General features: G+C 43.5%; 1 protein-coding gene and 1 pseudogene across 2 annotated transcripts; one reads left to right on the top strand and one right to left on the bottom strand.

Annotated features, from left to right (window-relative positions):
• Positions 1-40,647: 40,647 nt before the first annotated feature.
• On the bottom strand, positions 40,648-51,468 carry LOC148187767 (uncharacterized; annotated as a pseudogene). Its single transcript, XR_015778417.1, has 5 exons — positions 51,346-51,468; positions 49,702-49,779; positions 43,893-44,825; positions 43,088-43,243; positions 40,648-42,005 (listed from the first exon to the last, which is right to left on the bottom strand). The product of XR_015778417.1 is annotated as an uncharacterized LOC148187767 (transcript).
• Positions 51,469-61,165: 9,697 nt separating this feature from the next.
• LOC148187766 (uncharacterized) lies at positions 61,166-62,651 on the top strand. Its single transcript, XM_088086893.1, has 3 exons — positions 61,166-61,311; positions 61,668-61,765; positions 61,807-62,651. The coding sequence occupies exons 1-3, from the start codon at positions 61,166-61,168 to the stop codon at positions 62,649-62,651; spliced, it is 1,089 nt and encodes a 362-aa protein (XP_087943019.1).
• Positions 62,652-72,089: the final 9,438 nt, after the last annotated feature.

The following is a 72,089-nucleotide window of genomic DNA, read 5'->3' as shown; positions in this document are numbered from 1 at the left end:
TTATTGGACTTCTGTGCTCGCCACAGATTGTCCATAACAAACACCATGTTCAAGCATAAGGGTGTCCATATGCGCACTTGGCATCAGGACACCCTAGGCCGCAGTTCAATGATCAACTTTGTAGTCGTATCGTTGGACTTGCGGCCGTATGTCTTGGACACTCGGGTGAAGAGAGGGGTGGAGCTGTCAACCGATCACCACCTGGTGGTGAGTTGGCTCCAATGGTGGGGGAGGACGCCGGTCAGACCTGGCAGACCCAAACGCATTGTGAGGGTCTGCTGGGAACGCCTGGCAGAGTGTCCCGTCAGAAGGAGCTTCAACTCCCACCTCCGGAAGAGCTTCAACCATGTCCCGGGGAGGCTGGGGACATTGAGTCCTAGTGGGCCGTGTTCCGTGCCTCTATTGCTGGGGCGGCCGACCGCTGCTGTGGCCGTAAGGTGGTTGGTGCCTGTCGGGCGGCAACACCAACCCGCTGGTGGACACCGCGGTAAGGTGCCGCAAGCTGAAGAAGGAGTCCTATCGGGCCTTCTTGGCCTGTGGGACTCCGGAGGCAGCAGACAGGTATATGACAGGCCAAGCGGAATGCGGCGGCGGCGGTCGCCGAGGCGAAAACCGGGCATGGGAGGAGTTCGGCGAGGCCATGGAAAACGACTTCCGGAAGGCTTCGAAGAGGTTCTGGACCACCATCCGGCGTCTCAGGAGGGGGAAACAGTACTCCGTCAACACTGTGTATGGTGGCGACGGGGCGCTGCTGACCTCGACTCGGGACGCTAGGATCGGTGGAAGGAATATCAAGACCTCCTCAATCCCGCCGACACGCCTTCTGTTGGAGAAGCAGGGCCTGGGGACCCCGGGTGGGCCTCTATCTCTGGGGCTGAGGTTACCGAGGTGGTCAAAAAGCTCCTCGGTGGCAGGGCCCCGGGGGTGGACGAGGTCCGCCCGGAGTTCCTCAAGGCCCTGGATGTTGTGGGGCTGTCGCGGCTGACACGACTCTGCAACATTGCGTGGACATCGGGGGCAGTGCCCTTGGACTGGCAGACTGGGGTGGTGGTCCCTCTTTTCAAGAAGGGGGACCGGAGGGTGTGTTCCAACTACAGGGGGATCACACTCCTCAGCCTCCCTGGTAAGGTCTATTCGGGGGTACTAGAGAGGAGGGTCCGCCGGACAGTCGAACCCCGGATTCAGGAGGAGCAATGCGGTTTTCGCCCCGGTCGTGGAACTTTGGACCAGCTCTGGACCCTTGGCAGGATCCTTGAGGGTGCTTGGGAGTTTGCCCAACCAGTCCACATGTGCTTTGTGGACTTGGAGAAGGCATTCGACCGTGTCCCTCGGGGAGTCCTCTGGGGGTTCTCCGGGAATATGGGGTTTCGGACTCCTGATACCGGCTGTCCGCTCCCTGTGTGCCCGGTGCCGGAGCTTGGTCCGCATTGCCGCAGTAAGTCGAAATCGCTTCCGGTGAGGGTTGGACTCCGCCAGGGCTGCCCTTTGTCACCGATTCTGTTCATAACTTTTATGGACAGAATTTCTAGGAGCAGCCAGGGTGTTGAGGGGGTCCGGTTTGGTGACCTCAGGATTAGGTCTCTGCTCTTTGCAGATGATGTGGTCCTGTTGGCGACCTTCAGCTCTCACTGAATCGGTTCGCAGCCGAGTGTGAAGCGGCTGGAATGAAAATCAGTACCTCCAAATCCGAGACCATGGTTCTCAGCCGGAAAAGGGTGGCGTGCCCCCTCCGGATCGGGGATGAAGTCCTGCCCCAAGTGGAGGAGTTTAAGTACCTCGGGGTCTTGTTCACGAGTGAGGGAAGGATGGAACGGGAGAACGACAGGCGGATCGGTGCGGCGTCTGCAGTAATGCGGACGCTGCACCGGTCTGTCGTGGTGAAGAGGGAGCTGAGCCGAAAGGCAAAGCTCTCGATTTAACAGTCGATCTTCGTTCCTACCCTCACCTATGGTCATGAGCTTTGGGTAGTGACCGAAAGAACAAGATCGCGGGTACAAGCGGCCGAAATGAGTTTCCTCCGTAGGGTGGCTGGGCTCTCCCTTAGAGATAGGGTGAGAAGCTCGGTCATCCGGGAGGAGCTCGGAGTAGAGCCGCTGCTCCTCCGCATTGAGAAGAGCCAGATGAGGTGGCTCGGGCATCTAATTAGGATGCCTCCAGGACGCCTCCCTGGTGAGGTGTTCAGGGCACGTCCCACCGGTAGGAGGCCCCGGGGAAGACCCAGGACACGCTGGAGAGACTACGTCTCTCAGCTGGCCTGGGAACGCCTCGGGGTCCCCCGGGAAGAGCTGGATGAAGTGGCTGGGGAGAGGGAAGTCTGGGTTTCCCTGCTTAGGCTGCTGCCCCATGACCCGATTCGGATAAGCGGAAGAAAATGGATGGATGGATGGATGGATGACCAAAAACCACCTTGTCCATCATATTAAACCCTTTTCACCCTCTTTCTGCATAGAGACCTGTTTCTCAGTCACTGTGGAAAAGAGAGGCAGCTTGGATGAAAGACGCTTGTAGAAATCCGCTTTTGGCACTTATTCAGCGCAGGCATGCTGGAAACAGGCCCTTTTCACTAAGAGACATGCAAAGTGAAAATCTGCTCATAATCCTCACTGTATATAATGTATTGACCAAAAACCTCTTTGTCCATCATATTAAACCATTTTCACACTCTTCCTGCATAGAGACCTGTTTCTCAGTCACTGTGGAGAAGAGTGGCCGCTTGGATGAAAGACGCTGTTAAAAATCCGCTTTTGACGCTTATTCAGCGCAGGCATGCTGGAAACAGGCCCTTTTCACTAAGAGACATGCAAAGTGAAAATCTGCTCATAATCATCACTGTATATAATGTATTGACCAAAAACCACCTTGTCCATCATATTAAACCCTTTTCACACTCTTCCTGCATAGAGACCTGTTTCTCAGTCACTGTGGGGAAGAGAGGCAGCTTGAATGAAAGACGCTGTTAGAAATCCGCTTTTGGCGCTTATTCAGCAGGCATGCTGGAAACAGGCCCTTTTCACTAAGAGACATGCAAAGTGAAAATCTGCTCATAATCATCACTGTATATAATGTATTGACCAAAAACCACCTTGTCCATCATATTAAACCATTTTCACACTCTTCCTGCATAGAGACCTGTTTCTCAGTCACTGTGGAGAAGAGTGGCCGCTTGGATGAAAGACGCTGTTAAAAATCCGCTTTTGACGCTTATTCAGCGCAGGCATGCTGGAAACAGGCCCTTTTCACTAAGAGACATGCAAAGTGAAAATCTGCTCATAATCATCACTGTATATAATGTATTGACCAAAAACCACCTTGTCCATCATATTAAACCCTTTTCACACTCTTCCTGCATAGAGACCTGTTTCTCAGTCACTGTGGGGAAGAGAGGCAGCTTGAATGAAAGACGCTGTTAGAAATCCGCTTTTGGGGCTTATTCAGCGCGGGGATGCTGGAAACAGGCCCTTTTCACTAAGAGACATGCAAAGTGAAAATCTGCTCATAATCATCACTGTATATAATGTATTGACCAAAAACCACCTTGTCCATCATATTAAACCATTTTCACACTCTTCCTGCATAGAGACCTGTTTCTCAGTCACTGTGGAGAAGAGAGGCAGCTTGAATGAAAGACGCTGTTAAAAATCCGCTTTTGACGCTTATTCAGCGCAGGCATGCTGGAAACAGGCCCTTTTCACTAAGAGACATGCAAAGTGAAAATCTGCTCATAATCCTCACTGTATATAATGTATTGACCAAAACCACCTTGTCCATCATATTAAACCCTTTTCACACTCTTCCTGCATAGAGACCTGTTTCTCAGTCACTGTGGGGAAGAGAGGCAGCTTGAATGAAAGACGCTGTTAGAAATCCGCTTTTGGGGCTTATTCAGCGCGGGGATGCTGGAAACAGGCCCTTTTCACTAAGAGACATGCAAAGTGAAAATCTGCTCATAATCATCACTGTATATAATGTATTGACCAAAAACCACCTTGTCCATCATATTAAACCCTTTTCACACTCTTCCTGCATAGAGACCTGTTTCTCAGTCACTGTGGAGAAGAGTGGCCGCTTGGATGAAAGACGCTGTTAAAAATCCGCTTTTGACGCTTATTCAGCGCAGGCATGCTGGAAACAGGCCCTTTTCACTAAGAGACATGCAAAGTGAAAATCTGCTCATAATCATCACTGTATATAATGTATTGACCAAAAACCACCTTGTCCATCATATTAAACCCTTTTCACACTCTTCCTGCATAGAGACCTGTTTCTCAGTCACTGTGGGGAAGAGAGGCAGCTTGAATGACAGACGCTGTTAGAAATCCGCTTTTGGCGCTTATTCAGCCGGGATGCTGGAAACAGGCCCTTTTCACTAAGAGACATGCAAAGTGAAAATCTGCTCATAATCCTCACTGTATATAATGTATTGACCAAAAACCACCTTGTCCATCATATTAAACCATTTTCACCCTCTTCCTGCATAGAGACCTGTTTCTCAGTCACTGTGGAGAAGAGAGGCAGCTTGGATGAAAGACGCTGTTAGAAATCCGCTTTTGGCGCTTATTCAGCGCGGGGATGCTGGAAACAGGCCCTTTTCACTAAGAGACATGCAAAGTGAAAATCTGCTCATAATCCATCCATCCATCCATCCATCCATTTTCCTCCGCTTATCCAGGGTCTGGTTGCGGGTGCAGCAGCCTAAGCAGGGAAACCCAGACTTTCCTCTCCCCAGCCACTTCATCCAGCTCTTCCCGGGGGACCCCGAGGCGCTCCCAGGCCAGCTGAGAGACGTAGTCTCTCCAGCGTGTCCTGGGTCTTCCCCGGGGCCTCCTACCGGTGGGACGTGCCCTGAACACCTCACCAGGGAGGCGTCCTGGAGGCATCCTAATTAGATGCCCGAGCCACCTCATCTGGCTCTTCTCAATGCGGAGGAGCAGCGGCTCTACTCCGAGCTCCTCCCGGATGACCGAAGCTTCACCCTATCTCTAACTGCATACCCACCAAACGCGATGAAAATTATTTCATCGCTACCAATGAAATCGCGTCGCGCCGGACGCCCAGTTTTGACGCCGCATAAAAACCCCAAAATGGGACTCGACGCGCGACGGAATCGCGCCGCGCGTCGAGCCCGCCCAAACAACATTTCTTCCGCCATTTCATTCTCTCGTTGACGATCGCGGCACTGGAGAAGTTCCCAGCGTCGTCTGCGGGCCAGGCGCCGACGTCGGTTCTGGGTGCATGCTACCCTACAGAGGCGGCGTGAGCTCGGCGAGTTCCACCGTCTCCTGCAACAAGGGACAGGAACTGTCATACAGCTCTGGGTGAGCGGTGACGGCGACGATAAGCTGCTCCTCCATTGTTTCTGGCGGTTTGATTAGATTTTGCGAGGGAACACCAGGACGTCCATACGTCAGCACGTCGATGACGATCTCAACGCTGATAGGCTGTCGCGGCGCGTCTTCACGCGACGACCACGCAAAAGTTCAATTATTTCAACTCGAGCGTTGGACGCGAGGCGATGGACGCGAATTTCGCGTCCATCGCGTCGCCCGGCAAAATGAGGCGTCAAATCGCGTCTTTGCATTGACTTTGTATGTAATCTTGAGGCGCGATCATTTTTAATCGCTTGGTGGGTACGCACCGTAAGCGAGAGCCCAGCCACCCCACGGAGGAAACTCATTTCGGCCGCTTGTACCCGCGATCTTGTTCTTTCGGTCACTACCCAAAGCTCATGACCATAGGTGAGGGTAGGAACGAAGATCGACTGGTAAATCAAGAGCTTTGCCTTTCGGCTCAGCTCCCTCTTCACCACGACAGACCAGTGCAACGCCCGCATTACTGCAGACACCGCACTGATCCGCCTGTCGATCTCCCGTTCCTTCCTTCCCTCACTCGTGAACAAGACCCCGACGTACTTAAACTCCTCCACTTGGGGCAGGACTTCATCCCCGATCCGGAGGGGGCACGCCACCCTTTTCCGCTGAGAACCATGGTCTCGGATTTGGAGGTACTGATTTTCATTCCAGCTGCTTCACACTGGCTGCGAACCGATCCAGTGAGAGCTGAAGGTCGCGTCTGATGAAGCCAACAGGACCACATCATCTGCAAAGAGCAGAGACCTAATCCTGAGGTCACCAAACCGACCCCTCAACACCCTGGTTGCGCTTAGAAATTCTGTCCATAAAAGTTATGAACAGAATCGGTGACAAAGGGCAGCCCTGGCGGAGTCCAACCTCACCGGAAACGAAGTTCGACTTACTGCCGCAATGCGGACCAAGCTCCGCACCGTCATACAGGGAACGGACAGCCCGTATCAGGGAGTCCGAAACCCCATATTCCCGGAGAACCCCCCACAGGATTCCCCGAGGGACACGGTCGAATGCCTTCTCCAAGTCCACAAAGCACATGTGGACTGGTTTGCCAAGCACCCTCAAGGATCCTGCCAAGGGTCCAGAGCTGGTCCAAAGTTCCACGACCGGGGCGAAAACCGCATTGCTCCTCCTGAATCCGGGGTTCGACTGTCCGGCGGACCCTCCTCTCTAGTACCCCCGAATAGACCTTACCAGGGAGCCTGAGGAGTGTGATCCCCCTGTAGTTGGAACACACCCTCCGGTCCCCCTTCTTGAAAAGAGGGACCACCACCCCAGTCTGCCAGTCCAAGGGCACTGTCCCCAATGTCCATGCAATGTTGCAGAGTCGTGTCAGCCGCGACAGCCCAACAACATCCAGGGCCTTGAGGAACTCCGGGCGGACCTCGTCCATCCCCGGGGCCCTGCCACCGAGGAGCTTTTTGACCACCTCGGTAACCTCAGCCCCAGAGATACAGGAGCCCACCTCGGGTCCCCAGACCCTGCTTCCCCAACGGAAGGCGTGTCGGTGGATTGAGGAGGTCTTCGGTATTCCTTCCACCGATCCACAACATCCCGAAGTCGAGGTCAGCAGCCCCCGCCGCCACCATACACAGTGTTGACGGAGTACTGTTTCCTCCTGAGATGCCGGATGGTGGTCCAGAACCTCTTCAAGCCGTCCGGAAGTCGCTTTCCATGGCCTCGCCAACTCCTCCCATGCCCGGTTTTCGCCGCCGGCGACCGGGCCGCCGCACTCCGCTTGGCCTGTCGGTACCTGTCTGCTGCCTCCGGAGTCCCACAGGCCAAGAAGGCCCGATAGGACTCCTTCTTCAGCTTGACGGCACCCCTTACCGCCGGTGTCCACCAGCGGGTTCGGGTGTTTCCGCCCCGACAGACACCAACCACCTTACGGCCACAGCAGCGGTCGGCCGCCTCAGCAATAGAGGCACGGAACACGGCCCACTAGGACTCATTGTCCCCAGCCTAACCCGGGACATGGTTGAAGCTCTTCCGGAGGTGGGAGTTGAAGCTCCTTCTGACGGGACACTCTGCCAGACGCTCCCAGCAGACCGTCACTATGCGCTTGGGTCTGCCAGGTCTGACCGGCGCCCTCCCCACCATTGGAGCCAACTCACCACCAGGTGGTGATCGGTTGACAGCTCCACCCTCTCTCTTCACCCGAAAGTGTTCAAGACATACGGCCGCAAGTCCAACGATACGACTACAAAGTTGATCATTGAACTGCGTGCCTAGGGTGTCCTGATGCCAAGTGCGCATATGGACACCCTTATGCTTGAACATGGTGTTTGTTATGGACAATCTGTGGCGAGCACAGAAGTCCAATAACAAAACACCACTCGGGTTCAGATCGGGGGGGCCATTCCTCCCGATCACACCCCTCTAGGTCTCACTGTCGTTGCCAACGTGAGCGTTGAAGTCCCCCAGCAGAACGAGGGAGTCCCCAGAAGGAGCACTCTCCAGCACCCCCTCTAAGGACTCCAAAAAGGATGGATATTTGAACTGCTGTTTGGACCATAGGCACAAACAACAGTCAGGATCCGTCCCCCAACCCAAAGGCGGAGGAAGGCGACCTCTCATTCACCGGGCAGAACTCCAATGTGCAGGCACCGAGCCGGCGCCTCTCACCAGTGGCAACTCCAGAGTGGAAGAGAGTCCATCCCTCTCAAGAAGACTGGTTCCGGAGCCCAAGCCATGGCCGAGGTGAGGCTGACTATATCTAGTCGGAACTTCTCAACCTTTGGTTTTTGGTCAATACATTATATGCAGTGAGGATTATGAGCAGATTTTCACTTTGCATGTCTCTTAGTGAAAAGGGCCTGTTTCCAGCATGCCCGCTGAATAAGCGCCAAAAGCGGATTTCTAACAGCGCCTTTCATCCAAGCTGCCTCTCTCCCCACAGTGACTGAGAAACAGGTCTCTATGCAGGAAGAGTGTGAAAAGGGTTTAATATGATGGACAAGGTGGTTTTTGGTCAATACATTATATACAGTGAGGATTATCCCTGAGCTACCACCTTACCGTGGTGGAGGGGTTTGTGTGTCCCACTGATCCTAGGAGCTCAGTTGTCGGGGGCTTCATGCCCCTGGTAGGGTCACCCATGGCAAACAGGTCCTAGGGGAGGGACCAGACAAAGTGTAGCTCACAAGACCCCTATGATGATGTCGATCAATGGCTCAGAGTTCCCCTCGCCTCGGACGCTGGTCTCCGGGCCCCCCTGGAGCCAGGCCTGGGGTGGGGCTCGATGGCGAGCGCCTGGTGGCCGGGCCTTTACCCAATGGGGCCCGGCCGGGCACAGCCTGAAGAGGCGACATGGGACCTCCTTCCCGTGGGCTCACCATGAAACGGGTGTGTGTAGAACCCAGATGCAGTACACCAAAGCTCAGGGATTGTTGGTAATGACTTTTATTAATACCAACACTCACGAAAAAGCAACTCACAGTTATTCAGTTCGTTCTTCGGGCCGTGAGCCCAAACACAGTCTCTGGGAATCCCACGAGGAGAAGACACGGCTTGAATCTTCCGTGGCTGGAGAGCTGGAAACCCCATGGCTCGACGAGCCGACAACACGGTGTGAGCGCTGCCGGGATTGCGCTTGAATCGTGGTCGGGACAGGCAGTGGATCCGAAGCCGGAAAACAGTCCGAGAGAAAACCACCTCCAGAACTCCTCAGAAACCACCGACCCAACGTCGACACTGCCGCCATCGCCGACACCGCCGCCATCGCCGCCATCGCCGCCATCGCCGCCATCGGAAGACGGTTGCGCCCCAAGCGGGAGGCGGAACCCCCAGGTGAAGATCCCACCCCCGACGGTCCAGGAACCGGAGAAGGAGGACGAGCGGAGGCGGAGGACCCCGCCCAGGAACGGGCGCTGGAGGGCTGATCCGGATGGAGACGATGGAAGTCCAGAACGAGCTGGCCGCCCAGGATCTGCCGGGCCGGTACCAGGACCGCTTCCTCCGGACCGTAACCTTCCCAATCCACGAGGTACTGGAGACCCTGCCCGGCGCCTGGAACGCAGGAGACGACTCACCGTAAGCAGGAGCGCCTCGATGAGACGAGGAGGCGGGGAGGTTGAGAGGCCGCTGCAGGGGACACTCCAACCGCTTGACCCTGGAGACGTGGAACGTGGAGTGGACCTCATGGAGCGGGCAGTTTCAGCCGAACTGCCACAGGGTTGATGACCTTCTCTATGGGGAACGGACCGATGAACTTTGGAGCCAGCTTCCGGGACTCCACCCTCAGCGGGAGGTCCTTTGTTGACAACCAGACCTTTTGGCCCACCTGGTAGGAGGGAGCCCGGAGCGCGACGGTTGGCCGTGGAGGTGTACCACCAACCGCCTGTAGAAGAGTCGCCTGGCCCGGCACCAGGTCTGACGGCAGCGCCGAATGTAGGCCTCCACCGAAGGGTAGGCCGTCTCCTTCTCCTGAGCAGGAAACAGCGGAGGCTGGAAACCATATGGCATATCCAGTGGCGGAACAGATGAGGGTGTTATGAGCAAACTCCACCCATAATAGCTGAGATGACCAGGACGCTGGCTGGTTGGCGGCCATACATCGCAGCGCCTGCCTCCATCTCCTGATTCAGGCGCTCGGTCTGGCCGTTGGACTGTGGGTGATATCCCGAGGACAGGCTGGTTGAGGCCCCCAGGAGCCGCAGAACTCTCTCCAGAACGCAGAAGTGAACTGAGGGCCGCGATCGGAGACCACATCAGAAGGGATGCCATGAAGCCGGACCACATGCTCCAAGAGTAACCCCGCAGTCTCTTTGGCGGAGGGAAGCTTGGGTAGAGGCACGAAATGTGCCATCTTACTGAACCGGTCTACCACTGTCAGGACTGTTGTGTTGCCACCCGACAGTGGTAGACCCGTAACGAAGTCCAGTGAGATGTGGGACCAGGGGCGATGAGGCACTGGGAGTGGGTGCAGGAGGCCGGCAGGAGCTTGGCGTGGCTTTTACTTTGGTTACATACCAGACAGGCATTAACAAAGTCTTTAGTGTCCTCGCCCAGGGTGGGCCACCAAAACCGCCGCTGTAGGACCTCCCTGGTGCGAGTGATCCCGGGTGACAGGTGAGGCGCGAGGCGTGGGCCCACTGGAGAACCTCCGACCTGAACTCATCGGGAACGAACAGGCGGTTCTGTGGGCAGGAGCTGGGACCTGGCTGCTCCTCCAATGCTGACAGGATGCGTTCTTCAATGTCCCAGGTGAGGGCAGCCAGGAGACGGGGAGCAGGGAGAATGTTGTCAGGACGGGATGTGGCCTCCTCCTCCTCCTCCAGGAACTGGCGGGACAGAGCGTCGGGCTTGACATTGCGGGAACCGGGTCGATAGGAGAGGGTGAAGGAGAAGCGGGTAAAGAACAGAGCCCAACGGGCCTGGCGAGAGTTCAGTCTTTTGGCGGAGCGGATGTACTCGAGGTTTTTGTGATCCGTCCAGACAAGGAAGGGAATCTTGGTGCCCTCCAGCCAATGGCGCCACTCCTCCAATGCCAACTTTACCGCCAGTAACTCCCGATTGCCAATGTCGTAGTTCCTCTCCGCTGGTGACAGCCGCCGAGAGAAGAAGGCACATGGGTGCAACTTCTCATCCACAGCCGAACGTTGGGAAAGGACAGCTCCTACCCCCACATCCGAGGCGTCGACCTCCACCACGAACTGCCTGTCTGGGTCAGGAATGAGGAGTATGGGGCAGAGCAGAAGCGTGCCTTGAGGTGTCGGAAGGCGTCGGCGGCGGCAGGAGACCAGCGGAACTGAACCTTGGATGAGGTGAGAGCCGTGAGGGGGGCTGCCACCGTGCTGTATCCACGAATAAACCGTCTGTAAAAGTTGGCAAACCCCAGGAAACGTTGCAACTGTTTGCGTGTGTCCGGAACGGGCCAGGAGGTCACCGCCGAGACCTTAGCTGTGTCCCAATTCAGGGTCTGCATCCTTCGGAGGCTGCATTCGAAGGCCGATTACGTCACAGCGCTGCGCGAAGGCTGTCCCATTTGGTCAAAAGTCGAAGGCTCCTCCTTTCGCAGCCCACAAATGCGTCCTCCTTTTCCCTCTGTTTGGAGGATGCATCGCTACTATCCTTCGCGGCCTTCCATTTCCCAAGATTCCTTGCGTGCCGGTTAAACTCCATTGTCAACATGGCGGCACAGAGCGGAGATCGGAGCGCAGATTTTACATTCAAGTGTAAGTATTGGGTTTTAAACCATTTGAAAATTAAACGCCAGATATTTTAAACTTTGAGGGACCTTAAAACCTCAGTTTCTTGTAATAATTTGCGACGCTAGTAATGCTAACATGTAGCCACCTAGCATAGTAGCTATGTAGAGCAGCTCAAGGCGCTGTAGCCCGCTGTGCTGCCCGCAGCAGAGGAGAGCTCCGGCCGCTGAGCGAGGCTCTGCTGCCCGTTTAGCTTGATGCCAGGAGCTCTCAGCCTTTGGATGTAAAGCCTTAAAAGCTTCACTTTCAAATGTCAAACGTCCAGAGGTTGACTTAAATGTTCTTGTGACTGTGGAGATGTTATTTATGCTTCATAACACTAGCTATGTTATGGACCAAGACAGAAGTTTGAGTCCTTTACTTAAACTGTGCAACTGTAGAGTCAAGTTAACTGTTTGGATTGAATATTAGATTAATTCAACATAATAAAATAATATTAAGAATAATAAAAAATATTATTATTTCTGTGACATAAGAGCTTTTATGTTTGTCATGCTTTACATTTCATCTTGCTTTAGGGAGCAAGGAGCAAACTGAAAGCTTCATAAAGCTGCGTGGAGAGAATGGCCATCTGTTCACAGGGGCCAAAAACACCGCCACTGTGGGATGGAGGTAAGGCAATAAAAAATAGCTCTTGTATTCTATAAATATTTAATGTTAAAGATACTTAAATTAACCCAAATCCTTTATAAAGTCTAAACTAAAATGATAATTTAAAGAACAAATTGCATCATCTAAATGTTTGAGAGATTTTGTGTCTGTCCTGATGATGTTTGTCTGTGTTTAGAACAATCCTGGAAAAAATGGGCCTGGAGGGGAAGGTTGAGCCCCAACAGGCAAAAAAAAAATGGGACAATCTTAAAAAAAAATACAAAGTATGTACAGGTTTGGATGATGATTTCAAAACTAAATTATATTTGTTTTACGCATTCAAGTTAATAAATACTCTGTTATGCTGTAAAGCCCTCTGAGGAAAACTGTGGTTTGTGATAATGGCCTTTTTTAATAAAACTGACTTGCTGAATACTGCTGCTGTTGATATGATTGATTTCCTTTGCCTCAGGATTGCAAATATCCAGGGACAGGAGAGGGGGTCAGCGGGAAGCCCACCGCTGCAACTTGGCCCTGGTTTGTCCTCATGGATGAGATATTAGGACAGACGCCTTCCATGGCTCCCCCTGTCCTAATTGCCTCCATCCCTGAGGACACACCAGGGCCAAGTGCTGCGGGGGCTGATCATGAGGATGAGGAGGAGGATGAGGAGGAGAACCAGCCAGGGCCAGCGAGGAAGAGAAAGAGAGGGAGAGAAGATGAACTCCTTAATTTAATTAAGGAGGACATGAGGCAGCAAAGAGAGGCAGAGGAGAGGAGAGCTCAGGAGAGCAGAGAGAGGATGGAGAGGCTCTTCTCTCTACTTGAGAGAATGGTGGACAGGCAGTGATTTTTTTTTTGTTGTTTTTTGCTGAAAGTGTTTGAGTTCTGTTTTATATTGTTTATATTTTTGAATTATTTTGTATAGTTGTTTCACATTTAAGATTTTATGTTGTATTTAATAAAATATTGTGACTTTGTAACACGTGTATTCCATTTAGTATTTACAAATGTTTTCTTTTATTTACAAAAATCAGAACATTTCTAACTATTTACAAGGAAGCAGTCTTGAAATTTACAACTATTTACAAAAATACAACAGAAATTACTATTTACAAATTAAATCAAATTATTTACATTTTGCTGTTAAAAAAAATTATTAATCTTGTGAAAATAAAATAAAATAGGCTGAGCAGGAGTCCCTGGCAGTGCTGCTGGACTGGATGGGATGCCGCAATGAAGACCCTGGTGTCTTCTGTCTGTCCTTGGGACATCATCTGGGGTGGTCTCCAGAGTGTGTTTGGGGATGCTTCTCTCCACTGTCCACCACATCGTCCATCAACTGGATTTGCAGGGCTGACTCATTCGACGGCTGCCATGTCACTAAGAATTTTTTAAGATAGAGGTGAGAATTAAACAAAGTGCAAACTCCTTTATAAAGACAAAATACATCCCACCACAAAACACCCTACAAAACACTTTAAAAGGGAATATCAGCTTTCAAATGATTTTACTTGCCGACTACAGATAGTCATGGTCGGGGTGAGCCTCCTCCAGGGCAGACACCTCCGCAGACAGCTGGTCCCGCCACCGAGCACCACTGACAGCCTCCAACCCGTTCTCCCCCTCATCCTCATCCTGCATGTCGTCCTGCAGCTCATCCTGTGGGGCCATGATGTCTCCCGCCCCCAGGCAGATGTTGTGCAGCACGGCACATGCTGTTATGACCTGAAATGAAAAAAAAAATTCATTAATTTTGATTTACTCTGCTTCACTATTAAAATGAAATCCTGTTGAGTGATGACGTACCTGAGGCACAAAGGTGTGGTGCACCTCCAGCGCCTGCAAGAAGATGGAGCGAAACCTGGTCTTCATCATTCCAAAGGCACGCTCGATGATAGCGCGTGCCCTGGAATGATGGTGGTTGAAGCGCTGGGCTCCCACACCTTGTACCGGCCGCTTGTAGGGAGTGATGAGGGGGAGTGGCTGTTGGAGGCACGGGTACCCGCCGTCTGCGAGGATGAAGTGCCCTGGAGGAGGGTAGATGGCCCGCCTGTACAGTGGGCTGTGCCGGAGTACTCTGGAGTCGTGCACCGACCCCGGCCAGCCCACGTACGTGTCGATGAAACGGCCCTGATGGTCACAAACTGCCTGCAGGATAACTGATGCGAACAGTTTCCTGTTCTTGTAACAGTGACCATCAGGGCCGCTTGGTGGCTTGATCCTGACATGGCAGCCGTCGATTGCTCCTGCAGCTTTTACAAAAGCTCTGTGTCTTGCCAGCCCTGCAAATCCACGAGTTACTGTCGCCAGGTCTTCTGCAGTCCTTGGGAGGCAGATGACCTTGTGGCGAATCGCCACCACCTCCTCAGTAACTCGGTGGACGGCGCGGTGGACAGTGGAGCGAGGCATCCCAAACACTCTGGAGACCACCCTGTATGACGCCCCACTCGCCAGCCAGAAGAGGAACACCAAGGTCTCTATTGTGGCACCCCATCCGTGTCTCCGCTCCTGGTGGAGAAGGTCCAGCAGCACTGCCAGAGACTCTCTGCTCAGCCTGAAGTCCTGCCTGGTGTCACCCTGCCCAAAAAACCTGTCCAGCACAGGGACGGCCAGGTTGATCCTGCAGTACAGGGGTCTGGTCTGGATTGGGAAAGGAGGAGAACAGGGGATAAAAAATGATTATCTCAACAAAAGCTATTTAATTTGAGTTAACGAGATCTTTTAGTTAATTTCATAGCTTAGATAGATAATGCTTATTCTGTCTATCCACTTGAAAGATCTGTCTTGATCACTTGATCTTTCTTATGATCAACATCAGGTTATCAGTCACTTTATTAATTTGGAATATATTAATTATTAGAAATAAAATGAAACAAATACAGCACAATACACTGTAGAAAGTAATGTACTGCACATTAACTAAATAATATTGGACATCAATGTACATTTGAATATTGTAGCCTGACATCTCAGCACTTTATTTAATGAACAAACAAATAAAAACCCTTATAAAAGACATCACAATAGTTTCTATAATTAGCGTTATTGTCACTTCTTGGTAATAAATGTATACAGGTATGCTAGTTACTGCTAACTAGCATAACTGTTATCTAGCTAATGATAACATTGCTTTGGGTTAAAATAACAGGTTTACCTCTCCATGGTCCGCTCTCAGCCGGAGATAAATCAGCCGCCGACGCTGGCGCTGACGGAGGCGCTTCTCCTCTTCCTCCAGCAAAATAAAAATTAAAAATAAAAAAACGATTAGCTCAGGCTCCATAACTTCTTTCCGTTTTGAGTTGTCCCTCTTCTCTTTCCCGCGAGCGCGAGCCTTGACAATAGAACTCCTTTGTGACGTAGGGTAAGGGCGGGAATATCTCGTGACGTAACAAGGAAATCCTCTGAAGGCTAGACCGTCCCAATTAACAACCGTTGATGCAGCCTTCGGAGGCGCCTCCGAAGGAGTCGCCTCCGAAGGCCGCGTAGGCTGCAGCCTCCGAAGGATGCAGACCCTGAATTGGGACACAGCTCTTGTCAGGGTCCATTTCCATGCGGTTGTGACCCACGATGTACCCCAGGAAAGAAACAGAGGATGCGTGGAAGTGACACTTCTCCGCCTTTACGAACAGAGAGTTCTTGAGGAGAAGCTGCAGGACCGACTGGACGTGATGGATGTGTTCCTGTCTGGACCGAGAGAAAATCAGGATGTCGTCCAAATACACGAACACAAACTTATTCAGGTAGTCTCTGAGGACGTCGTTGACGAGGGCCTGGAAAACGGCCGGGGCATTAGTGAGACCGAACGGCATCACTAGATACTCATAATGTCCAGTAGGGGTGTTGAAGGCCGTTTTCCACTCATCCCCCTCTCTGATGCGGACCAGGTGGTAGGCGTTACGAAGGTCCAGCTGAGTGAAGACGGTGGCCCCTTGTAACAGTTCAAACGCAGAGGCGATGAGGGGGAGAGGGTAACGGTTCTTCAGGGTAATGTCATTCAGCCCCCTATAGTCAATGCAAGGTCGTAAAGAACCATCTTTCTTCCCCACGAAGAAAAATCCGGCTCCGGCAGGAGATGAGGAGGGGCGGATTATGCCGCTAGCCAAAGAGTCATTTATGTAGGTCTCCATGGCCTCCCTCTCAGGTGCAGAGAGGGAGTAGAGGCGACCCTTAGGAGGTGCTGACCCGGGAAGGAGATCAATGGCACAGTCATAGGGCCGGTGAGGAGGCAGAGAAGTGGCCCTTGACTTATTGAACACCTCCCTGAAGTCGTTGTATTCGGGCGGCACCCCGGAGAGATCTGGAACGGACCCGGTCCTGGAGACGGGTCTAGCTGCGTCTGGCTGTTGGAGGCAGATCTGTTGGCATGCTGACCCCCACGCCAGGATTGACCCAGTGGACCAGTCTATGTGCGGATTGTGACGACGGAGCCAGGGGTATCCGAGGATCAGGGGTAAGCTGGGAGACTTCAGGACGTGGAACTGGATGGTCTCGTGATGTTTCCCCGACAGGAGCATGGAAATGGGGGTGGTCTGATGAGTGACGGTCCCCAGGAGGTGACCATCCAGTGCGCTGGCTGGTAACGGGCGTGGAAGAAGAACCAGCTCAATATCCAACTGCAACGCGAGGTCCTCATCGATCAGGTTTACATCGGCCCCAGAGTCAATGAACGTGGAGAGGGTGTGAGAACCCTCTTTCAGCAGGAACTGGACGTGGAATAGGGACGAAGACTAGGAGCAGAGTTCTGTGAATGGCTCAGCAGGATGCCCCTTCAACCGCTGAGCCTGCCCTTTACCGGACAGCCGGAGATGAAATGGCCGGCCTGACCACAGTAAAGGCAGAGATTAGCCCGACGTCGCCTCTCTCGCTCCTCTGGAGATAACCTGGTGCGACCCACCTGCATGGGCTCCGTACCACCAGGAGCTGAGTTTGGGGAACTGCTGGCGGTTGCAGAAGGACCATGACGATGAACAGGAACCCGCGGAGCGCCTCCCTCTAGTCGCTGCTCCTCCTCCTTGCCTGAATTCGCCTGTCCAGCCTGGTTGTCAGTTCAATGAGGCCATCCAGGGAGTGGGGAAGATCAAACGAAATCAGCTCATCCTTTATGTAAGGAGCTAACCTGCTGAGGAATGCGCCACATTGGGCCGCCGAATTCCAGTCACTCTGCCGGGCTCGGGTCCGGAAGTCAATAGCAAAGTCAGCCACGGTCCGATCGCCCTGTCGCTGGTTCAGGAGACCTCCAGTGGCATCGGGACCCAGGGAAACAGTCGAAAACCTTTCGTAGCTCCTCAGCGAAAGCGTGGAATGACGAACAGGCTGGAGTGCTCCTCTCCCACTCGGCCGTTTCCCCACAGGCGTGCTCGGCCCGTGAGGTGGTTAATAGCAAACGCCTCTCTGGCTCCCTCTGTGGCAAATGTGTGGCTGCAGAGCAAACAAGATGGAACAGTTCGTCAAGAACGGGTTGCACCCCTCTGGATCTCCGGCATACCGTTCTGGCGCGCCCACCCGGGGTTCTGGAGCGGAGCTGGGCGATGGAGTGGAACTGGGAGCCGGTTGAGCGGAACTTGCAGCTGGGGCGGCGTGCTGTGTCAGCGTGGTTGCCATCTGTTGGACCTGATTAGCCAACAGGGTGAGAGCTCTTTCCAAGGCAGAGGCAGACTGACGAGCCTCAGCCGCGTTGGAGGAGAGCTGAGCCTCGTGCTGCTGCAACATTCCCTCGACGCGGCGCGAGACGATTCTGGAGAGTGCTGGCGTCTGCTGGGTCCATTTCTGGCCAGATTGTACTGAAACGGGTGTGTGTAGAACCCAGATGCAGTACACCAAAGCTCAGGGATTGTTGGTAATGACTTTTATTAATACCAACACTCACGAAAAGCAACTCACAGTTATTCAGTTCGTTCTTCGGGCCGTGAGCCCAAACACAGTCTCTGGGAATCCCACGAGGAGAAGACACGAAGCTTGAATCTACCGTGGCTGGAGAGCTGGAAACACCAGAAGCTCGACGAGCCGACAACACGTGTGTGAGCGCTGCCGGGATTGCGCTGAATCGTGGTCGGGACAGGCAGTGGATCCAAGCCGGGAAAACAGTCCGAGAGAACAACGGTACCGCCGAGGAGCAGGCAGGAGGATCGCCGTGGTCGAGCGGGAGGTCTTTGCCAGTGAAGCCGCCAGATTTCGGAACGCCAAACGGGCACGTGGTCGGGGACAGAAGGCAGGTAGGTACACGGGGAGTCAGGCACGGAGAGCTGGTCGGGAACAGGCTGGGTCGGCAACGGTAAATCTGGCAGGGAAACGCTGGAGAGTCGTGCATAATGCAGAGGAACAATCTGGCAGTGAATGAATGTGTGGGAGTGTCTGATTGGCGATGAGCCGCAGCTGTGAGAGAGGAGGCTGCAGCGGTGGGCGTGGCATGTCAGGAGAGAAGGTCAGGAGAAGGTGAGTGGAAAAATACTGGCGGTGAGGAGGAGGGGGAGGAAGCAGGAACCACGACACACCACCCGTAGGAGGGGCCGTAGGGGTCGGGTGCAGTGTGAGCTGGGCGGCAGCCGAAGGCGGGGACCTTGGCGGTCCGATCCTCGGCTGCAGAAGCTAGCTCTGGGGACGTGGAATGTCACCTCTCTGGTGGGGAAGGAGCCTGAGCTGGTGCGCGAGGTCGAGAAGTTCCGACTAGATATAGTCGGCCTCACCTCGACGCATGGCTTGGGCTCCGGAACCAGTCTTCTTGAGGGGATGGACTCTCTTCCACTCTGGAGTTGCCACTGGTGAGAGGCGCCGGGCAGGGGTGGCAATACTTATTGCCCCCCGGCTCGGTGCCTGTGCGTTGGAGTTTACGCCGGTGAATGAGAGGGTAGCCTCCCTCCGCCTTCGAGTTGGGGGACGGATCCTTACTGTTGTTTGTGCCTATGGTCCAAACAGCAGTTCAGAGTATCCACCCTTTTTGGAGTCCTTAGAGGGGGTGCTGGAGAGTGCTCCTTCTGGGGACTCCCTCGTTCTGCTGGGGGACTTCAACGCTCACGTTGGCAACGACAGTGAGACCTGGAGGGGTGTGATCGGGAGGAATGGCCCCCCCGATCTGAACCCGAGTGGTGTTTTGTTATTGGACTTCTGTGCTTGCCACAGATTGTCCATAACAAACACCATGTTCAAGCATAAGGGTGTCCATATGCGCACTTGGCATGAGGACACCCTAGGCCGCAGTTCAATGATCGACTTTGTAGTCGTATCGTTGGACTTGCGGCCGTATGTCTTGGACACTCGGGTGAAGAGAGGGGCGGAGCTGTCAACCGATCAGCACCTGGTGGTGAGTTGGCTCCGATGGTGGGGGAGGACGCCGCTCAGACCCGGCAGACCCAAACGCATTGTGAGGGTCTGCTGGGAAACGTCTGGCAGAGTCTCCCGTCAGAAGGAACTTCAACTCCCACCTCCGGAAGAGCTTCAACCATGTCCCGGGGGAGGCTGGGGACATTGAGTCCGAGTGGGCCGTGTTCCGTGCCTCCATTGCTGAGGCAGCCGACCGCTGCTGTGGCCGTAAGGTGGTTGGTGCCTGTCGGGGCGGCAACACCCGAACCCGCTGGTGGACACCGGCGGTAAGGGGTGCCGTCAAGCTGAAGGAGTCCTATCGGGCCTTCTTGGCCTGTGGGACTCCGGAGGCAGCAGACAGGTATCGACAGGCCAAGCGGAGTGCGGCGGCGGCGGTCGCCGAGGCGAAAACCCGGGCATGGGAGGAGTTCGGCGAGGCCATGGAAAACGACTTGCGGACGGCTTCGAAGAGGTTCTGGACCACCATCCGGCGTCTCAGGAGGGGGAAACAGTACTCCGTCAACACTGTGTATGGTGGCGACGGGGCGCTGCTGACCTCGACTCGGGACGTTGTGGATCGGTGGAAGGAATACTTCGAAGACCTCCTCAATCCCACCGACACGCCTTCTGTTGGAGAAGCAGGGCCTGGGGACCCGGGGGTGGGCTCCTCTATCTCTGGGGCTGAGGTTACAGAGGTGGTCAAAAAGCTCCTCGGTGGCAGGGCCCTGGGGGTGGACGAGGTCCGCCCGGAGTTCCTCAAGGCCCTGGATGTTGTGGGGCTGTCGTGGCTGACACGACTCTGCAACATTGCGTGGACATCGGGGGCAGTGCCCTTGGACTGGCAGACTGGGGTGGTGGTCCCTCTTTTCAAGAAGGGGGACCGGAGGGTGTGTTCCAACTACAGGGGGATCACACTCCTCAGCCTCCCTGGTAAGGTCTATTCAGGGGTACTAGAGAGGAGGGTCCGCCGGACAGTCGAACCCCGGATTCAGGAGGAGCAATGCGGTTTTCGCCCCGGTCGTGGAACTTTGGACCAGCTCTGGACCCTTGGCAGAATCCTTGAGGGTGCTTGGGAGTTTGCCCAACCAGTCCACATGTGCTTTGTGGACTTGGAGAAAGCATTCGACCGTGTCCCTCGGGAGTCCTTTGGGGTTCTCCGGGAATATGGGGTTTCGGACTCCTGATACGGGCTGTCCGTTCCCTGTATGACCGTGCCGGAGCTTGGTCCGCATTGCCGGCAGTAAGTCGAACTCGTTTCCGGTGAGGGTTGGACTCCGCCAGGGCTGCCCTTTGTCACCGATTCTGTTCATAACTTTTATGGACACAATTTCTAGGCGCAGCCAGGGTGTTGAGGGAGTCCGGTTTGGTGACCTCAGGATTAGGTCTCTGCTCTTTGCAGATGATGTGGTCCTGTTGGCTTCATCGGGCCGCGACCTTCAGCTCTCACTGGATCGGTTCGCAGCGTGAAGCGGCTGGAATGAAAATCAGCACCTCCAAATCCGAGACCATGGTTCTCAGCCGGAAAAGGGTGGCGTGCCCCCTCCGGATCGGGGATGAAGTCCTGCCCCAAGTGGAGGAGTTTAAGTACCTCGGGGTCTTGTTCACGAGTGAGGGAAGGATGGAATGGGAGATCGACAGGCGGATCGGTGCGGCGTCTGCAGTACGCGGACGCTGCACCGGGTCTGTCGTGGTGAAGAGGGGCTGAGCCGAAGGCAAAGCTCTCGATTTATTAGTCGATCTTCGCTCCTACCTCACCTATGGTCATGAGCTTTGGGTAGTGACCGAAAGAACAAGATCAAGGGTACAAGCGGCGAAATGAGTTTCCTCCGTAGGGTGGCTGGGCTCTCCCTTAGAGATAGGGTGAGAAGCTCGGTCATCCGGGAGGAGCTCGGAGTAGAGCCGCTGCTCCTCCGCATTGAGAAGAGCCAGATGAGGTGGCTCGGGCATCTAATAAGGATGCCTCCAGGACGCCTCCCTGGTGAGGTGTTCAGGGCACGTCCCACCGGTAGGAGGCCCCGGGGAAGACCCAGGACACGCTGGAGAGACTACGTCTCTCAGCTGGCCTGGGAACGCCTCGGGGTCCCCCAGGAAGAGCTGGACGAAGTGGCCGGGGAGAGGGAAGTCTGGGTTTCCCTGCTTGGGCTGCTGCCCCCGCGACCCGACCCCGGATAAGCGGAAGAAAATGGATGGATGGATGGATGGATTATGAGCAGATTTTCACTTTGCATGTCTCTTAGTGAAAAGGGCCTGTTTCCAGCATGCCCGCACTGAATAAGCACCAAAAGCAGATTTCTAACAGCGTCTTTCATCCAAGCTGCCTCTCTTCCCCACAGTGACTGAGAAACAGGTCTCTATGCAGGAAGAGTGTGAAAAGGGTTTAATATGACGGACAAGGTGGTTTTGGGTCAATACATTATATACAGTGAGGATTATGAGCAGATTTTCACTTTGCATGTCTCTTAGTGAAAAGGGCCTGTTTCCAGCATGCCCGTGCTGAATAAGCGCCAAAAGCGGATTTCTAACAGCGTCTTTCATCCAAGCTGCCTCTCTTCCCCACAGTGACTGAGAAACAGGTCTCTATGCAGGAAGAGTTTGAAAAGGGTTTAATATGACGGACAATGTGGTTTTGGGTCAATACATTATATACAGTGAGGATTATGAGCAGATTTTCACTTTGCATGTCTCTTAGTGAAAAGGGCCTGTTTCCAGCATGCCCGCGCTGAATAAGCGCCAAAAGCGGATTTCTAACAGCGTCTTTCATCCAAGCTGCCTCTCTTCCCCACAGTGACTGAGAAACAGGTCTCTATGCAGGAAGAGTGTGAAAAGGGTTTAATATGATGGACAAGGTGGTTTTTGGTCAATACATTATATACAGTGAGGATTATGAGCAGACTGATCAAGATGGCGCCGCGGATGGCTGCCTCGGTACTTTGCTCTCTAGTACTCTGTGTGTTTTTGTGTTCTTTTTCGGTCTTCTGTTGCCCTTCTCTGGTCACCTTCACCAGAGAAGAACTTCTAAACATTAGACAGTCCACTACTGGTACTTACTCTCCGGATTTCATAGACCCAGAGAGTTATTCTGAGATTTTGGTCAGAGGTGCGGCGGCTCTCTATGGAATCTGCCGAAGACGCAGACGGGGGAAACGCGCAGGAGCGCTCGTCAGGTTGAGACAGCGAGGACTTCGTGCGCCGCTCCCGTCTATACATCTGGCGAACGTCCGCTCCTTGGCAAATAAAATGGATGAGTTGCTACTTCTCAGCGCCAAAAACGGGGACATTAGCAGATCCGCCGCCCTATGTTTCACTGAAACCTGGCTCAGTGAACACATCCCAAACAGCGCACTACGGCTGCCGGGCTTCCAGCTGTTCCGAGCGGACCGCATCCCAGAGCTGTCGGGGAAAACAAGGGGAGGAGGAATCTGCTTCTATATAAACGAAGGTTTGTGTAAAGATGTCACAGTGTTGAAGAAGTCGTGCAGCCCTCACCTAGAAACACTCTTCATAAACTGCAGACCATTTTATTCACCGCGGGAGTTTTCCTCGTTTGTTCTGGTCGGAGTGTACATCTCACCTCAGGCCTGTGTAACTAACGTGTTACAACAACTGGCCGACCAGATAACAGACGTGGAGAAACAACATCCAGACTCCTTCATCATCATTCAGGGGGATTTTAATAGCGCAAACCTCACCCACTAACTCCCAAAATACAGGCAGCACATCAAGTGACACAAACATTCTGGACCACTGTTACACAGTTATAAAGGACACTTATCGCGCTGTCCCCCGTGCAGCTTTAGGTCTCTCTGATCACTGTCTGCTTCATCTCATCCCCACATACAGGCAGAAATTAAAAACTTCCAAACCTGTGGTGAGGACAGTGAAGAAATGGACAACAGAGTCAAAGCTGGAGTTACAGGCCTGCTTTGACTGCACTGATTGGGGGGTGTTTGAAGCTGCAACCACTGACCTGAACGAACTGACTGACACTGTGACATCATACATCAGTTTTTGTGAGGACGTGTGTGCAGACCAAGTCCTTCTGCACATACAGTAACAATAAACCATGGTTCACTGCCAACCTGAGGAAGCTGCGTCAGATCAAAGAGGAGGCCTACAGAAGTGGGGACCGGGCCCTGTACAGGCAAGCCAGGAATCAGCTGACCAAGGAGATCAAAGTAGCTAAGAGGAGCTACAGTGAGAGGCTGAAAAATCGCCTCTCAGCCAGCGACTTCAAGGCCAGCGTGGAAAAGCTTGCACCTAACCAACTACAGGAGCCCATCCCCCACCCTGTAGAAACCCCCAGACTGGCCAACGACCTCAACAACTTCTACTGCAGGTTTGAACAGCAACCTTTCACACCTCTCACCGCCACAAAAGGACTACCTGCACCCCCCATCCCCCCTACCTCGAACATCCTGCCTGCACTAACAATCTGGGAGGGGGATGTGCGTCGCCTGTTCCACAAACAGAAGATCAGGAAGGCTCCAGGACCTGACTCTGTGTCTCCCTCCTGCCTGAGAGTCTGTGCTGACCAGCTGGCGCCCATCTTCACCCGGATCTTTAACCGATCCCTGGAGCTGTGTGAAGTGCCCTCCTGCTTGAAACGCTCCATCATCATCCCGGTCCCCAAAAAGCCCTCCATCACAGGATTTAATGACCTCAGGCCCGTCGCTTTGACATCCGTAGTCATGAAATCCTTTGAGAGACTGGTGTTGAGCCACCTGAAGGCCATTACAGGCCCCTTGCTGGATCCCCTGCAGTTTGCCTATCGGGCAAACAGGTCAGCGGATGATGCAGTCAACATGGGACTCCACTACATCCTGCAACACCTCGACACCCCTGGGTCGTATGCAAGGATCCTGTTTGTGGACTTCAGCTCAGCCTTTAACACCATTATCCCCGAAATCCTCCACCACAAGCTCTCCCAGCTCACAGTGCCTGCCTCCACCTGCCAGTGGATCATCAGCTTCCTGACTGACAGGTGGCAGCAGGTGAGGCTGGGCAGCATCATGTCGAGCACCCGGTCCATCAGCACCGGTGAGAGCAGCGGAGACAGGACACACCTATGGGGGGCACCCCAGGGGTGTGTCCTGTATCCGCTGCTCTTCTCCCTCTACACTAACGACTGCACCTCAGGGGACCTGTCTGTGAAACTCCTGAAGTTCGCGGACGACACCACCGTCATCGGTCTAATCCGGGATGGTGATGAGTCTGCTTACAGACAGGAGGTGGAGCAGCTGGTCCACTTGTGCAGTCTGAACCACCTGGAGCTGAACCCGCTCAAGACTGTGGAGATGACAGTGGACTTCAGGAGAAACCCACCCACACTCTCCCCCCTCACCATCCTCAATAACACAGTGTCTACTGTGGACACTTTTAAGTTTCTGGGAACCACAATCTCCCGGAACCTGAAGTGGTCCTCCCACATTGACACAGTCCGGAAAAAGGCCCAGCAAAGGTTATACTTCCTGCGACAGCTCAGGAAGTTTAACCTGCCACAGGAACTGCTGATCATCTTTTACACTGCCATCATTCAGTCTGTCCTGTGCACAGCCATCACTGTCTGGTTTGGATCTGCCACCAGACAGGACAGGATTAGACTGCAACGAACAATCACAACTGCAGAGAGAATCATTGGGGCCGACCTGCCCTCCATCCAGGACCTTTACCGGTCCAGGATCAGGAAACGGGCAGGCACCATCTCTGCAGACCCATCACACCCCGGTCACAAACTGTTCAAACTGCTCCGCTCTGGAAGGCGTTACAGAGCACTGTATGCCAAGACCACCAGACACAAAGACAGTTTCTACCCCCAGGCTGTCACTCTGACGAACTGTAAATAGTCAGAGTGTCAGGAGAACAACAACAAACAACAAATATAAAATATATATATATATATATTCATACTACCTCATGCACAGTGGTTTTTGCACTAACTGTATATTTTTGAATTACATACTGTACATTTTGTATATATTACTGTACATTTTGTATATATTCCCTATCTCTTCCTTTTGTAAATACATGTCCATGTCTGTCTTTTTTCTGTTTTTCTTATCCCTAACTTATTTCCCTCCCCTGTACTGTGAGCATTGCCAACCCGGAAAAAATTCCTTGTTCCTCATTTGTTGAACTTGGCCAATAAACGTGATTCTGATTCTGATTCTGAGATTTTCACTTGGCATGTCTCTTAGTGAAAAGGGCCTGTTTCCAGCATGCCCGCGCTGAATAAGCGCCAAAAGCGGATTTCTAACAGCGTCTTTCATCCAAGCTGCCTCTCTTCCCCACAGTGACTGAGAAACAGGTCTCTATGCAGGAAGAGTGTGAAAGGGGTTTAATATGACGGACAAGGTGGTTTTGGGTCAATACATTATATACAGTGAGGATTATGAGCAGATTTTCACTTTGCATGTCTCTTAGTGAAAAGGGCCTGTTTCCAGCATGCCCGTGCTGAATAAGCGCCAAAAGCGGATTTCTAACAGCGTCTTTCATCCAAGCTGCCTCTCTTCCCCACAGTGACTGAGAAACAGGTCTCTATGCAGGAAGAGTGTGAAAAGGGTTTAATATGATGGACAAGGTGGTTTTTGGTCAATACATTATATACAGTGAGGATTATGAGCAGATTTTCAATTTACATGTCTCTTGCTGAAAAGGGCCTGTCTCCACCATTTCTGGGCTCTCTAAGTGCTGAAAGAGCATTTTAAGTGCGTTTTTCATCAAAGCTGCCTCTTTTGCCCACAGTGACTGAGAAACACATCTCAATGCAAGAAACATGTGAAAATGGATTAATATGGTAGAAAATATGTTTTTTGGTCAATACCTGTCATACAGTGAGGATTATGAGCAGATTTTGACTTTACATGTCTTTTGCTGAAAAAGGCCTATTTCGATTCTCTTTCACTTTTTTAATTTGACAATAAAAAATAATGCATTTGGAATGGTTTTTAGCAGCGCCACTTTACAATTGTTTCATTCTGTTATGAAATTAGCAACAGAGAATTTTACATTTTCCCCACCCTGTAAATAACTTCTTAATAAATTAAATTCTTATAATTTAACACAATCATTTGACCAAAAAATGTCTCATGGAAGTGTATAGGTTAAAATTTATATTTCAGTCTTACTTTGGCAGTATCTCATGAGAACCACTGGATGGAGACAGAGACCGGGACTTGAAAAAGTCCATCAACTCAGGCTGAAGAGGGATTCTTCAAGAAATTACCTGGAACACAGAAGACAAATTGAAATTAGAGAAAATGATGAAAAAATGAAAAAAAAACCAATAAATTTGCACGAATTTTTACTGAATTTTTACTGAATACATCCTATAATTTTATTATAATTTGTCATTAAAATCAGTAAAAAAAACAACATTGCAAAGTATGTCATAAAATGCAGAAATCTGAAAAAATTTTTTTGCATACTATAAATAAACACTAAAAATCAGAAGAAAAAAACAAAAGGAAAAGTCAAAGTGTAGTATGTCTATAATTCACAAAAGAGCTCATGGTGTAGTTTGTCTCAAAATGTCATAATATTTAGTATTTCTTGAAAATGCAAAACAAAAAAAGGGATCTAGTTTATGGGTAATAGAACTATACTATATACTATAGTATATAGTTGGAAAAAAGTGTCATAGTTTAGTATGTCCTTAAAATGGAAAAAATGTCAGAGAAAAGTCCCAGTCAATTTAAAAAGTCTGTGTAAAGTGTAATGAAAATATAAAATAAAAGTTAAAATTATAAAATTAAATTAAAGTGCGAAATGTTGTAAAAATTGTACATATGCGTCAATTGTAATAAAATTTTTTTAAAAAGTACAGTATATCATCAAAACACACAAAAAAGACAGTATATATGTCCTAAACTCAAAAGAATGTCATACTATAGTATGTCAGAAATGCAGAAGGGTTCATGGTGTAGTTTGACATGAAAATGCAAAATAAAAATATGTCTTGAAATTGAAAAAAAGTCATAGTATGTCTTTCAAATAAAAATCATAGTATAGTAATAACAGGAACTTAACACTATTAATACTGTATATTATAAACGTGGTATAAAGTATATCAGTAATATGTCAGTAAGTAGTATGTCATCAAAATGCAAAAAGGTGAGGTGCCCAGTAGCTCAGTTGGTAGGGCAGGCACCCCACATGCAGTCCCCTCTCCCTTACACTTAACACTTTCATATAAATAAAGACAAAAAGGCGGAAAAAAAAACTTAAAAAATGCAAAAAGATCATCAAAATCAGAAAAAAAGTCATGATAAAAATAAAAAGTCTGAGTAAAGTGTCATAATATTGTATGTCATTAAGAAACAAGTCATACTATAGTATATTATAAAAGGAAAAAAGCCTCATGGTGTAGTTTTAGTCTGTGATAGAAACATCATACGGTAGTACAATATTAAAATGGAGAAAACATCATAACATAGTATGTGATCAAAATGCAGAAAAAATATATAGTATTATAGTATAACAATACATAAAAGACAAAATATTTCATGTCATAACGATCAGAAAACATTGTATAGTATGTCATAAAAATGCAAAAAATGGGCATATCATATGAAAAAACTTTATGTAAGTTATGAAAAAATCATAAAATAGTATATTACAAAAATTGAGAAAAGTATATCTTAAAAATGCAAAAAAAACCAACACAAAACCTCATTGTCTAGTACATTATAGAAACATTATAACACAGTAAGAAAAGTCATAGTATACTGTCTTTTTAAAAAAAAAAAAAAAAAGTAATATAGCATGTTATCAAAATGCAAAAAAGTCATTCTAAAGAGTATGCAACAAAAATCAGAAAAGAAATTATTGTATAGTATGTAATAAAAGTGCAAAAAATCTGAGAATATTTTGTCATAATAATCTCAAAAAAGTCATAGTATAGTATATGCTGCTAATGCAGAAAAAAGTTCTAATCTAATAGTGATGTAAATACAAAAAAGTCACAGTCAAATATGTAACAGAAACACTGTGATAGTATGTTTATTTAAAAAAAAAAAAGTTGTGTGTGTGTGTGTGGGGGGGGGGTGTACAACACTCTAGTACAATTTTGAGGTACTGAGTATTTTCATTTTCTGCGGACTTAAATCTAATTCAGCTTTGTTTAATTCAACTTCATGCTTCCACTACATTTTAGAAACTTTACACCCTTGTGTAATAACTAAAAATAGGAAAATAGGAAACAGGAAAAGGGTCGAAATGTTAAATACCACTATGACAGAAAGCACAGACATTTCAAATAGCAATATCCTCAGAATACTTAGGTGAGAACAAAGAGTAACACTTATGACACAGCAGGAGATACTGAAGCCTCTCTCCAGCTTGTGCTGGTCAATTACAAAAGTCCTTCTCTTTTCAAGTATTGTGACGACATAAAATACTATGATTTTTTTCATTCATCATTTTGGTGACATACTATGATTTTTTCCCCATTTTAAGACATAATACACTGTGCCCTTTTTCATGTGTATATCATACAATAGTATAATGTTTCTATCACATACTATGATTTTTTTTTTCAAAAAATGTTAAGACATACTATTGTATGCTGTTTTTTTGCATTTTTAATGCAAACAACAACATGAAACCTTTTGCATTTTATGAGCCTGTGAAATTGCCCAGCACCAAGGCAAGCTAGAGAGAGGCTTCAGTATGTCATCATAGTATGTCATCAAAATGAATGAAAAAATTCATAGTATTTTATGTCATCACAATACTTGAAAAGTATTGTGTATCTCATAAAAGTAAGAAAAAACATCATTGTATAGTATGTCACAAAACAGGAAAAAATAGAAACAGCATGTCATAAAAATCTGAAAGAAATCATTGTATAGTATGTAATAAAATATCAGACAATAGTATAATACAAAAAAGTAAAAGTATACTATGTCCAGTATTCAGGTAAAAAAGAAAAGTTCAGGTAAATTATGAACTGTGAATAATTACCTTAGCCAAACAACTGGAATGGTCTTCAAAATATTTTACAATTGATGAACAGAAAAACATCTTAAATGGTCAATGAAATGGTGCTACCATAGCTTACATTTAGCATCTAACTTATCAGTTAGCTATCTACTGTATTTTCATGTGATATTTGCAAGTTAAACATTAATATCATACATTAAATATATTTATTTATTGATTTATTTACTCAGCTCTATCACCATTGTAAATAAATCACACTATTGTTTCACTTTAATCCTCACCTGTGTCTTGTGTCAGCTTGGGTCCCAAAAAATGTCCACCATCATCAGTGCATGTGATGGAGGAATGCACAGTACATGCATGTGGTGTGGCCTCAATATTCCTGCAGTGAGCAGTGTCCTATGAAATCTGTTTTAGTCAAGATTATACTAAAATATATATTTCCCCAACTATATTTAAAATCCCTGTTAAAGGCCAACCTTCAATTTTTCAAAATTCCAGGTTTATTGTTACCAACTTTGAAAATTCACGGAATCTTGCAACCCTTGCAATCTGGCATTAGCAATGTTGCCTTTTGGCTCTGTTTTTAATCTAGTTCAAAGGCAATGCTTACGGAAGCCCTAAGCGGACGTGTTTTTTTCTTTTTTTTTTACAAGCCGTTTTCTCGATATAACAAGATATTATCTCGTTATAACAAGATATTATCTTGTTATCTCGAGAAAACGGAGTTTGTTTTCCTGAGATATTATCTCGTTATCTCGAGAAAACGAACTTTGTTTTCCCGAGATATTAAGTCGTTATCTCGAGAAAACGAACTTTCTGTTTTTGGGAATTTGGGTGATGTGTTCCTGTAATAATCATCTTACCTTGCGCATTTGTCCGCGCTGAACACCGCACGGCACCTGCTGTCACATCATCCACCCACCACTTCTTCTTCTGACGTTCATTCAATAAAGTTTAAAAAAACAAACCAAAAAACAAACTCCGTTTTCTCGAGATAACGAGAAAAACGCCCTAAAAAAACAAAGGTCAAAAAAGTGATCTTTCGAAATGCTGAATAAAGTCACAGAACAGCATGTTCGGGCTGTTTATAGTGTAATCTGTTGAAAAAAAGGTCTAAAAAGTCAATATTTTGAGTGTTTTAGGCCAAAGTATAGTATGGAGAAAAACGCCATACTATAGCTCAGGGAAAAATGGTCAAAAAAGTCATCCTTTGAAACGCTGAAAAAAGTCAAAGAACAGCATGTTGAGGCTGTTTATAGTATAGCCTGTTGAAAAAATGGTCTAAAAAGTCAATATTTTGAGTGTTTCAGGCCAAAGTTTAGTATGGAGTAAAACGCCATACTATAGGTCAGGGAAAAATGTTCAAAAAAGTGATCTCTCCAAATACTGAAAAAAGTCATTGAATAGCATGTTCAGGCTGTTTATAGTATAGCCTGTTGAAAAAATGGTTTAAAAAGTCAGTACTTTGAGTGTTTTAGGCCAAAATTTTAATTAGGAGAAAAATGCCATACTATAGCTCAGGGAAAAATGTTCAAAAAAGTGATCTCTCCAAATACTGAAAAAAGTCAAAGAACTGCATGTTGAGGCTGTTTATAATATAGCCTGTTGAAAAAACGGTCTAAAAAGTCAATATTTCTAGCGTTTCAAGCCAAAGTTTATTACGGAGAAAAACGCTCAGGGAAAAAAGGTCACAAAAGTCTTTGAGTCTTTTAGGCCAAAGTTTAGTATGTAGAAAAAAGCCATACTATAGCTCAGGGAAAAATGGTCGAAAAAGTGATTCTTCGAAAAACTGAAAAAAAAATAGCACAGCGTATTGATGCTGTTTATAGTATAGCCTGTTGAAAAAATGGTCTAAAAAGTAAATATTTTGAGCATTTTAAGCCAAAGTTTCGTATGGAGAAAAACGCCATACTATAGCTCAGAAAAAAATTGTCAAAAAAGTCATCCTTTGAAACGCTGAAAAAAGTCATAGAACAGCATGTTGAGGTTGTTTATAGTATGGCCTGTTGAAAAAATGGTCTAAAAAGTCAATATTTTGAGCGTTTCAGGCCAAAGTTTAGTATGGAGTAAAACGCCATACTATATCTCAGGGAAAAATGTTCAAAAAAGTGATCTCTCCAAATACTGAAAAAGGTCATTGAACAGCATGTTGAGGCTGTTCGTAGCCTGTTGAAGAAATGGCCTAAAAAGTCAACATTTTGGGTGTTTAAGGCCAAAGTTTAGATTCGAGAAAACGCCAGCATTACTATAGCTCAGGGAAAAATGGTCAAAAAGGTGATCCTTCGAATCGCTGAAAAAATTCATACCACAGCATGTTGATGGCATTTATAGTATAGCCTGTTGAAGAAATGGCCTAAAAAGTCAACATTTTGAGTGTTTTACGCCAAAGTTTCGTACAGACAAAAACGCCGTACTATAGCTCAGGGAAAAATGTTCAAAAAAGTGATCTTTCGAAACGCTGAAAAAAGTCATAGAAGAGCATGTTCGGGGTGTTTATAGTGTCATCTGTTGAAAAAATGGTCTGAAGTGTCAATATTTTGAGTGTTTTACGCCAAAGTTTCGTATGGAGAAAAACGCCATACTATAGCTCAGGGAAAAAATGTCAAAAAAGTGATCTTTCGAAACACTGAAAAAAGTCATTGAACAGCATGTTCGGGTTGTTTATAGTGTAATCTTTGAGTGTTTTAGGCCAAAGTTTAGTATGGAGAAAAAAGCCATACTATAGCTCAGGGAAAAATGTTCGAAAAAGTGATTCTTTGAAAAACTGAAAAAAGAAATAGCACAGCGTATTGATGCTGTTTATAGTATAGCCTGTTGAAAAAATGGTCTAAAAAGTAAATATTTTGAGCATTTTAAGCCAAAGTTTTGTATGGAGAAAAACGCCATACTATAGCTCAGAAAAAAAATGGTCAAAAAAGTCATCCTTTGAAACGCTGAAAAAAGTAATTGAACAGCATGTTGAGGCTGTTCATAGTATAGCCTGTTGGAAAAAAGGTCTAAAAAGTCAATATTTTGAGCGTTTCAGGCCAAAGTTTAGGATGGAGAAAAACGCCATACTATAGCTCAAAAAAGATGGTCAAAAAAGTCATACCACAGCATGTTGATGGCATTTATAGTATAACCTGTTGAAGAAATGGCCTAAAAAGTCAACATTTTGAATGTTTTAGGCCAAAGTTTAGTATGGAGAAAAACGCTGTACTATAGCTCAGGGAAAAATGTTCAAAGAAGTGATCTTTCGAAACGCTGAAAAAAGTCAGAGAAGAGCATGTCCGGGGTGATTATAGTGTAATCTGTTGAAAAAATGGTCTAAAAAGTCAATATTTCGAGTGTTTCAGGCCAAAGTTTAGGACAGAGAAAAACGCCATACTATAGCTCAGGGAAAAAAGGTCAAAAAAGTCATCCTTCAAAACGTTGAAAAAAGTCACTGAAAAGCATGTTGATGCTGTTTATACTGTAGTCTGTTGAAAAAATCAACTAAAAAGTCAATATTTTGAGTGTTTTAGGCCAAAGTTTATTATGGAGAAAAACGCCATACTATAGCTCAGGGAAAAATGTTCAAAAAAGTGATCTCTCCAAATACTGAAAAAAGTCATTGAACAGCATGTTGAGGCTGTTCATAGTCTGTTGAAGAAATGGCCTAAAAGTCAACATTTTGAGTGTTTTAGGCCAAAGTTTCGTACAGAGAAAAACACCATACTATAGCTCATGGAAAAATGGTCAAAGAAGTCATCCTTCGAATCCCTGAAAAAAGTCATACCACAGCATGTTGATGGCATTTATAGTATAACCTGTTGAAGAAATGGCCTAAAAAGTCATCATTTTGAATGTTTTAGGCCAAAGTTTAGTATGGAGAAAAACGCTGTATTATAGCTCAGGGAAAAATGTTCAAAGAAGTGATCTTTCGAAACGCTGAACAAAGTCAGAGAAGAGCATGTCTGGGGTGTTTATAGTGTAATCTGTTGAAAAAATGGTCTGAAAAGTCAATATTTTGAGCCTTTTAGGCCAAAGTTTAGTATGGAGAAAAACGCCATACTATAGGTCAGGGAAAAATGTTCAAAAAAGTGATCTCTCCAAATACTGAAAAAAGTCAAAGAACTGCATGTTGAGGCTGTTTGTAGTATAGCCTGTTGAAAGACGGTCTAAAAAGTCAATATTTTGAGCGTTTCAGGCCAAAGTTTAGTATGGAGAAAAACACCATACTATAGCTCAGGGAAAAATTCTCAAAAAAGTGATCTTTCGAACCGCTGAAAGATCACTCAAAATATGCTCAAAATATTGACTTTTTAGATGATTTTTTCAACCGATTACACTATTAATACCCCGAATATGCTGTTCTATGACTTTTTTCAGCGTTTCGAAAGATCACTTGTTTGAGAATTTTTCCCTGAGCTATAGTATGGCGTTTTTCTCCATACTAAACTTTGGCCTGAAAAGCTCAAAATATTGACTTTTCAGACCCTTTTTTAAAAGGCTGTACTATAAACAGCCTCAACATGCAGTTCTTTGACTTTTTTCAGTATTTGGAGAGATCACTTTTTTGACCTTTTTTCCCTGACCTATAGTATGGCGTTTTTCTCCATACTAAACTTTGGCCTAAAAGGCTCAAAATATTGACTTTTTAGACCATTTTTCAAAAGATTATACTATAGACAGCCAGAACACGCTGTTCTATGAGTTTTTTCTGCATTTGGAGAGATTACTTTTTGACCATTTTTCCCTGAGCTATAGTATGGCGTTTTTCTCCGTACTAAACTTTGGCCTACAACACTCAAAATATTGACTTTTTAGACCATTTTCTCAACAGGCTATACTATAAACAGCCTCAACATTCTGTTGTATGACTTTTTTCAGCTGCTTTCGAAGATCACTTTTTGACCTTTTTTCCCTGAGCTATAGTATGGCGTTTTTCTCTATACTAAACTTTGGCCTAAAACGCTCAAAATATTGACTTTTTAGATGAGTTTTTCAACAGACTACAGTATAAATAGCATCACCATGCTGTTCCATGACTTTTTTCAGTATATGGAGAGATCACTTTTTTGAACATTTTTCCCTGAGCTATAGTATGGCGTTTTTTCTCCATACTAAATTTTGGCCAGAAACACTCAAAATATTGACTTTTTAGATCATTTTTTCAACCGATTACACTATTAATACCCCGAATATGCTGTTCTATGACTTTTTTCAGCGTTTCGAAAGATCACTTGTTTGAGAATTTTTCCCTGAGCTATAGTATGGCGTTTTTCTCCATACTAAACTTTGGCCTGAAAAGCTCAAAATATTGACTTTTCAGACCCTTTTTTAAAAGGCTATACTATAAACAGCCTCAACATGCAGTTCTTTGACTTTTTTCAGTATTTGGAGAGATCACTTTTTTGACCTTTTTTCCCTGACCTATAGTATGGCGTTTTTCTCCATACTAAACTTTGGCCTAAAAGGCTCAAAATATTGACTTTTTAGACCATTTTTCAAAAGATTATACTATAGACAGCCAGAACACGCTGTTCTATGAGTTTTTTCTGCATTTGGAGAGATTACTTTTTGACCATTTTTCCCTGAGCTATAGTATGGCGTTTTTCTCCGTACTAAACTTTGGCCTACAACACTCAAAATATTGACTTTTTAGACCATTTTCTCAACAGGCTATACTATAAACAGCCTCAACATTCTGTTGTATGACTTTTTTCAGCGTTTCGAAAGATCACTTTTTTGACCTTTTTTCCCTGAGCTATAGTATGGCGTTTTTCTCCGTACTAAACTTTGGCCTACAACACTCAAAATATTGACTTTTTAGACCATTTTCTCAACAGGCTATACTATAAACAGCCTCAACATTCTGTTGTATGACTTTTTTCAGCGTTTCGAAAGATCACTTTTTTGACCTTTTTTCCCTGAGCTATAGTATGGCGTTTTTCTCTATACTAAACTTTGGCCTAAAACGCTCAAAATATTGACTTTTTAGATGAGTTTTTCAACAGACTACAGTATAAATAGCATCACCATGCTGTTCCATGACTTTTTTCAGTATATGGAGAGATCACTTTTTTGAACATTTTTCCCTGAGCTATAGTATGGCGTTTTTTCTCCATACTAAATTTTGGCCAGAAACACTCAAAATATTGACTTTTTAGATCATTTTTTCAACAGATTACACTATAAACAGCCCGAAAATGCTGTTCTATGACTTTTTTCAGTATTTGGAGAGATTACTATTTGACCATTTTTTCCTGAGCATGTTCGTAGGGCGTTAGTATGGCGTTTTTCTTCATACTAAACTTTGGCCTAAAACGCTCAAAATATTGACTTTTTAGACCATTTTTTCAGGAGATTACACTATGAACAGCCCGAACATGCTGTTCTGTGACTTTTTTCAACGTTTTGAAAGATCACTTTTTTGACCTTTTTTCCCTGAGCTATAGTATGGCGTTTTTCTCCATACAAAACTTTGGCTTAAAATGCTCAAAATATTGACTTTTTAGATGATTTTTTTCAACAAATTACACTATGAACACCCCGAATATGCTGTTCTATGACTTTTTTCAGCGTTTCGAAAGATCACTTTTTTGAGAATTTTTCCCTGAGCTATAGTATGGCGTTTTTCTCCGTACTAAACTTTGGCCTTAAACGTTCAAAATATAGAATTTTTAGACCGTTTTTTCAACAGGCTATACTATAAACAGCCTCAACATGCTGTTCTATGACTTTTTTCAGCGTTTCAAAGGATGACTTTTTTGACCATTTTTCCCTGAGGCATAGTATGGCGTTTTTCTCCATACTAAACTTTGGCCTAAAACACTCAAAATATTGAATTTTTAGACCATTTTTTTCAAAGATTACACTATAAACAGCCTGAACATGCTGTTCTGTGACTTTTTTCAACGTTTTGAAAGATCACTTTTTTGACCTTTTTTGCCTGAGCTATAGTATGGCGTTTTTCTCCGTCCTAAACTTTGGCCTAAAACACTTAAAATATTGACTTTTTAGACAATTTTTTTCAACAGATTACACTATAAACAGCCCGAACATGCTGTTCTATGACTTTTTTCAGTATTTGGAGAGATTACGTTTTGACCATTTTTTCCTGAGCGTTTTTGTCCATACTAAACTTTGGCCTAAAACACTCAAAATATTGATTTTTTAGTTGATTTTGTTCAACACACTACAATATAAACAGCCTCAACATGCTGTTCAAGTTTTTTCAGTATTTGGAGGGATCACTTTTTTGAAAATCTTTCCCTGAGCTATACTATGGCGTTTTTCTCCATACTAAACTTTGGCCTGAAACGCTCAAAATATTGACTTTTTAGACCATTTTTTTAACAAGCTATACTATAAACAACCTCAACATGCTGTTCTTTGACTTTTTTCAGCGTTTCAAAGGATGACTTTTTTGAACATTTTTCCCTGAGCTATAGTATGGTGTTTTTCTCCATACTAAACTTTGGCCTGAAACGCTCAAAATATTGACTTTTTAGTTGATTTTGTTCAACATACTACAATATAAACAGCCTCAACATGCTGTTCAAGTTTTTTCAGTATTTGGAGGGATCACTTTTTTGAAAATTTTTCCCTGAGCTATACTATGGCGTTTTTCTCCATACTAAACTTTGGCCTGAAACGCTCAAAATATTGACTTTTTAGACCATTTTTTAAACAAGCTATACTATAAACAACCTCAACATGCTGTTCTTTGACTTTTTTCAGCGTTTCAAAGGATGACTTTTTTGAACATTTTTCCCTGAGCTATAGTATGGTGTTTTTCTCCATACTAAACTTTGGCCTGAAACGCTCAAAATATTGACTTTTTAGTTGATTTTGTTCAACATACTACAATATAAACAGCCTCAACATGCTGTTCAAGTTTTTTCAGTATTTGGAGGGATCACTTTTTTGAAAATTTTTCCCTGAGCTATACTATGGCGTTTTTCTCCATACTAAACTTTGGCCTGAAACGCTCAAAATATTGACTTTTTAGACCATTTTTTAAACAAGCTATACTATAAACAACCTCAACATGCTGTTCTTTGACTTTTTTCAGCGTTTCAAAGGATGACTTTTTTGAACATTTTTCCCTGAGCTATAGTATGGCGTTTTTCTCCATACTAAACTTTGGCCTGAAACGCTCAAAATATTGACTTTTTAGTTGATTTTGTTCAACACACTACAATATCAACAGCCTCAACATGCTGTTCAAGTTTTTTCAGTATTTGGAGGGATCACTTTTTTGAAAATTTTTCCCTGAGCTATACTATGGCGTTTTTCTCCATACTAAACTTTGGCCTGAAACGCTCAAAATATTGACTTTTTAGACCATTTTTTCAACAAGCTATACTATAAACAACCTCAACATGCTGTTCTATGACTTTTTTCAGCGTTTCAAAGGATGACTTTTCTGAACATTTTTCCCTGAGCTATACTATGGTGTTTTTCTCCATTCGAAACTTTGGTCTAAAACACTCAAAATATTGACTTTTAGACCATTTTTTCAACAGATTACACTATGAACAGCCCGAACATGCTGTACTGTGACTTTTTTCAGCGTTTCGAAAAATCACTTTTTTGACCCCTAAAATATTTCAACAGGCTACATTATAAATACCATCACCATCCTGTTCCATGACTTATTTCAGCATTTGGAGAGATCACTTTTTTGAGCATTTTTCCCTGAGCTATAGTATGGCGTTTTTCTCCATACTAAATTTTGGCCAGAAACACTCAAAATATTGACTTTTTAGACCTTTTTTTCAACAGATTCCACTATAAACAGCCGGAACATGCTGTTCTATGACTTTTTTCAGTATTTGGAGTGATTAGGTTTTTGACCATTTTTCCCTGAGCTATAGTATGGCGTTTTTCTCTATACTAAACTTTGGCCTAAAAGGCTCAAAATATTGACTTTTTAGATGATTTTTTTAACCGATTACACTATTACCACCCCGAATGTGCTGTTCTATGACTTTTTTCAGCGTTTCGAAGGATCACTTTTTTGAGAATTTTTCCCTGAGCTATAGTATGGCGTTTTTCTCCGTACTAAACTTTGGCCTAAAACACTCAAAATATTGACTTTTTAGACCATTTTCTCAACAGGCTATACTATAAACAGCCTCAACATGCTGTTCTATGACTTTTTTCAGCATTTCCATATAAACTTTGGCCTAAAACACTCAAAATATTGATTTTTTAGTTGATTTTTTCAACAGACTACAGTATAAACAGCATCAACATGCTTTTCAGTGACTTTTTTCAACGTTTTGAAGGATGACTTTTTTGATCTTTTTTTCCCTGAGCTATAGTATGGCGTTTTTCTCTGTCCTAAACTTTGGCCTGAAACACTCAAAATATTGACTTTTTAGACTGTTTTTTCAACAGGCTATACTTTAAACAGCCCGAACATGCTGTTATTCGACTTTTTTTTCAGTATTTGGAGACATCACTTTTTTGAACATTTTTCCCTGAGCTATAGTATGGCGTTTTTCTCCGTATTAAACTTTGGCCTGAAACGCTCAAAATATTGACTTTTCAGACTGTTTTTTAAAAGGCTACACTATAAAAAGCCTGAACATGCAGTTCTTTGACTTTGCTCATCTAAAAAGTCATCTAAAATGTCAATATTTTGAGCATTTTAAGCCAAAGTTTTGTATAGAGAAAAACGCCATACTATAGCTCAGGGAAAAAAGGTCAAAAAAGTTATCTTTCAAAACATTGAAAAAAGTCACAGAACAGCATGTTCGGGCTGTTCATAGTGTAATCTCCTGAAAAAATGGTCTAAAAAGTCAATATTTTGAGTGTTTTAGGCCAAAGTTTAGTATGGAGAAAAATGCCATACTAACGCCCTACGAACATGCTCAGGAAAAAATGGTCAAATAGTAATCTCTCCAAATACTGAAAAAAGTCATAGAACAGCATTTTCGGGTTGTTTATAGTGTAATCTGTTGAAAAAATGGTCTAAAAAGTCAATATTTTGAGCGTTTCAGGTCAAAGTTTCGTATGGAGAAAAACGCCATACTATAGCTCAGGGAAAAATTTTCAAAAAAGTGATCTCTCCAAATACTGAAAAAAGTCAAATAACAGCATGTTCAGGCTGTTTATAGTATAGCCTGTTGAAAAAATGGTCTAAAAAGTCAATATTTTGAGGGTTTCAGGCCAAAGTTTAGTATGGAGAAAAACGCCATTCTATACCTCAGGGAAAAAAGGTCAAAAAAGTGATCTTTCGAAACGCTGAAAAAAGTCACAGAACAGCATGTTGATGCTGTTAATATTGTAGTTTGTAGAAAAAATCATCTAAAAAGTCAATATTTTGAGTGTTTTAGGCCAAAGTTTGGTTTGGAGAAAAGCGCCATACTATAGCTCACGAAAAATTGGTCAAAAAGTAATCTCTTCAAATACTGAAAAAAGTCATAGAATAGCATGTTCAGGCTGTTTATAGTGTAATCTGCTGAAAAAATGGTCTAAAAAGTCAATATTTTGAGTGTTTCTGGCCGAAGTTTAGTATGGAGAAAAACACCATACTATAGCTCAGGGAAAAAAGGTCAAAAAAGTGATCTCTCCAAATACTGAAAAAAGTCAAAGAACTGCATGTTGAGGCTGTTTATAGTATACATTCAAAAAAATACTTTGTTGAATTTACGTAATACATTTATGTCAACAATTTCCACTAAACTGAGTTGCGTTAGAGCTAATTAAATAATATTATTAAAATCAAAACAACTAACTTAAGTGAAACCAACAAGACTGTATCAACTCATTTCAACATTATCCAGTTAAGTTGGTCTTAATTGATAGGTCAGTGTCAAGCTAACTCAACAGAAACACATAAATCCTACATAATGCTGTTTCATTTGCCTTAATTTGATGTGTTGATTAATACTAACAGAAAGGTATTTCATTACACTAACTTAACTCACTTATATAAGTATAACTTGACTGCTCGAACTCTGTTACTCAACTGTATTTAGTTAGATCAACTAAATCACACATTGTACATACAACTTAACCAACTTAAGTAAGTACTACTAAAATAGATTTCGTTGTGATAATGATAGTAATTAAGTAGAACTTACTAACTCCGCTTATGTCAACAATTTCCACACAATGTAGTTAAGTAAATTCAAAACACTATACCTTAATTTCATGAAAAACCAATTTATTGCCATTCAAACACACCAGCATTAACCAAACTGGTCAAAACTGAATTATATGGACTCAGATTTTTGTTTCATCTAGCAAATACAATAAACTGTCACTTCTGGCCTCTTGACTGTAATTGTTAACAATAAGACTATAGAAAATCACAACCCTTATATTTCAACTCTATCAATGCAGAAACATCACAAATATCTCAAACCTCAAAGCTTGACCTTGTTTTACTTTTTGAAAGTAATGCAAAAACGGTTTGCAGTATGAATGTGATTAACACCTTAAAACTTTTAGAATTAAAATATTATAAAATTCCCAATTGGAACAAAGAATCTTACAGGACATGCAAAACTGAATCCTGAGCTTTTCCAAAAGTTGGAAAAATGAAAATGGTTGAACGCTTAGCTTTTTTCTCCTAATTACTGAAAACAAGTTTTTGATAATAAACCTGAATTTTTGCAAAAAAGATGAACCATCTACATGAGATGATAAACCAATGTTCTCAGCCACATGAAATACAAAATAAAATTGTCTTTTTCCCTCCCTGCCACTTCAGCATTGTAAAAAAAAATAAAAATATTTTTCAAGAAAGTGTACCATTTCTTTTTTAAAACTGATGAAATAAAATAAAATTAAATAACTCCCAAAGTGCACCACTTTCAGGTAGGAATGGAGATTTTCAAAAACAGTGCCACATCATGCTGACCATATTATGAAAGGACTCCAAAAAATTATTAATGGTGCCTGTGATTTTGTTGTTGCTGTCACTCTCTAGTCAAATGTTGTTCATTTGTTTCTCTCATCCTCCATTTCGTGCTACAACTCTGAATTATCCACCTCGCTCACTCCATTAATCTGTTAAACTGTTATTCTCCCCTTCTCAAACTAGTATAAAATGCAAACCTCTGTAATTTTTGTTCTGAGTTTGCTACTATCATTCTCTCTCTCTATTGTGAACACTTTTAAGTCTGTTAACATTCATAAATCATTTGAAACTGAGAGCATGCACTCCTTATTGCTGTAGTTGAACATGCAGATCCAAAGGCAGTTTTCCACCAGATGATGTGGGATGTAATCTCTCCAAGTTTACAGTGTTGCTCCAGAGCAAAAGGTCTTTAACACTCCACATTCCACTTCAGTGTCTTTTCTAAAGTGTTCCTTCAAATAGTTTGTTTTTCAGCACTTGGGCCTTTGTTGAGAGGTGGTTGCTATCTAGTTCCATCACCAGTTTTTACAAAACCTCAAAAGTGTATTTGAGGTTTTTTGGGTAGCTCAAGTCCAGTGAGTACATGAGGCCAAATAAAATGGCGAGTGCATTTCCAACGTCATGGAGGTCATGAAGCACTTCCACACCTTCAATGATTACACCAACATCTTCCAGGTCATCTGTGGGCTCTGCACCTTCTTTCTTTATTGAGATTCCCAAGACGGTCTGTTCCATAGCCTCGTGGTTGTCCTCAACATCCTCAGAAATCAGAAAACAAATAAAATTTCAGTTACAAACAGTAGAAAAAAAATCCTTTGCTGAGTGACATTTATCCAGCTTCCAATTTTTCATCATTTCAAAATACATTTAATGTAGTTTTAATGTAATAGTAAATTTAAATACTCATGTAAAATAGCACCTAAAAAAAAACTGTACTGAAGTACAGTTATTCAGTAAAAAAGATGTGCACACCCTGCCCACCTGTACAAGTTGGCCATTTTCCTTTTACCACATGTGGCTGCAGGCCTGTGATGCTGCTTTCACTGCACATTTTATCATTTTAAACAGTGGGTGTACTTCAAAACGCCAATCTCTCTGCTTCATCCTCTGCCATCATTTACTGCACGTTGTGACAACAGTGAGACCTCTGTCATGCAGTGCATCCAGTGCAGCAGCGCAGGCTCACGATAACTCAGCAAGCAGCATGCAGTTGTACCCACTCACCATGGAACAATAATCTTCACCATCAAATTTCTGTTTTTTTTTTTTAAACTTCAACAATAAATTTGAATTTAGAATATTTATCACCAGTGCTAGTGTTAATATGTCAGGGAATCTTCTATATTTTTGCTATTGTCAACATATCTCACATTTGGATCCATAACAATAACAAACTGCCCTAAAAACTGTGTGTACCCTAGGCCATACGTATCATTCTTCTTTTCTATAGACCTCCTGTTGTCCAAAAACAACTGCAATCCCATTTTCAGTTTAGAAGTAGAAAGTAGAGGCCTAAATACTTACAATGTACTCTCTTATGAGGTTCTTAGACTGCTCAGACTAAGGATTATCAACCTACACACTACAGCAGTGCAGTCAAGTAAACTGAACAGAAACTACAAAATAATCCTTATTAACAGAGGTATCTGCTCTGTATGCACATTGTGTCATTTATCACATTCGCTAACCAAAGTGTCACTGTTGAATTTCTTCAACGAGTCATATGTCTGTCCGCGAGATGCTTTGCTTTATTACAAGTGTTGTCTGTACACCAAGAGTAAATAACAGAACTGAACAAACAAAATATCCTTGATGAGCAAAAATTTGTAAGCAAAACACACCGTAGCCAAGTCTGCCATGATATTCCTTATTTTTTGTCCTGCAGCTCCTCCCTTCCTTCGCAAAACTGATATCAGCCGGGGGGAGTGGTGATCCAGCTGCTGCATGAACTTTGATTTCAGTGGGACAGTGGTGATACAAGTGAACTCTGCTTCCACCTACAAACATTTAACAGTGACAAATGACAAAAAAAAAACAAACAAACAAAAAAAAACAATGACAGTTGTTACATTAAATGTTTTATGGCTTATTTATTGCTTATATACAGTATAGCAACGCAATACAGGTTTACTGAAAACAAGGATTGAATAATTGAATCAATGACTTATATTAGGGTGGCACATAAACAGGTAGTGTGGGTCATTGCAAATCAATGCAATACATCTCTCCACAATGAAAAGACCTTTCAGAAATAAATCATTTTCACATTTATGATTCTCTAGCCCAGTTCCAATGACCACCACATGCTTTTAGTGAAAGTAATCAACCAAATTTACAACGTTTTTCTAGAAATATTCAAAATTAGTTTTTGGATGAAGATTAGAGCAGTAAATATTATTATGTGATTATTAAATTCACTGCCAATTAATCTGATAATTGATTAAATTGATTAAATATGGTTTCTTTACTCCTTTGACAGTAAACTCCATCTCTGTATTGTGAGTAAAATGAGACATCTGAGGACATGATTTTATGATCTTATCTTTGAAACTCTTTAGTTGCAGCCCTGGTTAACATTTAACCTTTTCATTTTCATCCCTTAAAAATGTTAACACCAAACTTTGTTTAACACAGTATCTGACTGACCTCACGCTCAGAGAAGAGAGCTGGCCATCTTCTTTTGAACCCAGCAATGAAGGCTTGTCTGCAATCACCTCATGCCGCCTGTAAGCAAATGTCTTTTCCATTTTCTCCTTGATCACCTAGTGGTTGTTCCTCTTTGTCACTTCAGACAATAGTGACAGTCTCTCCTCCTCAAGGGTCTCTTGGGATTGTCCTGTTGGATAATCAGGACAGTAGTTCACCTCTGCTCTTCTGGCTTTCTTCACTTGATTTGCGGATGTGCGTTGATCATCTTGTTTACGCTTGAGGGAATTTACATTCAGCTCTGCACATCCAATGTTGCGCATCTTTGTGCGGTAGTTTGCCATTTTATACTTCAAACTTATCTTCCACCCATAGAAGCCAGTGACAGACCCTTGCTCCCTTAAACATGGGTGTTTCTTCACCAGTGCCTCAGCTACTGCATCAAATTCAGCATTGGAGGGATAAGCTTTGTATCTGATGATCTGTGATGCCAAACATTCAAGAATGTCAGACTTCATTCTTGGACTAGGACTGAAGAGAGTACCATTACTTTTAAAGTCACCATTTGCACGCTGGAGCTGGAGTTCTACATCATAAACAAATTCAGGCACAGGAAAGACGTCTGGCCAAGGCTTACATCGGAGGGATGACGACGATTAAACAGAAGATGAGAGGATGTCAGTGTCCACAGATGAAATGGAAGTGACCTCATCCCGGCTGGTTTCCACTGAAGAGAGGCAAGGGCTAATTGTAGATGAAGCACTTGGGAGGTAAATCACTTTGAGTGTAGCTTTGTTTTGAATGTCTGAGGTGGATGTCAGGTTTATGAACTCATCAAAATCAATGTCCTTGTATTGTAACTTTCGAGGAGTCATTTTCTCCTAGGATGAGGCAAAGCACAGCTGAAGTAGCCATATTGGTCAACAGATTATTCTAAGGAAAAATAGAAAAAAAATATTAAAAAACAGTCATGAGTAATGTAATGCAGACAATATCTATTCATCATCAGAATAACTATAATTGAGATTAAACGCATGGGTATACTGTTAAGAAAAGTATCCCTCAAACTGTGGCACAAAAGTCAAACACTTCCTTTCAAATTGCCTTATTGTTTACTATGAATCTTGATGCTATATTAATTTCTGAAGCAGTGATCAGTAAGTCAAGATTATTTTCCCCTCTTGTATTCGGTAAAATGAAATGACTTTGTGACTTTAGCCTGTTGGGTTTGATGGAAACTGAGATGACAGTTTCAGTTCCCCAACAGAAAAGTCTGACAGCCAGATCAAGCAGTGAAATATTTTAGTATAGTGTATACTTAATCTGAGTTTTTTTAAGGCGTCTAAAATCCATGTTGCTGCTAACCCTGTCCACAGCAGTACATTACTGAGGTTTCCCACACCGTGACATCTACTGTAGGTAATACACTGACTACTGAGGATAAGCTCATACAACCACACGTTACTTTTTTCTTGCAAGTGTTCCTTTCAGGAAAATATTGCAGTAGGGCCGGACATTTAATCAAATTTCAATTTTGGCTTCCCACAATCATGAAAATGAGCTTATCGAACAACAACAACAATTACGGCATGGTCCTGCCTTCCTTTAAGGCCCCTTCCTTTGCCGCTACCTTAAAATAGCTTACTTGTTAATGGCTTTAATACTGTGTGTTAAGTAGCTTTCGTGGCAATGAGTTCACCACGGCAAAGTTTTTGTTGCTTATTTTTATTAGTTGTTCCTACACATTGCTAATATTGTATGTTTTTTTTTGTGGTTTGTTTTTCAGTTCAATAATATTTGAACTTTAAAGTCATCATGTTAAAAGAAACAGCTGTGTTAATAGTTCAATAAAAATAAATGTTGAATCAGAACTGTCTTTAATGATCAGCATTTCAATTCCAATCAAAATAATCGTGATTTTGATTTTTGCCATCATTGGGCAGCACTATATTGCAGTGTTAGACTAAAAATGGGGAGTCGACCTAGTGTTTACATTATCCAAAATGCTAATGAGCTTGATTCTGTTGACTGTGGAATCAGTTTTGGTTCACCAGTAGCAGCTAATGTTGCTTCCTACAGTGATGAGGAATTTATTTATTTTACCCCACCTCACTTCTTACTAACTCAACAATAATTGCATTATTTCATTGTCAAACTAGTGATGATGCTGGCTCAAGTGACATCACCTCCTCATAGGGCCACAAAAATCCTTGTTCTACTTTCGTCACATATGAAGTGATACTCAAGTTTGTCTATGAAATCATTTGTCTTTGATAAGTTATCTTGAGTATTATTTTACTGTGTATTCCCATGAAGACAGTCAATGTAAAATAACAATCAAGAATAATTACCAGACACGTGTATGTATCTTTTAAGGGTGACCATTCTGCAGGTTCCACACTTGTAGTCAACCAGGGGATAGTCATCCATCAGTTCAGTTAACTCAGCCACAACAATCTCTCTTGCTGAGGATGACTGGATCTCAAATGCTCTGTAGTGCTCCCTGTACCATGAAACTAATTTTCTGCATATGAAGATCAATGTGCTTTCCAAGATACACATTTGAAGTATCTCCGCAAATTCAGGCAGTCCACCTACTGATCCATACACAATAGTCATCCCATTTCTGTATTCTATGCCATTTGTAGAGACACACTGAGCTAGTGTAACTGTTGTGAGATAAGGGTATTTTTGACTTAGATGAAGTGCTATATCCTCTTTCATGACATCTATTGGCATTGTTGAGACATTTGTTACATCTAAGTCTGATCTCTGATAACTCTTTGTATGCATGTGATAGCCAATCATCAGCTGGTGCCTATTTGCCAAAGACAGTGTAATGTTCTTGAAACACTTTGTGTGCCTGACAAACTGTTTGAAAAAACTGTGCTTAGCCTCAAAACGCATTGTCCAAAACATCACAATAGGGCCGAACAGCTTGATCATTTCTGGGTAATGTTCAAGAAAGTGATGTTTTGGCAGGAGTCCCTGATCTGGAAATACTTCTTTGTATCTCTGTCTGTGCTCTGAGATGTTATACTCCAAATATGCCACAGACTCCTCACAGTGGACAGGTGCAACAACCAGTTCTACAATATCTTTCAAGTCTAGAATCACTTTCCAGGATGGCTCATCTTCAGGGATCAAATGGCCAATGATAAATGGTAGTAACCTTAACAAATTTTTAACACCAATTTTCGTGTGCGTTGCCACCAATCGTTTTGCGACATGCAAAATTATGTGGCACCAAGTGAGGGCGATTTCTTTTGTCACCCCACTTGTATTGAAAGTTTTTAATGCACTTATTAAGGTCGACAAGTGTAAACAGCTTCTTTGAAATAAGAAGTCCCAAGCAGTGTGCAAGCTCAACAGGGACTATGCCCTCAAAAAGATCATGGAAAACATCAGGGGGATACCCTGATGTGACACTGAAGTGGGAAAGTCTCTCTGTGAAAATACATGCTTTCTTCACACCAAAACAATTACCTCCTTTTTCCTGTGCAGTATGTACATGTAGTTGATGAAGCTCTTTGTTTCTAAGAGTAAATACACCTGATTTTACCTCTATGACCTGAGTTTCTGTCCGCTGAGCCGTGCAAAATTTACAAAAATACTGGCCCGAAAAACTTTCAACAAAGCCGGCTATTCCGTGGGCTGCAAGGTTGTCTGCCACAACACACTGAAGCGTTCCCTTCACAATTGTACCCAGCTGTGAGACAAAAACACCATGCTGTCACAGGGTATCAAGATCTTGCAGTAGTGGCTCAAAAATTTTGTGATGGTCATAAGTCTTTACGTCATCACTTTTACATAGAAGAGCCAGGTATATTGAGGTCAAAGAGGAATGGCTGCCAGGAGGTACATTTCCCAAAATCCAGTAGACAGCACAGAGTTTGTGTGATTTACGCGAAGTTCCAAGGGGGTTACAAACTTCAAAATCATCTACATATAGACAGACAGAGATCGTTAGTTCCTCTCCTGATAGAAAATCATTATTCTTGAAGTGCTGGCCATCCTCAAAAAATCTGTAATGCTGTTGGTCACTCACTATCTGTTGCTGCCTTCTCTTTTCAATAACCTTACTCAGCACATCAGTTTGATTAAGTAGCTGCTGTAAAAACTTTATCAAAGGAACATGTTGAAAACTCCTTTTAGCTTTTACATCAAGTAAAAACTCAACTGGTTCAACAGTGTTAAAATGATCTTTGTAATACTGCTTCCGCTTAAAAGCAGTGGCTAATGGCCCTTCCTGTCCTAAAGCTTTTGACAGCGGGTTAGATGAAGAAAGTGTGTGGCCTAGCTCTTTGATAAGTAATTCGTCAACTTGCAAGTTATGGTTATTGAAGAAGTCAGCAAGAATGTTGTTAGATACAGGCACCAGGGCAGAATTAACCAAATACTGCAACTCATTTAACAGCTCATCAACAGCAGAGGCTGGTACATGTAAACAATTTTCCAATTTTAATAAGACAAATGCCAATTTATGTTCTATAACTTTTGGCAAGTCCTCAGGTTTGGAGATCAGAGCACCATCTTCAAGTTCAGCATCATCATGTAACTCATTGGTCTCTGTCAAACATACATCTTCAAAAGTACCATCTAATGAATTTTCGGTGTCATTTCTCACAATTCCAGTTTTCAAATCATTCAGTGTATATGAATTATGCTTTCCGTTCTTGTGAGTTTGATATGTTCCGTAAATATTTGTTTGAAAGGAACAGTTATCAAAAACACAACATATGGTTTCATGTCTTTTTAAATGGCTGTTAACATGGATGAAAAATTCTTTCAATGACGAAATTCCACAACATGAACAATGGTGGCAGCTGAATGTTGTGCACTTTACTGAAATTTGTGATGTCTGTTTAAAATGTGATCTACACAGATGACTTCGAAGTGCATTCCAAGTTTTAAATGTGCACGGGCAATTTAAATATGTGCATGGATAAAGATGTCTGTGGCCAAAGTGGCCATGTTTTAACCTGTAGTGCTTCAATAGCTGATATCTTGTATTTTCTTCTGCACCACACTCTTTACATTTCCACATTCATGTTACTGCAAATGAAACACAAATTACAACCAAACAAAATAATACTATCCTGTATTCAGTATTAGTTCTATATATTTGTGGCTACTTTAAAGGGTTAGTTGGCTGTATTCACTGTGTTGTTGGACAGTATGAGGTACTTAATATAGTAAGTGTATTAAGCATATTAAGCAACCTACAGTTGTTGGCAATTGACATGCCTCCAATTTTGAGATGCAGAGACGAGTACTGGCACAACTGCTAAGCAATGCACTGATGTGGCCAGAGTCAGCAGCAAAACATTTAGCCATATGAACAAATTAATTAAAAACCGATGAAAAAAAAATACCAATATTAGTGTGCACTGTACTTACAGTATTTTCACCATTATACCCTATCATCAGACAGATCTTTGAAGAGCATGATATAGAGCTTCAGTTTTGTCAGGAAGAGTTTGACAGCCAGATAAAGTATCACAAATTTTTAAATATAGCATACACTTGATCTAATGATTGTTGGCCTTTCTTAAAATAAATTTTACTGCTGACCGTGTCCACAGAAGTACATTGCTTAGCCTCTGTGCCAATTCTCCTGCTGCTTCTACAACTGGATGGGATGTCAACACCATCTACTGTAGGTAATACATCAACTATACAGAAGTTTCTCACATAACTCCACTTCAGTATATTTAAACTATCCCTTTAAAGCATCCACCATTAGTGTTTATCTTTGAGATAACACAACTTCTCTGTCATTAAATGGTAAGATAGTCACTGTACTTACCACTACTGAAGAGCCACAATTCAGACTGCCCAGCATTCAAGTGCCTTAGAGTAGAGATGTCTTCATTCACCAGACTTGCTGTTAGAAAATAGTCAACAAGAAAATATGTATAACAGGCACACATTTAGTTTTACAGTTGTGGTAGCATTAAATCAGGAAAATTATAGATCATTCAATACATGCCAAACTCTGGGTGTGGCAGAGGCCTGGCTAATGTCACTATTTATTTATTTACAGACCAGTAAGACAGCAAATTAGTTCATATGCTCATTTATACTTTGTAAATGTGGTCACATCCTTTAGGTGTACTTTATACTTTAAGTGAGCATTTTGATGCATCTTTATGGGCAGGCAAACTATTCAAATTAACCTATTGAATATTGAAATGTATTACTGATACACAAGAGCTGTTAATGTTCAAAAACAAATACATACAGAACAGAATTATTGTTTTTCTCAACTATTTCAGGAATATAGTACATCAGTGATATTGCACAAACTCCTGCAAGCCTGATTTACAGATAATGAAAATGGGTAGATCTATTCTATGAACAATGCAATACTATCTTTAGACCAACCTCGGTATTTCTCAGTAACTTAAAACAGCAATCAGCATTTCAGCACTGCAGTAACATTACCCCAGATATTAACATTATGCGCTGAAGATAACTTTAAATTGACAGATACTCCATGTCTGGTCTGTGATTTAGATGACATGGGCACTCACTTGGAAAAATAAAAGCATTAATTAAACAGTGTCTGATTTTATACCTCTGTTACTGTTCATTCCTCTCACAAAATGCAGCAATATCTGACGAATTTCTCCAACCACTTTCCTCAAAGGACTACACACTACGCACAGGAAACGGTAGAGTCAATTTTCAAAATTAAAGACACCTTGCAGACTGTGCAGAAAAAAGTCTGAAATATTAACAATACTTGCACTTTAAATAGACAAACAATTAAACAGTTCACCTACACAGCCACAGCAGAAGCTCTGAAATCAAGGAAAAACGACCAAATAGGGCAAATCAATAATATCAGGCAGACTTGATGCTGCACAACTGAAGCACTCCTGGTGAGATTTGAAGCCATGTGCAAGACAAAGCGAAACACCGTAGGCGACGCCACAAAACAGAGACGGACCGGTGGACTCTTGTTAGCGGTTAACTTGCAGCTAAAATACCAGCAAATGATCTCCAAAGTTAAGCACCGCTTTTCAACACAAACTTTCTGTCCACAAGTTTTTTTTTAAGGCCGTCTTACCTCACTTCCAAGAGCTCTGCTGCCAGGAGAGTCCCTAATTAAGTCCGACATGCCACTACCACCTCACCCATCCCCCTCCCAAGCACGACTAATTGCCATTCAGATAGAAATATCTAATGGATTATTACAGTAAAATGCCACAAAACTAAACCAAACCAACACTGCATTCAAAGGAGGTTGCTAAACTCTACTTCAAAACTTAAAGAGTTATTTAAAGGTATTTCTGTTATCTGACATTACCTTAATTGGCTAGCTTGTTAGCCAGCTAACATGTGAAATGATGTTTTTCAAAATGTACACAGTAACACTGTCAATATTACTTTCTAACCACATGCCAAGGTTCAGTCATCACAGACTGCATAAAAAAATTAGACTTACTCAGACAAGGAGAGGGATGTCGTCGGATGACTCCTGGCGTCCCTGACATTCACCTGCCGATCTCCTACATGTGCTCCACCCAATATGGATGGTTGTGAAATCAGCCTCTGAGCGTGCGCAATTTCTGGCCTACAGAAACTCATCTAGGACATTATTAATGCATACAGCGTTGATTGTGCGATTCACTCATCATAGTTATGTTGCATTTATTCATCTGTCTTGCCTGACGTCTTTATTTTAAGTTAAACCAGCTAAAGTGGATTATGTTTTAAAAGCTAACACATAAATGTTAATTAAATTTAGTATAGGTGCATTTATTTGCTTCAACAACTCACAGAGTTCACTTTTTTGAGTGTAGCCTGTCAAAAAAACGGTCTGAAAAGTCAATATTTTGAGCATTTCAGGCCAAAGTTTAGTATGGAGAAAAACGCCATACTATGGCTCAGGGAAAAATGTTCAAAAAAGTGATCTCTCCAAATACTGAAAAAAGTCAAAGAACTGCATGTTGAGGCTGTTTATAGTATAGCCTGTTGAAAAAATGGTCTAAAAATTCAATATTTTGAGCGTTTCAGGTCAAAGTTTAGTACAGAGAAAAACGCCATACTATAGCTTAGGGAAAAATTCTCAAAAAAGTGATCTTTCGAAACGCTGAAAAAAGTCATAGAACAGCATATTTGGGGTGTTTATAGTGTAATCTGTTGAAAAAATCATCTAAAAAGTCAATATTTTGAGTGTTTTAGGCCAAAGTTTAGCATGGAGAAAAACGCCATACTATAGCTCAGGAAAAAATGGTCAAAAATTAATCTCTCCAGATACTGAAAAAAGTCATAGAACAACATATTCGGGGTGTTTATAGTGTAATCTGTTGAAAAAATCATCTAAAAAGTCAATATTTTGAGCATTTTAAGCCAAAGTTTCGTATAGAGAAAAACGCCATACTATAGCTCAGGGAAAAAAGGTCAAAAAAGTCATCTTTTGAAACGCTGAAAAAAAGTCATAGAACAGCATGTTGAGGCTGTTTATAGTATAGCCTGTTGAAAAAATGCTCTAAAAAGTCAATATTTTGAGCATTTCAGGCCAAAGTTTAGTATGGAGAAAAACGCCATACTATGGCTCAGGGAAAAAAGGTCAAAAAAGTGATCTTTCGAAACGCTGAAAAAAGTCACAGAACAGCATGTTGATGCTGTTAATACTGTAGTCTGTTGAAAAAATCATCTAAAAAGTCAATATTTTGAGTGTTTTAGGCCAAAGTTTAGTATGGAGAAAAACGCCATACTATAGCTCAGGAAAAAATGGTCAAAAAGTAATCTCTCTAAATACTGAAAAAAGAATAGCATGTTCGTACGGTGGCTGACAAGTGCAAACGCGCTGCATATACAGACAGGCGGTGCAAATACAGAAACGCGCTGCATATAAGAAAACAGATGCAAAAGGAAAATGCTGCAAATACAGAAACGTAATGCAATTAGAGAAACGCGCTGCATATCGGAAAACAGATGCAAAACGAAAACGCTACAAATACAGATACGCGCTGCAAATAAGAAAAATGCAAAAAGAAAACGCCGCATATTCAGTCATACAACGGAAGTGCTCCAGGCCTCAAGGGGCAGTGCTGAGCTTCCACCCGAGAGACAGAGATTTACATGATGTTAGCATGCTAGAGACTTTGAGTTCTACAAGAGTAGTGTATCTGTAGTGGTAATGTTAGCTAACATTACTGTAACTAACGTTACTTTCTGGGAGACCCCAGGGATTTGATTGCATTTAAGGTTAGTTACTCGAATGCAGGTACATAACGGTGAGAGCATAGGGAGATGACGGTAATTAGATAATAATTCTGATTAAATATTTAGGAAAACTGACTATCCACTGTCTCTGGCATAATCTCGCCGACCTTGCAAACGGTCCTCTTTTTTCCCCACAGATGTACTGTCCATTCTGTGGATGTACTTTGACAGCTTTTGTTCTGCATGCGGGAAAAATATAAAATTTCTAAAAGATGTGGGAAACCCACCAGAGGAGATGCCCACCACCAGTGCACAGTGCAATGCACAGCCAATCGCTTCTGCAGGTACATAGATTTGTAGTTGTAGCACAGAAAAATTAGCAGTTAGAAGACTTGGTTTAAGAGTTCAAATTGTGTTCTTGTACTCAAATGGATCTCAGTACCATCTTGCCTGCCTAATTCAGTTACTAGCATATTAAATATGTTTCAAAATGACCTGCAAAGATCAATGATGAGACCTTTAGTAAGGTTATAGGGGATCTATTATGCTAATTTTTCAGTTTTATCCTCAAACTCCATGAGAGCTTTGCATGAATTTTAGTTAAAAAAAAACATTTTTTTGTCTTGTACTGGATCTTTATGCAGCCCCTCAGTTCAACCTCTGTCTGAAACTGTTTTAGCCACTATAGCTATTTAGATTCATAGCTATTTAGATGCATGATAAGTCCCCTTTAAATAGAGTAAATAAAAGAGTAATGAATAAATAAAAGAGTAATTAATGTCTCGTTCCTGTATTTTTTATTTTCTTTGTAGCAGCAAGCTCAGGGGTAGAGTCATTTTTCAAGTTTAGGGAAATGAAAGAGAAGGAAAGAAAGACATTCTTTTCAAAGACACGGTTGAAGTCTAAGAAGGAACAGAAAAAAGTGAAGGTATGCTCACACACCAGTGACCAATGTAGACTCATATAAAGTCAAATGACATGTTGTATTGATTTGTAACATTTTATTTATTTCAATTTTCTTCTCTTTGTTTAGATTTCTGTTGGAGTAATGAAAATGAAAGGTGACTCCCTGAAACCTGTGAGAGGGAAGTCACTTCCCCTTGAAATTCAGCCTCAGTGGTCATCTGAACAACTGTTGGCTGCCGCTATAAAGAAGCTGAAAGATTTTAATCAGCACATGGAAGATGTCCCTCATGTTTTGCTGTACCCTGATGCTAGGGAAGTGACAAACATCCCAGGAACAGACACCCCTTTCACAGTGCAGAAATACAAGGAGGCAGTTGGAAAGGCCTACCAGAGAATTACATTGTACACTTGCACTGCTGAGGACTATGCAAACAGTTATAAGTGTGTCTGACATATTTTCTACCTTATTTTAAGCTCCACTTGTATTATATTATAGATTTAAATATCACAGTTTTTTCATCTACATCTGATGTTCTGTTCAAGATCAATTCCACACATGATTCAATACAATTCCTGCTTTGACTTGAGTGTAATCACATGGTCTGGTATGACTGGTGGCAGAAGTGATACAATTGAAATATCAGAAAAAAAAAACATCCAAACAGTTCATTCCTTTCAAACTAAACAGGAATTCCCACGTTAGGCTTGTATTTCCAATGCAGCTGTGATTCTCACCACTTTGTTGGTTTGTTGTGCTAAAGTTCTAAAATGAGAGGGGAAATAATAGTGAACACTGTAATGTACAGTTACTGTCACAAGCTGTGACAAAACAGTGTTCTTAATATCCCCGGGCCACACCAACACAGACACAAAAGGAAGGTTCAAATTTTATAATTTATTTAAAAAGACAAGGTTTAAAACAAGGGGTTTTAGTTACTAAAAGTCAGCCGAGCAGAGGTTATTAAATAACTAAGTTAACAAAATATTAAAAGAGGTTAAAAAGTACTATAGTCCTTGAACGAGTTTTTTTATACTCAGTCCGTTAGCAACGAGTGTTCGGTGGCAGGGGGCGTGGTCCGGCGTCGGCGTGTAGGCCGTCAGCTGTTCTTGTCTCTGCGCTGCTTCCGTCTCTCTGCTCGTCGTCGATCCGTATCGCTGCAACAATCAAGTCACAATTACTGATGGGCACCACAACACTTAGCAGCCCACTCACACACGCTACACAGATCAGGCGGGTTTTCGTTCCTTTACTTATCGAGATATCTGGCTCATCACAGTGTCACAGCAGCAGCAGCGTCTCGTCACAGCAACAGCAGCGTCTCGCCACAGCAACAGCAGCGCCTCGTCACAGCAGCAGCAGCGTCTCGTCACAGCATGGCACAGCACAGCCCAGCAGCAGCACGCCGTCTCGTCCACCTCGCCCGACTCACAGGTTGGCACGCCCAGAGAGAGAGACCCGACCCAATGATCCCCAGCTGTTTTATACCCGCTGTCTTAATTGACTACCAATCACAGGGAAACAAAGGAGGTGACAAGGGGCAAACTATCCAAGTCAATGTCCACAAGGTTTAGTCCATGCAATGAGCAAAACTGCTCCACCTCCACCAAAAAAACACACATTAAAAAGGGGAGCAAAATACACACATCCAAACAATATCAATACACACAAACCATAGTGGCTATGACTGAAGCAGTTCATTTCACCCTGTGACACCTACCCCTACCCTTTTTGGGTTGTCGTCCCGACAGCCGATACTCCTACTGACGATACCTAATGGGGGTCCTCCCTCTAGTGTCCCTGTTGGATCTTCTTGGCTCACACTCCTGTTCGCCTAACACAGTTTCTGCTGGCCGTTGCAATTTTGGCACTGCTGTAGGAATTGTCTGTAGCCCTGTCTCTACCTCAAGCTCCGGCACAGCTCCAGGGGTTGTCTGTAGTACTGCCTCTCCAATCAGCTCTGGCACTATTGGTAGTGCTGAGGTTACAGGCATGAATTAGAAGGAGCCCACTGGGGGTGTGGGTACTGCTTCTGGTCCACTGGTTGCCGGAACGACCGTATCACCGGGGGGTGGCTCAGGTCTGATTGGGCATGATAGAATGTTGTTACGATGAATGGTCCTTTCCTGTCCTGCTTTTCCCTCTGGCCGAATCTTGTAGACTGGCTGATCAGGATTCATTTGGCAGACGACCACATAGGGGGTTGGTTGCCAATGTGGGGCAAGCTTTCCTTGGTCATGCCTGCGAAAATTATGCAAGAGGACCCTTTCTCCTGGGAGCAGGGGGACATTTTTAGTTTTTGAGTCATACCTGGATTTATCCTTTTGTTGGCGCTACCGTGTCTTTGTGATCACCTGTTGGTAGGCTTTCAGCAGTATCTGGTGATGTGACTCCACCCAGCCCTCCAGATTATACTGGGACCTATTGTGGGAGGCTCCTGTGGCCACCTCTACTGGTAGCCTAGCATGGCGACCAAACAAAACAAAGTGGGGAGTCAGTCCTGTGCAGCTATGCTCAGTGTTATTGTAGGCTTGCAACAAAGCAGGCAACCTATCTGGCCACCGTGGTTGGTCAGCCTCTTCTAGGGACCTTAGGAGAGCGAGAAGAGTTTGATTAAATCGTTCACATGTGCCATTACCTTGGGGGTGATAGGCTGTGGTGCGAATTTTGCTGCAACCATACAGCTGGCAAAAAACGGTCTAAAAATTCAATATTTTGAACATTTCAGGCCAAAGTTTAGTACGGAGAAAAACGCCATAATATAGCTCAGGGAAAAATTCTCAAAAAAGTGATCTTTTGAAAGGCTGAAAAAAGTCAAAGAACAGCATATTCGGGGTGTTTATAGTGTAATATGTTGAAAAAATCACCCAAAGAGTCAATATTTTGAGTGTTTTAGGCCAAAGTTTAGCATGGAGAAAAACGCCATACTATAGCTCAGGGAAAAATGTTCAAAAAATAATCTCTCCAAATACTGACAAAAGTCATGGAACAGCATGTTCGTGCTGTTTATAGTGTAATCTGTTGAAAAAACGGTCTAAAAAGTCAATATTTTGATTGTTTCAAGCCAAACTTTAGTACGGAGAAAAAGGCCATACTATAGCTCAGGGAAAAATTCTCAAAAAGTGATCTTTTGAAACATTGAAAAAAGTCATAGAACAGCATGATCGGGCTGTTTATAGTGTAATCTGTTGAAAAAAATGTCTAAAAAGTCAATATTTTGAGCGTTTCAAGCCAAAGTTTAGTATGGAGAAAAACGCCATACTATAGCTCAGGGAAAAATTCTCAAAAAAGTGATCTTTTGAAAGGCTGAAAAAAGTCATAGAACAGCATATTCGGGGTGTTTATAGTGTAATATGTTGAAAAAATCACCCAAAGAGTCAATATTTTGAGTGTTTTAGGCCAAAGTTTAGCATGGAGAAAAACGCCATACTATAGCTCAGGGAAAAATGTTCAAAAAATAATCTCTCCAAATACTGACAAAAGTCATGGAACAGCATGTTCGTGCTGTTTATAGTGTAATCTGTTGAAAAAATGGTCTAAAAAGTCAATATTTTGATCGTTTCAGGCCAAACTTTAGTACGGAGAAAAAGGCCATACTATAGCTCAGGGAAAAATTCTCAAAAAGTGATCTTTCGAAATGTTGAAAAAAGTCATAGAACAGCATATTCTGTTGAAATAATAATAAAATAATAATCTGTTGAAAAAATCATCTAAAAAGTCAATATTTTGAGCATTTTAAGCCAAAATTTTCGTATGGAGAAACGCCATACCATAGCTCAGGGAAAAAAGGTCAAAAAAGTGATCTTTCAAAACGCTGAAAAAGGTCACAGAACAGCATGTTCTGGCTGTTTATAGTGTAATCTGTTGAAAAAACAGTCTAAAAAGTCAATATTTTGAGTGTTTTAGGCCAAAATTTAGAATGGAGAAAAACGCCATACTATAGCTCAAGGAGAAATGCTCAAAAAAGTGATCGCTCCAAATACTAAAAAAATTCATTGAACAGCATGTTGAGGCTGTTTATAGTATAGCCTGTTGAAAAAATGGTCTAAAAACTTAATGTTTTGAGTGTTTTAGGCCAAAGTTTAGCATGGAGAAAAACGCCATACTATAGCTCAAGGAAAAAAGGTCAAAAAAGTGATCTTTCAAAATGCTGAAAAAAGTCACAGAACAGCATGTTTTGGCTGTTTATAGTGTAATCTGTTGAAAAAACGGTCTAAAAAGTCAATATTTTGAGCGTTTCCGGACAAAGTTTAGTATGGAGAAAAACGCCATACTATAGCTCAGGTAAAAATTCTAAAAAAAGTGATTTCTCCAAATACTAGAAAAAAGTCATTGAACAGCATGTTCAGGCTGTTTATAGTATAGCCTGTTGAAAAAATGGTCTAAAAAGTCAATATTTTGAGCATTTCAGGCCAAAGTTTAGTACGGAGAAAAACGCCATACTATCGCTCAGGGAAAAATGGTCAAAAAAGTGATCTCTCCAAATACTAAAAAAAGTCATTGAACAGCATATTCAGGCTGTTTATAGTATAGCATGTTGAACAAATGGTCTAAAAAGTAAATATTTTGAGCATTTCAGGCCAAAGTTTAGTATGGAGTAAAATGCCAAACTAAAGCTCAGGGAGAAATGCTCAAAAAAGTGATCTCTCCATATACTGAAAAAAGTCATTGAACAACATGTTGAGGCTGTTTATAGTATAGCCTGTTGAAAATATGGTCTAAAAAGTCAATGTTTTGAGCATTTTAGGCCAAAGTTTAGTATGGACAAAAACGCTCAACTATAGCTCAGGAAAAAATGGTCACAAAAGTCATCCTTTGAAACGATGAAAAAAGTCACTGAACAGCATGTTGAGGCTTTCCATAGTATAGGCCGTTGAAAAAATGGTTTAAAAAGTCAATAGTTAGAGCATTTTAACCTTGTATAATGCAGACCTATAATTACAACAAACAAACAGCAATTAGCTTTTGTATTCACCTGTTCAAAGTCTCGTTAGCAATCTGAAAAAAAGTAAGTTGTGGTTTTGGGGCACTTCAGTTAGCCTCTGCTTTCTCTCTCCCTTCTGTCAGAGGAGAGAAGAATGCAGAGGCCGTGAGCCCCCACACCACATCAAGGCAGTGCCCATGTGTTTTTTTTATTATTTTTTATATCAATACACACAAATACATGTACTATTTTAAAATCATTAACCTAAACCTTAATCTAAACAGTTGTGTGAACTGATTAAAACATTCGAACCTGACCTCTAGCTCAGTGGGTAGTATGCACCCCATATGCCTCAAGCTGCGAGTTATTTCCCCTTCTCTGTCCCACCTTTCCTGTCTCTCTCAATCTATAAATAAAGGCAAAATGCCCTCAAAAATAATAAATAATAATTTAATAATAAATAATAATAATAAAAAGAAACCATTCAAGGTGTATTTTAAAAAACAATCCAACAAAACCAAATAAAATAAAACAAAAAACAACTAAGTAGAGGAGCCACCTTGAGAACGTCCCTTGGAAGTACTTGGGGGTGAAGCCCGATTTCGCAAGGGGACCATTTTGAGGGGGACAGCCTAACCTTCTGTTTCACCTTAAATGCAAGTCTCTGGGTCACAGAGGGCTTCCTCTTTTTCTGTGTCTGTGCAGGAAAGATGATCAAGTACACACTGAGCTCACAGAATCTGGACAGGGGTGTTATGATAACAATAGCGTTTTAACTTACAGTACTGTGCAAAAGTCCTGTAAGTTAAAGTCTTAGGCCACTATGAACTTTATTTTCGCAAGACCATAATGACCAGACATATTTACAACCTCATCAGGCTGCAAATATTTGCTGTGACCTCCATTTCCACTTAGCATGTCTTGAACTCTCTTAGGCAGATGTGAGATTTACAATTCTAATCTTCTGGTGTATTTACACCAGGTAGCATTCAACATTTCCAAAGCTCAATACTGATTGTTTCAGCTATCTTTTTATGTGGTTGTATGATTCTATGTTTTACTGTACATGTTCTCTGTATTTTTTGTATCTTCATAAAGAGACTAAGCAATAAATGTATATAAGAGAGATTTCCCCTTTCCCCGCCCCCTTTTCCCATTGGCCGTTCCTTTTTTTCCCACGCTTTCCCCGCCCATTTTTCCCACGGTACCCCCCTGCCATAACCTAACCAATGAGAAGCGAGTAAGCGCGTGAAGTTTTTGGAGAGATGAATAAATGGTGCGGCTTTGCGGTATTGTTGTGTACAGTGTACAGATCTTGAGAGAAAGAAAGGATTTGAAGAAAACAGGAAACTAAAAGCTGGAAAAAAAAAAAAAAAATGGCGTATGAATTTGTAAAAGCAGTTTTAACGAACATGTTGTGTAACTTGACGATAGCGCAGTATAGCAACTTTTTGTTTTATCTTCTGGACCGTACGGATGAGCCTAAGGTTAGAAGAAACATGGTGGAGGATCTAGATCGTTTGCACATGGCCGAGTTCCTGATTACATTTTTTACTGATCGTGGGGCTATGGAGGTGGCTGCGCAGACGTTGAATGCAATCGGTTGCAACTATCAAGCGCAGCTGATTAGGATGGAAGATTTGAAGTGGAAAAGGAAGGAAGATGAGTGGACGTCCGGGGTGGAGAGTCAGATGCAGAGTAAATGGAAAGAGTAAGTATTTGTTCATTCAAGCTCTTTAAGACGAACCAATGAGAGGGAAGGGGTGGGGTTAAGGATGAGCCTATGAGAACAGTGGGGAGGTGTTTGGAGATGTTGAGAAGCGGTTAAAAAAGGGGTTTCTGTTCATTCTTTCATTTTACTTTGTACTCAGCATGGATCCGCAAATACTGGAATCGGTTCGAATGGACGACGCGGTTTCTAGACCGTTGGATGAAGATGAGGACCAGCCTGCCAATTGGTCCTCGTCGTTGCTCAGTCATACGCCTGTAACGGTCTATCAAGACGTTACTGAGGTACTGGGCGCTCCAAAGAAGAAGAAGTGGTGTCTGATGTATCTGTGCCGTACCCAAATGCCTCCGTCAGGAGCTCTGCATGAAGAATGGTCTTTACGACCACGGATGTCTGGATCCTGGGGTTATGTGTTCAAGTACGAGGTGGGCGAGTTGTGTTTGTACCAGTTGGGTGACGGGGAAAGTCTGAGTCCTTCAACCAACATGAAGGTGTAGACCGTCGAGGATTGGGCGGTGATGAAGACGATGTTAAGGATGGCGATTGCTACGAACAACAAAGATGTGAGTGTGGAGAAGCGTGATGAAGAGGATGCGTCTGATAAAGAGAACGTGGATGTTGATGTGCCGGGGGTGTCTGATAAAGAGAACGAGGATGTCGATGAGATGATGTCTGAGACAGGGTATTGTTCAGAGAAAGAGGAGGAGGAGGAGGAGGAGGAGGAAAAGGGGGAGGAAGAGGATGATGAAGATTTTTTAACACGGGAGATGGGAAAGAGACTGCATAGCGAGAGTGAGAGTGCCGGTGAGACTCCTGTTTGGGTAAAGTGTCCGAGGATGGGCATTCAGTTTAACGATAACGAACTGTCTAAGACGAAAATCATCTTGGGGTCATTGTGGCAATCCAAAACCACACTCTCGGGCAAATGGATGACTCATGCCAGTGTGCGTTCAGACAATCCTGAAGGGAGGAGATCGGCCGACATTTTTGTTTTGGAGAGATTTAATCCCGACTGCGGACTATTTCGCACCGTTTTAGTCATACCTGCAACAGAATGGCTCGACAGGATGCTGGAGATAAAGGAGAGGATTTCAACCCTTTTTCAGAGTTGTCGCATTTGGAAAGAAGCAGTGGTGGTGAGAAAATCTCTAAAGTTTTGAGCCCTTTATTTTCTCAGAGAGAAAAAAACTCACACGAAACTCATACTTCCGGACCACGCCTTCCACTTTCAAGCCACACTCTCCTTCTGGTTTTATAAAGAACGCGGTCATTGCCGAGGCAGTGTTTGAGATGGACAGCACTGGACAGAAGCACTCCCTCCGTCCTCGCGTGCTCTTCTGTTCTTCTTCTTTTTCCGAATTTACTTACCTCGGCTCAATGGACTCTACGAGCATAAGTCTACAGACTTCTGACGAGGTCGGGAAGGACGATCAGACTTCTGACGAGGTCGGGAAGGACGAGCGGACTTCTGTGGAGGTTGGGGAGGACGAGCACATGATGCCTGAGACGCCCCCGTGTTCGGAGAAGGAGGAAGAGGAAGAGGAGGAGGAGGAGGAGGACAAAATTGAGGAGGACAAAAACAATGAGGACGCTGTTGATGGATGGATGGCTGATTGGGTCGTTGATACCATCAAATCTGCCGTTTATCATTTGCTCAACCTGACTATTCGCAAGTACCGCATCGATCAGTGCTATGGGTGTATGATCAATCATCCTAGCCAGAGACAGCACGAATGCTTGGAGGTGTTGGAGGACGATTTTTTTCTGGAACACTATCACCATTTAAAGAAAAGACTCATCACCCCTCGCTTTATTCCTTCCATTCAACGTTTGCTGATGAACCAACAGGTCCACATGACTGATTTCAGAGTCCAGGCCGTGGCAGAGACTCTCCTGCATGAGTTGAGATCGGTCAAGAAGATCTACGCCACTTTCTCTGATATGTACGAAAATCTGACTCAAGAGGATCCAGCGAAAATCAATCAACTGCAGATCATTGGTGACTGTTTTTCCGGAGCTTAAATGAACTTTTGGAAACTTTAGGATTTTGGAAAACAAAAAAAAAAAAAACCCTTAAAAAAAAAAATAATAATAATAATTTAATCATGTAATCAGTTTGTAACTTGATTTCTAGAGTTTGTAACTTTTTTTAAATTTTTAAAAAAAAAAAAGTTTTTTAATCATGTAATTGAGTGTTTTTTTAATCATGTAACCGAATGTTTTTTAATCATGTAATCCATTTGTAACTTCATTTCTAGAGTTTGTAACTTTGTTTTATTTTTTAAAAAAAAAAAGTTTTTTAATCATGTAACCGAGTGGTTTTTTTTCAATAACGTAACCGAGTGTTTTTTCAGTCATGTAACAGAGTGTTTTTTCAATCATGTAACCTAATGTTTTTAAAATCATGTAATCCGTTTGTCACTCGCGGACATATTCGTAACGATTAAAAATAAAATACACAAGTAAAATGTGTCTGTTTTATGTCTTTTTTTAAAGGTTTAAAAGTTACCTCACACAGAGCATTAGAGCAGATGGTGTTTGAATGTTTTAGAAGACAGGATGGCTGAGGAAGAGGTGATGAAAAAATTGTATTACGACCCAGTTCACCCGGGTAGTTTTGGAGGGGTAGAACGACTTCGTAAGGGTGTAGAAGATGAAAGGGGTGAAAAAGTCAGTGTCGAGGATGTTAAAGATTTTTTATCAGAGCAGGACGCTTATACCTGGCATAAACCAGCCCGAGTACATTTCAAGAGAAACAGAGTCTTTGTAACAAAACCGTTAAAACAATTTCAAGCTGACCTGTGCGACATGCAATCCTTGGCTGAACATAATGACGGATTCAATTATTTATTGACCGTTATAGACGTATTTTCAAAAAAAGCCTATGCGCGCGTCTTGAAGAAGAAGACTGCTGCTGAAGTGGTTAAAGCTTTCGAATCTGTGCTACTAGAGAGTCAAATACCTGAAAAGCTACAAACAGACGCTGGCAAAGAATTTTTCAACAAGAGTTTTGAGGCTCTGATGCGGAAATACGGTATCGTACATTTTAAGACGGCGAGCGACTTAAAGGCCTCGGTGGTGGAGAGATTTAATCAGACGTTAAAAACGAGAATGTGGAGATATTTTACGGCCCACAACACCAGACGTTACCTCGAGGTCTTACCCGACCTGCTGAGCAGCTACAACAACAGTTACCATAAAAGTATAAAAATAACTCCTATGGCGGTGACCTTTGAGAATGCCGTTCAAGCGTTTCATAACCTGTACGGTACAATCTCCTCGCGTCATAAAATAAAGATGAAATTTAAGAAAGGGGATCTGATCAGAATATCCAAGTTGAGAGGAGTGTTTGATAAAAAATATGAACAGAGTTTTACGGATGAAGTGTTTACAGTGACGCGTAGCATTCCACGCACACCTCCTGTATACAAACTCCAAGATTATGACAGGGAACCTATCGAGGGCTCCTTTTATGAACCCGAGCTGCAGAAAGTAAAAATGAGAGGAGACAGATTGTTTCACCTGGAGAAAATCTTAAAACGACGCGTTGTCAGAGGCGAAAAACAGTTTTTTGTAAAATGGAAAAATTGGCCGGAGAAGTTCAACAGCTGGGTTAAAGCCTCAGAGGTGGTTGGTATATAAAAAAAAGAAAAAAAAAACTTATACAAAGCTCACGGGATCATTCAGACAAAATCATAATCACAAAAATTATCATGGAGCATACCTCGTCAGAGGGGTTTTACGTGACCCCACCTTCCAACGCTAGCAAGGAAATATTTAAAAATAATACCAGTAGTTGTTTCACAGTAGATTTAGCTAAACCTATTGAACTGAGTGGAGAATGGATGGTGGGTCTGTGCAAGTTCATTTATCCCCGAACCTGGTACAATTTACCCAAGGACTTGGGCTACGTTGAACTGAACCAAACGATCGACGAACCTCAACCCTTGGTGAGTGTTAAATTCGTTCGAGGAGGAGGGTATTACCAGCGTCCTAAAGATCTCCTGGATCAGTTGGTCCTGGCAGTCAAAAAGTACGACCCCTCCTTCGAAGCTTCTTTCAACAATTTGACCAAATGCCTGGATGTCAAAGGCGAAGGCCAATATAAAATCCGAGCCTATCCCCCTCTGGCTTATATGTTGGGAATAAAAGTCAACGAATGGTGGACTCTGTCAGGGCGCTCTAGTCCCTTCCCCTGCGACTTGAGCGCCGGCACTTATAGCCTCTTCCTCTACACCGACTGCGTCCAGTTTCAAACGGTCGGTGATAGCTACTCACCCCTGCTGGGTGTAGTGAACGTGAAAGGAGAATTCAGAGACGTGGTCAGTCTCAGGTATAATAAGGTGCATTACCTGCCTGTTTCAAAAAACTACCTCAAAACCATCCACATTGAAATTAAAACGGATCGCAACAAGTATGTGGACTTTGTTTACGGGAAAACGATTGTCAAGCTGCACTTCAAACCCGTTCAGCGTTCTCTGCCGGTTCAATAAAAAGATGGCTACGCTACGCCTCAAAGAGGATCCTCATCGTTTTGTCAGATATTATGAAAGTCAAGCAGGAGGGTCTCTACCCGGTTTTTACGGAGCCCCGGTCATGTACGAGAGGTATAGGTTCTATTTTTTCAAAATTGTTTCGTTTCGTATCTCCTCTACTGAAGACGGGTTTTGCCGTGGCAAAACCTCATCTTAAAACAGCCGCCACAAACATAGCGGCCGACGCGGTCAAAAGAGTGATGGGAAAACTGACGGAACAGAAAAATCAAGAGGGCTCGGGAGGTATTATGGTCTTATCTCGTAGGATTCAAGAAACGCTACTGGCGATAGAGTTTTTTCCTCTAAAAAACGAGCAAAACGTAAAAGAGGCAAATCAGTCAAGGGTGACGGTGTCGAGAGAAGGAAGTCTGCTCAGAGCTCCGCTATCTTTTGAGAACTTTTTAAGAAGGAAGAAAGAAAAACATGGCTCTTTTACACCAGAAATCACCCGAGTGCACCCTGGCTGAACTGGATCTATTTTCTGCTCCTATGACACAGTTATCCATAGAGGATAAAAAATATCAAGAATGTCAACCCCTCTCAACGCTGAGTGACAACTCTCCCATCGAATTCTTCATCCCCGAAGACGGTGAAAAGTATCTTGATCTGAACGATACCTTGCTACATCTCAGAGTGAAAATTACAGAGGGATTTACACAAGGATGGAGCCGAGATCCCCGCTGATACGGCCGTAGGACTCATTAATTATCCTCTGAATACGATTTTCAGCCAATGCAATGTTATTCTGGGAGATAGATTGATTTCACAGTCCAGCTCCACACATCCTTACAGAGCCATGATCGAGACTCTGCTCAACTATTCTGAAGATACGTTAAAGAGTCAATTCAGCGCCGGTCTATTTTACAAAGACACTGCGGGTGCTATAGATTCGATAGTCACGTTAAAATGGGCCTAATAGAGGTCTTACTCAGAGAGCCGTATTCACGGATCAGTCTAAAGAAGTGGATCTGCTGGGCCCCCTTCACGCCGACATATTTTTCTGCGAGAGACTTTTGCTGAACTCGGTAGATTTGAGAATTAAACTGATACGCAGCAACGATGCCTTTTGTCTGATGGGAACACGCGTCTCAGAGTTTGCCCTGAAGATAACGGCCGCCTCCCTGTTTGTCAAAAAGGTCACAGTTTCTCCGGCCATCAGGTTGGGTCATGAGACAGCCCTGTTGAAAGGAAATGCCCTCTACCCCCTCTCACGCGTTACAGTGAAAACCTACTCCATCCCTGAGAATTCCAGGATCTGTAACCAAGAGAACCTCTTTCTCGGAGCGATCCCCAACACGCCGTTCTCGGCATGGTTCACCACGACGCCTTCACAGGCAGGAGGGACCTGTCACCCTTTAATTTCAAACATTATGATGTGGAGTACCTGGCGCTCTGTCAGGATGCCCGACAGATTCCTGCTAAAGCCTTTCAACCCCAGTTTGATAGAGGGAATTCAGTCAGAGAGTTTTACCACATGTTTACAGCCATGGGGAGACACCTCAAAGATTTACCTCTGAGTATCGATCGCAGGGAATTTAACGAGGGGTATGCTCTGTTTGCTTTCAATCTCGAACCGACCGATGACACAGATGCCCTGTCTCCCGTTTCCAACGGAAATTTGAGGCTGGAGATGAGATTCAGGGTCCCCCTGCCTCAGACCACCACACTCATCGTCTATGCTTGTTACAATTCCATTCTGGAGATCAATGCTAAAAGACAGGTGCTGGTGGATTATTATTAAAATAAAATAAACTGAAATGGATAATCGTCAGCTGGAACATCTTTTGCATCAATTGCTGGGAGATGTATTCTGCGGGGTGTGGGCTTCTGACCAGCTACCCTTACTGAATCCTGAGTTTCGAGCTCCCGCCTACTTCATCGTCAACACTCACCCCTCACACCTGCCTGGAGAACACTGGTTAGCTCTGACTCTGGAACAGGACGGCTCTGCCACCTTTTTTGACTCTTACGGACACCCCTGATTTTCCACACTACCCCTCCAGCATCTTAGAGTTTCTGGAAAATTGTTCAGAGAAAATACTGCACCATGACCGTCAGCTTCAACGCCCTCTGTCCATCGTTTTCGGGCAGCATTGTGTTTTTTATCTCTGCCATAGGGCCTGCGGATTATCTTATAAAGAAATATTGTCTCTCTATGACAACGACGTCTTAAGAAACGATCGTAAGGTATCTCATTTTGTGAATAATTATCAAAGCTGCCTGGCTCGACGTCAAAGAGGTCTGAATTTTCATCACGGGGCCTGCTCTTTACAAATGTTTAGAGATATGTGTAAAACGCTTGTAAAACGCATGTAGAACGAATGTAAAAAAAAAAATCAAAGAACAATAAACATTTTAACGAAAAACATTTTTTATTTATTTATTTATTCTGCAGAAACGTATACCACTGTGTGTGTGTGTGTGTGTGTGTGTGTGTGAAAATAAAACAATAAAAAAATATTTTTTAAATCAATCCAACGTCGTCCATCTGGGGGATAAAATTATTCTTCTCTTTGAACGTAGACGGGGTGTTTTTTCTCCAAATTCCTCTTCTTCCACCATCTTTATCTTCGATCGTTCTGAGACGCCTGTATTGCTCACGTGCAAAACGGTTACTCAGCATAGATAAGGGATGTTTACTTCAGCCAAGGTATTTAGGAAACTTATCCATCCTTTTGGAGGAGATTGAGGTTTTTTATAAGTCTGCGAGAGGTTTTTGAATAAATCCATGATATGAGAACCTTTTACTACGTTCCCCCTATAAACAAATTCACCCCTCGAGGTCCAGTCCACATCGCCTTCCGATAATTTCTGCATAATGTACCGTGCATTTTTACTGGAGCGTGGGGGTAGATTTTTTAAGACCTCGCTCGCTGCATCTCCTGATGATTCCAATACGGGATCCGGTGTCTGGGCAGATGCAGACACAGTCCTGTCAGGCCCGTCAGTCCCGTCAGATGTTTGGACGGATGTGGACGTAGATTCAGGAGGGTGATCAAGCGGGTGTTCATGCTGCAGACGCTGCAGACGCAGAGTAACCCTACGTTCATCATTCTGACCTTGTCTCATAAGAGTGAGATATCTGTGCAGCAAAGCTTCATACCTCTTCAGTTTTTCATAGGAACTTATCCCCTTCTCATTGAGTATCCTTCTCATTCTTTCATCCAAATCATCTTCAGCCGTCTGTCTGATGGAGGAGGAGGATTCTGTTCGGGTGAGCCTGTTCATCTCATGGGGTGAAATGAGAAACATTTTGTTCACCTTGGCCATCTTTTTCTTTTCCTTCTATTTTCTCTGAATCAAGCCTCCTAAAAGATTCCCTATAAGAGGTACGGCTGCTGACAGCAGAGGAAAAATAAATCCCCCCGTCTGTTTCTTCAAAACCAGATGTTTCAAACGTTTCAAACTAGTTTTCTTATCGGCCAGCAGTCTGATGATTTTTTTTTGACGTTTCAGTTTTTTGTATTGAGAAGTAGAGAGGGGAATGTTCCCCTTTAAAAGATTTAAAGCAATCTCACACAACGCCTGGAGAAAGTCGGGGGAGCAGTGGGCTATGATATCTTTGCGTTTCTGAGGCGTGGCGTGGTACAAAGCTTTTAGTAAGACGGCGTTCCTTTTTATATGCTGTGACATGATGACCTACTTGGCTTTAGGCAGGTAGACGACGGGCCACTGGTCAGGAAGTAAACCACTCCTCAGTCTGTATCTTTCTGGACAGGATGGTGTGAGATCCAGGATTAAATACCCATAGGGTTCTTTGGTGGCATCTTCAAAACTTGCCAAGAAAAAGGCTTTTTGTGAAGGAAAAATTTGACGAGCTAGAATATTCATCTGTAATTTGTCTCTGGGGTTTTTAAACAACACCATATAATTGCTGTTTAAACTGATAGTGCGGCTGTATTTACCCTGATGAAATACATTCTGAGTCAACATCATGACCGACATATTTTTATGATGTCGGTATTGTGTGAAAATTTTAACCACCTCAGGATGATCAGAGGCTTGAAAAATAACATCGTCCAGGATGACCAGAGTATCTTCAAATTCCTCAAAAGAATCAGGCAACCCTTCGATGAATTTAATCTTTTTATTCATTTTCCGCAGTTCATCGTACATAGGCTGGAATGAAGTAAAAATCCACACAATTTTCTGAGGTACAGTATTCATCACACGTTCACAGTTTTCCAGTACAGTTTTTACAAAATAACTTTGCCCACAGCCGCTGGGTCCCACTATAAGACATGAAAATGGCGCTTTCAGTCTAGGGTCAAATTCAACCTCCTCCATCAAGGCATGGTGTGACATTTTTTCTTTTCTTTTTTTTCTGTGAAAAAAAAAAATAAACTCATAACCAAAAGGCAGAGTCTTCCCGTCAGGGAAGAGACGTCTTTTATCATAAACCACTCGAAACTTTTTCTGAAATGTTGTGTTTTTCAACAGAAACCCTTTTTTATCCCTTCTAATGCTGTGCTGAAGGGTCTCAAGCACCGCCTCCTCCTTCATACCATCCAGGTACCCTTCCACCAACCCCCTCACACTGTCAAAGTTGATCTGTTCACAGCACTCCCTAGTTTGGGTTATACCTTTAATTTTCATTACGACTTTTTTCTCTGTTTTGGTTTGGTAGGCATAACTTTTGTGACGCGCCGCTGCAAATTCCTGAATTGTGTCACCCCCCAACTCCTCCGTCAAATCCCCCAAATAATTACCCAACTCCAGAGGGGTCTCTCCATCTTTCAATGCATAGATCAGACTGTCTGTGTCAGTATATAATACGTTTTGTTGCAACCTTTCTAAATAATCGTACAACTTTAAACGTCCGTAGGCGGTGGTAAATGCAGCTATAAAGATGTTGTTTGACCTACCGGAGGGTACGACGCTGCGTTCGTTATAACTCCACTGAATCAGAGCTACATCAACCTCTTTTTTCGTCGGAAAGAAAGACACGTGTCTGAGATCATACTGACCCGAAAATGCATAGTTGAAAAACTGATCGGGGGTTCTGATGAGACTGGTTTGTACCAGATTGGTTCTCTGTGCAAACTTACCCCAGAAGCTGTTAAGACACAGCTTAGACACCTGCCTCTTGACAGGGTTTACCTGAATTTTTTCAGGATCTAACCGAGTGCCTTAACGCTTCTCGTACTCTGCAATGTATTGTTTTTTCTTTGCCTCATCATTCTGTACGTCAGGAGGGTAACCTGAAGCTTCCTGCTTACCTTTTAGAAAGGAGTGTATGTAGTCAACAAAGATGCTGCTGCTACTCTGCTCAAAATGCCACACCTCTGTGATTTTACCCAGCCTGTAACCCAGCTCTAAGGCTTTGTTTAACTCGACGGTCACCCAGACCCCCGTCAGAGCTCTGGCCTCTTCATCGTGAGTGCAAGAGCCACTCTGATAATTGATTTCAGCGCAGGTTCGGCAGAGGGTAAATACTAATTTACCTCGAGATGTTTTATAAGGTAAAACGGGAAAAAAGAGCCCCGAGGCGGATACACAGTGACGCGTATCAGACCAAAATACTTGCGGGGGTCATCAAAATCCTTGTGGATTATGACAGGGTGATGTAAAGGATAAGAACGGTTGGCATTGACATACGGATAGAGGGAGGTTACATCTACATAATGCACGCTTTCATCGGGTTGTGTACTGTACCCTAACCTTATGGCTGAAGTTCGACCTCCGTAAAGAGCCGAGCGAGGGGAGAGGGGTTCGGGAGAAACGTAGCTCTTCATGAACGTTTTTACCGCCTCGTTTGATTTTTTCATTTCCGTCCACACGTGCTCCCTCATCACTATTGTACGGACACCGTAAACGTTCCTCAACTCCTGCAATCTCGCCTCACTAGAGGCGTGCAGATCTCCAAAGGGAGCCTCTGTCAGAGGACAGATTTCATCAGGCCTGTAGCACGTGGGGCAGCCGTGAAAAAAGCACCCCTGGAACTCCCAGACCCATTGCTCATTATCTCTCAACGCATAACCGTCTACAAAGTACGGACCGATCTGACGTTCCCCCCGGTTTAAAGCATGATCAATGGAGATTTTTTGAGAATGCGCTACCCACTCCAACCACTGTATGGATGCGTTTGAGTATGTTTTGGATCGACGTCTGTAGTTGTCTGGCGAAGGTACGGCCAGAGTTTTTTCAGGCAGGAAATTGGTGAGAAACACCTTCATACACGCTGAGGCTATGGTAACGCAGCTAAAAGGATCGACACGCGTTTCACTGATAAATTGGTCTCTGAATTTCACGCAACCCTCCCTCAGAATATCAACGTCGTTTTGACAGTAGTACAGAGACTCCTTTTCAAACCTTTTCAACACCTTGAGAGACCTCTCTGTACCAATTGTAAAACTCTTCCTGCTCAGCGGAGGAAATGCGTTTTACGTCGTAATCGGAGGGAGGCGGGTAAGGACCCGTGTAGTTTAACCTCTCCTGCGAGCTGAATTTGTGAGGAAAATGACCCTTGGATTTATCCTCAAAACCTAACGCCTTGGGCATAGCTCTGAGATGCATGGTGAGGAAAGACAGAGAGTCGATGAATCTTAACTGGAAATCAGATTCTGTGAAGCTGATAATTTTACTACCTTGCATGATTATAGTGGGAGTCATGCCCTCTCCCACCAGGTAACCAAGAATCAAGTAACTGTCAAATCCTTTAGCATTGTGTGCTATAAACGTAGCCTCTCTGTAACTACAGAGAGGCTACGTTTATAGCACACAAACATTTCAGGCGGGTCAACTGACCCGCCTGAAATGTTTGACAAACTTTTCAACGCAGTCTAGACCATAGGTGTTCCACTCTTCACCGCCAAGCGATTTTGTACATACCAGATACGGTACATGTACACCTTGCGGGGAGACGTATGTTTCAAAATCATAGAAGAATATAGCGTCTGTGTATTCTTCTTCAGCCTTCAGAGGT

Source organism: Plectropomus leopardus, chromosome 13 (assembly GCF_026936395.1).
Source record: "Plectropomus leopardus strain MGB_pleo_1.0 chromosome 13, ASM2693639v1, whole genome shotgun sequence".
Classification (NCBI taxonomy): Eukaryota; Metazoa; Chordata; class Actinopteri; order Perciformes; family Serranidae; genus Plectropomus; species Plectropomus leopardus.
This window is presented reverse-complemented; position numbering and strand designations above follow the sequence as displayed.

What these genes read in the sequence shown, in the direction of transcription:
- LOC148187766 (XM_088086893.1), top strand. Translation starts at nt 61,166, where the DNA reads ATGGCGATTGCTACGAACAACAAAGATGTGAGTGTGGAGAAGCGTGAT. An exon ending in GAGATGATGTCTGAGACAGG is followed by an intron (nt 61,312 to 61,667) that starts GTATTGTTCAGA and finishes GCACCGTTTTAG; the next exon opens with TCATACCTGCAACAGAATGG. An exon ending in TTTGGAAAGAAGCAGTGGTG is followed by an intron (nt 61,766 to 61,806) that starts GTGAGAAAATCT and finishes TTATTTTCTCAG; the next exon opens with AGAGAAAAAAACTCACACGA.